At 38.8% G+C, this 72,089-nt stretch overlaps 1 protein-coding gene and 2 pseudogenes across 1 annotated transcript; all 3 read right to left on the bottom strand.

Moving 5' to 3' along the window:
- Positions 1 to 25,589: 25,589 nt before the first annotated feature.
- LOC149204100 (aspartyl protease APCB1-like) lies at positions 25,590 to 29,441 on the bottom strand (annotated as a pseudogene).
- Positions 29,442 to 53,498: 24,057 nt separating this feature from the next.
- Positions 53,499 to 63,554, bottom strand: LOC149204099 (aspartyl protease APCB1-like). The gene is made up of 9 exons (XM_089397041.1): positions 63,322 to 63,554; positions 63,109 to 63,233; positions 62,017 to 62,242; positions 61,587 to 61,826; positions 54,556 to 54,709; positions 54,395 to 54,483; positions 54,059 to 54,164; positions 53,782 to 53,854; positions 53,499 to 53,599 (listed from the first exon to the last, which is right to left on the bottom strand). The coding sequence occupies exons 1-9, from the start codon at positions 63,552 to 63,554 to the stop codon at positions 53,499 to 53,501; spliced, it is 1,347 nt and encodes a 448-aa protein (XP_089253167.1).
- A 565-nt stretch (positions 63,555 to 64,119) lies between these two features.
- On the bottom strand, positions 64,120 to 68,126 carry LOC149204098 (aspartyl protease APCB1-like; annotated as a pseudogene).
- Positions 68,127 to 72,089: the final 3,963 nt, after the last annotated feature.

Here is a 72,089-nt window from a genome sequence, read left to right as displayed (position 1 = left end):
GTGCCAAGCACCGGTCTTAGCTACATCAAACTTCACAAAAACCTTTATTATGCAATGTGATGCTTCAGGAAATGGAATTGGTGTTGTTTTAATGCAAGATGAAAGACCCATTACTTTCGAAAGTCGTCCAACAAGGGAAAGTATTTACACAAAGCTATTTATGAGAAGGAAATGTTGGCAATACTACATGCACTTAAGAAATGGCGACCCTACCTAATGGGAAGACACTTCAAGGTAAAAACAGATCATGATAGCCTTAAATACTTTTTAGAACAAAGATTATCCTCTGAAGAACAACAAAAATGGGTCACAAAGATGTTGGGTTATGACTTTGAAATCATCTACAAAAAAGGGAAGCAAAATGTTGTGGCAGATGCACTCTCAAGAAAGGATGAGGATGTGGAAGCATTGTTGTGTGCCATTTCTATTATCCAACCAAATTGGATAAACGAAGTAAGGGAGGAATGGAAGAATGACGAAGAAGTGTGGGCACTTATTCGAAAATTACAACAAGATTCTAGTACATCCGATACATTCAGCTGGAAAAATGATTCGTTATGGTACAAAGATCGCTTATACCTCTCTAAGAATTCCCAACTCAAACAAAAGATTCTTTTGGAATTGCACGCTTTTCCCTTAGGAGGGCACTCAGGATTTTTAAAAGCTTACCAAAGGGTTAAGAAGGAATTTTTTGGGATGGCCTTAAATCAGATATTCAAAAGTTTGTGGCGGAATGTTTGGTTTGCCAACAAAATAAAGCTGAAACAATTAAGACACCAGGTCTATTACAACCTTTATCCATTCCAAGCCAACGTTGGGAGGAGGTTTCAATGGATTTTATCACAGGTTTACCCAAGTCTAAGGGAAAGAGTGTCATCATGGTGGTAGTTGACATACTTACCAAGTATGCACACTTTTGTGCATTATCACATCCATTCAAAGGCAATACAATTTCTACTGCATTTATGGAAACAATTCAAAAGCTATATGGAAATCCAAAGATTATTGTAAGTGATAGAGATCCCATTTTTACTAGAAATTTTTGGACATAATTATTTTCTTGTCTTGGTACTCAGTTAGCTCATAGCTCATCTTATCATCCTCAATTTGATGGGAAAACTGAGATAGTAAACAATGTTTGGAAGGATATCTTCGTTGCTTTGTATCTGATAAACAGACACAATGGGTCAAATGGTTGCCTCTGGCTGAATGGTGGTATAACACTTCCTTCCATACTGCGACAAAAATGACCCCATTTATGGCACTTTATGGATATAAGACACCATCCATCAAATCATATTTAAGAGAAAATTCTAAGGTTCAAGCAGTGGAACATCACATCGAGCATCAACAACAAGTTCTCCAACTCTTAAAGAATAACCTCATGTTGGCACAGAATAGAATGAAACAACAAGCAGATCAACATCCCAGCGAAAGAAGTTTTCATGTAGGTGACTGGGTATTCCTACGGCCAAAACCATATAAACAAATGTCCCTCAAGCAAGCTAAGAAGGATAATAAAATATCACCAAAGTATTATGGTCTATACAAGGTGTTGCAAAAGATTGGTACTATGGCATACAAATTGGAGCTTCCTGCAGCTTCTCAAGTGCACCCACTTTTCCATGTTTCATGTTTAAAGAAAGTTATAGGCGACAAGCTCCCAATTCAAACAATATTGCGAGAACTTGACGAGGAAGGAAAAATTATATTGGAACCGGAAGCAGTCATAGAAACAGGAACTCGACAGCTATGAAATCGATCCATTTCGAAGTATCTCATCAAGTGGAAGAACTTATTCGCTAAAGATTCCACATGGGAGGATGAGAATTTTATACAGAATCATCCAAAACTACTCAAGCGTTGAGGACAACACTTTTTTGAAGGAGAGGGGCATGTTAGGTCCCTATAATACTAGTGATTCCCCCATTACTATTGTAATTGTATCCCTTATTAATATTGTTGTGCCCATATTGTCCCCATATTGTTATTACTGTGTCCCATAGAATCCCTCTATTGTTATTTTTGTGCCTTTATATTATTATTGTTAGGTCGGCTTGGTTATATTGTGACCCCTTATATATATAGAAAGGAGGTTTTGTCATTTGAATCATCCAAGAATTGTTCATTTGTGTAATGTAAAGGAGGTTGCCCCCTTGAAGAGGTTGAATGCTAAGGCGTTCAACTATCTTTTCTATCTTTTTGTGAGTTGGTTTCATAAAAGGTATATTGTAGTTCACGGTTCCCTGGTAAACCTTTTTACCTAGATCATCCATAGTAGTCATTTGATCTTTTTGACTCATTAAATTTAAAATATCATTCAAGCACTTGTCCTTTCGAGCTTGTTTCCAATCGAAAGTGATAGAGTCATCTTTGCTTGTTTCTCAACTCTTAAAAGATGAAAGAGCACCAGTTTATTTATGCGTCTTAAGAAATTATTGCCCAAGACCTTATAAAATCCTGTTAATCTTTTCTAGTCCAAATCATGAGTTTTCCTTAAAGTACATTTTAAAGCCTTGAAATTTATCTTGCTTTTCCTGTTAACTAAGACGAGGTCATCGTGGCTAAACCATCTGGTTCACCTAGTTCCTCTTCCTCTCCCCCGTCTGAAAATTTGTCTGAGGAGCCTTTTCCTGAATTACCAGAGTCACTCGAGGACCAAGGTGTTGAACTCGAAATAGTTCTGAGCATTCAACCTTTTTCTTCTCGTCCTCTACCTATTTCATATACTGTCACTTGCTGATATTGGCCCGGAATCTCCAGACAATGATGTCTAGACTCCTGAGAGTTCGCTGACTACTAAAGGTTAGCTTGGACTAGCTATATATCCCCTTAACCCTTTGTTCGACCCTGTTGTGATATCACTACAGCGTCCGTACAGTTTGTACGATCAGCCAGGTGTTCCTTTGGAATTATCCCCTCGTACATCTTTGGTCCTTCGTCGTCGCTTGTTCCCAGCTATGGAACCCGAAGGCAAAGCTCCAATTACCTCTCCAGATCAATCAGAAGTTTCTACTCCACACACTGTCGAAGGGGAAGAACATCAATTTCCTCTTGAAGGTTTCCCCTACCCGGGGAGAATTCCCATCAGTGTGTATTGAGATTCGCCACCTAATTATGTGACTTTGGGATAGTTGGTCTCAGGGACACCTAGTGCCTCAATGCTTTATCACAACCCTAGTTGGGCGCATGGCACTATGCCTACCACAGGTCCGTTCATTCAGAACCCGACCTCCCAACAAACAATGATTTCTACAGTTACCTCAGTCCCTCTGCAACCCACCGTTCCGAACCCTCTTGTCTCATTCCTCCAAGTCACCCTTCCGGTTCAACCGATGGTCTTGAGGCACGTTTCTGTCAGTTCTTCGACCCCTTTATTAAGCGGACAAGTTGTGCCACTGTCTTGGGGGAATAATTTGAGTGTTTCTATAGTGCCAGGCACAACTAATTTGAGTAGCTCATAGGCTCACATGGTTGGTATGAACTAGCCTTATTCTGGTGCTATCCAAAACCCTATTGGATCGAGCAATGTCCAGTACTAATAGGTCCAAAATCCCATTGGTCCGTCTGGGTCAAGAAATTTCTAGTATCAGCAGCCTTATGAGGCTCAGGTTCAGTACCAAGCTCCTTATGTTCCATATGGTTCTAAAGGAATGGTCAATCTGCCTTATGTCCTTCAGCCTAGACAGTATGTTCAGCCTGGTCTGTCCAATTTTCTGGGTGGCCATGGCCAGATACAGTTCGGAAATTTTCAAGGTCTTAATCCGGGAGTTGTTCAAGTACCCTTATAGAAGCAAGGACAACCTCTACAGCAAGGGAAACAATCGCATGGGAAACCCTCGCAACAGTTGTAGCAAACCATGCAGTCGCAGATGCAGTATGCTCAACAAACCTCCTAACCTATGTCTTCGCAAGGCCAACCTCCACAGCTGCAGGGACAATCTTTGCAACCACAAGGTCAACCCTTGCAGTAGCAGAACCAACCCGGGTAGCAGAAACCCTTATATACATATCAAAGGGGTCAACCCTTGCAGGGACAAGGTCAAGGTCAAGTCTTACAGCAACAGACCCAAAATCCTAATGTCCAAGGGCAACAGGTTCTGATTCTTTTTTCTAAGAGCAACAGGTCCAAAATCCCTATGTTCAAGGACAAAAAGTGCATAATTCTTATGTCCAAGGACAGCAGGTCCAAAATCCTCTTGTTTAGGGGTAGAAAGTTCAAAACCCATATGTTCAGGGACAACAGGTGCAGTATGTCCAAGGTCAACAGGCTCAACAACCTTGTAACCCGTATGTTTCTTATCAGCAACCTATGTTTGAACAGTTTCAAGGCTTTCAAGGTCAAAATCCTCCCTACAACCAAGGTAACCTACAGTGGGGGAAAAATCAAATGCCATACGGCCAAAACCCTCCACTATGGGGCCAAAATCCTTACCAACAGGGATGGGCTGCTCCGGTTGGACTTGCTTATCGACCTCCCATGCCTTTCAATACTCAATTTCCATTCTTGGCTACATTAGAGTTGCCAGATGTGTCTCGACTCACGAATGATCCAATTCTTCATTTTCCATATTGGCCTTGGTTCTGTCCAAGATCCCGAGTGATTGTCTGAAGTTCGATGGGAAAGCAAAAGAATATCCTCAAGCCCATGTGATGACATATCACCTCTGGTGCTCTTCAAATTCCTACGTTGATGATTCTATTCATCTCTGTCTTTTCCAACGAACCCTTACAGGTGCTGCAGCCAAGTGGTACATTGAGCTCCCTCGAAGTACTTACCATGACTTCAACTCTTTAGCCATGGCTTTCCTCACGCATTTCCAGTTGTCGGTTTGCTATGAAACTAGCACCTATTTTCTTACATCACTCAAGAAAGATACTGCGATGCACATATCCGATCACATCCATGAATGGAGACGTAGGCATCGCTTGATAAAATTCAAGATTGCTTATCAGTTGCAAACCGAATGGTTTACCAAGTCATTCGTCACTCCAATTTCTTGCGATATAGATATGGGTGGATGCGTTACTGAAGAACAAGCCATTGCTCGTGCCGAGTACTTAGACCTCATTTATTCTCAGTCTAGCACTTTGTATGAGTTTGTTGGGCATGGAATCCCCCCACAACATGTTTTGGGGCTTAAGGCCCAAGTTTTGAGTTGTTATTGTTGTAAAAACTCTGCGAATTGAGGACGCAGAGCGTGAATTGTATGTTAGAGTCATAGGGTTTCCGCCCTATGTTTTGAATGTAGTGTCGACCTACCCATGGTCTACAGACCATGGGATTGTATAAATAGAGCGAGGCTCTAAGTTGTAAAATGAAGGAGAGGAACCAACAAATGGAGTCTAGATGATAACAAAGTGTAGAGCAAGAGTCTAAGTGTCTTGGGTCGTAGTAGTAGGAAGAGGCTTTGTAGCTGAGTGCGTAGAGGCCTAGTAGTGTCTGCAGCTGAGTGCACAGATCCTTGTAGCTGAGTGCGTAGGGTAGTGTAGAGTCTATAACAGAAGGAAGAAAATAATAAAGAGAAGTTTTACCTGAATCCTATGTACCTATTCTAAGTTATTAAATGTTTGATATGACTTGCAATTATACTGTTTATTTACTGTGTGCACTTATATGAATTATGGGTAGTGTTGAATATAACTAAAAGTGTATAAATAAGTTCAGTTAATCACATAATATTGGTTGCGAGGAAGGACTTGGGTAATAACACTGTTCGAGCCCGAGTAAGGTTGTGCGAAGGCAGTATCTCAAGCCGTGAGGTAAGGATAAGTGCGCTTAGTGACATACGTGCAGGGTCGAACCGCGGACCACTTGAAATCATCAAACATCTCCAGGGTGCAGAAACCTGCTTCTAGCACCCTCCCATACTACTTTGGGTGAGACCTCAATCCGCGCTCCGCAGACTGTTTCTGAAAGGACCAGTAGTACCGAGATTTATTTGGCTAAATCATCTCTGAACCTAGGTCAGGCGCCAACAAGCCAAAAAATGGTTCCATTTCCGAGACCAGAATCTGCATAAGGGATGTCTGATGTTGTGTAGCTAGAATCCAACAAAGAAAGAAGTTGAAGGGTGGTTGGACAAGAAAATTCACGAGTTCGCGGCGCAGGAAAACAAGAATCTGCAAGTATCAAAGGAACAGTGGTTAGAGTGCTACTTATATACGGAAATCCATGGAATTTTCTTTGCATCCTTCCCCTCTGAGTTGTATGAGTGGATCATGAAGCTAGCAGACAATCATGGAAGGTGTAGGCTCGACAACTAATTGTGTAGACTCCGGAATTAGTGCGCAGACTAGAAGCGTCAGAAGATAAGATCGTGCGCACTATGTACCATTGGCTTGATCAAATTATAGGGGGATTTATCACTAAGTTCGCGGTAGATATGATTGTCAGCTATAGAGAGGCGGAATGTCACTTCCTCAAGGGACCGCGAGGTAAGTACATTAAATCTTTGAATATCTAGATTAAAGTGTTATTGTGTGAAAAGAGGATTATGCGAATAAATTAATGTTTGGGACTACGCGAAGTGGGAAGATCTACAGAAACGAAAGTAGTGAAGAATTAGAAACTAGTCCCTTGATTTCACCCTCGCGGAAGAGCGAGAAGGAGCTCGCGAAAGTCTCTCGAGAAGCGTGATCATTCTGATAAGACAACGAATTCCACTCATACCACCCCCACCTACACCACCACCAGTTTCACCATCATCACGCCCCTCTCCACCCACACCACCTCTGCCACCACCACAGTTCAATATGGCGAGCGCAATCAAACTATCGGTATTCAAAGGAGTAGGGAATGAAGATTCAAACCAATTTTGTTTCGTAGTAAGGGTGGTATGGGAAGCACAAGGAGTCATAGATGAAAATATAAAGAAGGCTACGCTGGTAAGTGCATTGCAGGATCGCACACTAACGTGGTACATTAAGCATTCTGATGACTATCCAAACACAGGGATCGCAGATATCCAGGCTGTGCTGAACAGGGAATTTAGCAGGCCAAAATCGGAGACACAATCGATTATCGGGTTTAAGGAGATAACGATGCTTTCGAGCAAGACCCCATGGGATCGGAACTAGAGACTTAAGAGTATGATTCGCGAAGCCAACATGACTTTGACGGATGGACAACGCCGTGCATGGTTTGTAGCATCACTAACACTGCATTTAAGGACGACACTGTCACAACAAAATCTATCCACCCAGTCCGAAGCTTTGGAGATTGCAATGAGATTACATGAGACCCTTGTACAAGATCCTGGTCTGGAAGTCCAACAAATCCACGCGCAACTGCAAAATTTGTGTTTGGAAATGCAGAGTTTCAAACAGGACAAGACACCTTGGCCAGAGGTGTGCAAGGAAGTATGGTGCATAAAATGTAAAGGCCAGGGGCATGATAAGGACCACTGTCCAGTTTTCGCGAATTACTTGGCGGGAGGACGACCGATGCCAATAAGACTAGAGGCAAAAGCAGGCCCAAGCATGTCGCCTGCATTATGGTGTACAATTTTTCAAATAGGATGAAAACACATTATGGATAATTGTCACCTACTGCAGAATTATATGCAGACGTCCCAACGATTGTTTTGTAATTTCTACAGGTCCGTAGGCCATGATGAGTGCACCTGTAGAAGTTACGAGTTGATGATGGTTCGGACCCCTGTCTATAGAGTGTAGATCGAAATACAAGCCCTTGATCCTAATGCAGGGATGGCGTGTGCTGGATTTCAGGGGCATGGATGAGGTCGAGGTGGAATGAGACCAAGAAGGGGTCACGAACAACTCATCTGTTACAATTGCGAAGGGTCAGGCCACTATGCCCTCGATTGTACAAAATCAACGAGAGCATCATGTTTATAATGTACCCAATTTGATCATGAGACAGAGGATTGCCCTACACTAATAGCGAGGTTACATGATAAAGGAGTACTCTAGCCTCCCCTGACTTAGAACCTACAAATGATGAGGTTTGAGCCGCGCGAAGTGTACCCAAATGTAAACATAGTGCTTTGAAGTGGTATCACAATCGGAGATGACAAAGGTAAGTAGCCAGAAGAAAGTGCGTGGGTTCGCAAGGCTCCTACAAAGGAACCTGAATTTGATTTGGAGCGCATGAAGGAGACATTCATGGAAGCTAAGAAGAGCTTCATGGAGGCCTCCACTTCAGGTAGTAAGGATCAACTAGAACCAGGGATGGATCCTTCAATGCTCACTACCTTTTTGGAGACATGCATGAAACTGCTGCGCGACAGCAAGGCTATAAAAGGACTGCAGGAACTTAACACTAGGTGGACGGGTCAAGAGAACCGCGCGTAGTCCGGAAACTTGAAAATCATGCATTTCGAACAGGAAGGGAAATGAGATTGATTGTGCAAATCAGAGAGTACGAAATGGATCAAGTAATTCTGGATCTCGGATCAAATGCAAATGTACTGCCAAAACAAACATGGGAATGCATGGGCCGACCCACACTACAATGCTCTCTTATTCAATTGTGAATGGAAAACCAGTATAAGATCTTACCCATGGGAATATTGCAAGGAGTAGTGGTGGATATTGAAGGGGCGAGCACGCTGGCAGATTTTGAAGTGATAGATATTGTCGACGATAGCAATCCATATCCTACACTACTAGGCATAGACTAGGCCACTGATATGAATAGAATCATAAATTTGAAGAAGCACAAAATGATCTTTGAGAAAAAGTCACTACACATAGTAGTAGTGCTAGATTATACCGCAGGAGTGTGATACACTGAACCAGTGCGCGACGATGATAGTGATGACGATCTCGATTGTATTTATAAGATAACCGCGCGAGAGAAGAATTGGGTGAATCCAACAACAGATGGTAGGATTTTGTGGGAATGCAAAAGCTCCTACACTTTGGATTCAGATGAAGAAATAGAACGATGGCAGAATCGGCTACACGAAGTAACAACGCTCAATTGCAACATGATGGTAAGATCACTGCGCTGCGTGACAACGGAGATAAGGGATCTACCTAGGTACGACGGGTTGATGGTGGTGGATGAATTTCTAAACAAATTTGAGAGCGAAGTGCCAGAACAGTAGCGTTTTGATGCTCTGAAATGGGCACTGCACGCTACGCCTACAAGATGGTGGGGTACACATCAGAAAAGCTTTGAGGATTGGCGCGGATGTAGAAGGATGATGCAGCTACGATTTGGGAAACCATAGATGTGGCTAGCAGAAAAGTATGATGGATAGGATGATCCACGTACACACCTCACGAAATGGACCAAGGCCTACAGGGACGAGCCATAGCCTGAATGGGTGCATTTGTTCTGTCATACCCTGGATGTCATACCCATGAATTGGTATACTGAGACAGAGCTCCGCCATGGTATGAGTGAATGGGATATTTTGCGCGAGGGATTTATGTTAACTTTCACATTTGAAGATTGTTGGTGGGATATTGTTGATGATGCGCTACAAGCAGTAAAAGTAGTTATCTTCAAAATACCCCAGGAGCCAATAGATATGATTCAGCCAGAATGGGCGACACAGTTGGGTTGCACGCTGGAGTGTTACAATGTAAATGTCTAGGAGCATGATGAAGACCCACAACATCTTAACGTTCCGGAAATAGAAGGTTGTCGTGAGGTTCAAGGACCCTTGATTGAGGACCCCGACATCACCTCGCTGCTAAAAATAAAACAAGTAAACGTTGGAACAGAGGTGGAACCAAAATATGCAACACTTGGAGACTATTGGGATGATGCCATGGTAGATAAGGTCGTGGAGTTACTTCATGAATATCAAGACTTATTCCTGACCAAAATTGCGAAATTAAAAGGGATCGTTGGAGACTTAGGAATGATGAGGATCACCCTAAAACCTTACGCGAAGGCGGTCAAGTAGAGGCCTTACCACTTGAATCCTAAGTATAAGGAAAAGGTCCACTTAGAACTAGACAAAATGCTTGCAGCTAGAATTATTGAACTAGTGGAAGAATTCAACTGGGTGAGTCCTATGGTAGTATAAGAGAAAAAGTAGAAGGGAAAAATAAGAATATGTGTTGACCTCAGAAAGCTGAATGATTCCTGTGTACACGATCCATTCCCAACACCGTTCATAGATGAGGTATTGGAAAATGTTGGCAGACAAGAAGCATACTCATTCACGGATGGGTTCTCGGGGTATCACTAGATAAAGATCGCGCTGGAAGATAGGAGAAAAATAACCTTAACAACAAAATGGGGATGCTTCAACACACTGTCGTGCCGTTTGGACTGAAGAACGCGCCAGCCATTTTTTCGTGCATCGTTGTCTCCGCATTCAAAGAATACATCCACAAGTTCCTGGAGGTCTATCTGGATGACTGGACAATCTTTGGATTGGTTAAGCACCACGTAGCAAGCTTACGCTTGATGTTGAATACTTGCTAAAGGCACCAGATTGCACTAAACCTTAAAAAGTGCACATTTTTGGTCCCCTTTGGGAACCTCTTAGGACATGTGGTCTGCAAACAAGGGCTAATGGTAGACCCTGCAAATATTGATGTTATTCTAAATCTGGAAGCACCGTGAAGTGTTAAATAGCTATGCGCTACTTTGGGACATATAGGGTACTATAGGAAGTTCATCAAAAGCTATGCCGAAATAACAACGCCAATGGAAAAGCTATTGAAAAAGGATGCTACATTTTGCTGGAATGACAATTGCATGATGTTTGGATGTCCTAAAGGGGAAATTGGCTTCCGCTCCAACCCAAGTCTTCACAAAATGGGATGTGGAGTTTGTAGGTTTCAACCCCGTACAGAAATTACCTGCATACGAATTCTAAAACACATAAAATAAACAATGCAAGAACATAACACATAAAACACATATACACAGAGATTTTCCCCTGGATCCCAAAACCGAGACTACCAGCTTGATTTTTCATTATGTTCCTTTCAATGTTACAGTACATATTTATACATGCCGAAGCATCCAATACCATGGACCGAAAACCATCGCGTCCAAAACCATGGAACGAAAACCATCACGTCCAAAAAACATGTGTGAAAATCATACACAAAACCATAGGTGGGTCCACCCAACCTAACATAGGGTCCAAAACCAAAATTTTCCGGGGCGCTACCCCGGACCCCATAAAGTGGGGTTACGAGTACACCTCAAACCCCTTGCGACCTCCCCCCTCTAACCCCCGGTTAACTACGTGGGCTAGTCGTGGAAAGAATATAACACAACCCAACATTCTCCCACTTGTTGTTTTCTTTCCACAGGGGGCCACAAGAGAGCTTAGTCATTTTTCCAGCCCTGAAACGCTCGTTGTCTCTCTACACCAATAGAACTTCTCAGAGCTGATAGATTTTTTCAATGCATCTGTAGTATTCTTCAAAGTGTCCACCTTTACCAGCAACACCTTTATGTATTCTATCATATCCCTCACAAAGTGATACTGAACATCAATGTGCTTTGTCTTTGAATGATATGCGGGGTTCTTTGCCAAGAAAATTGCACTTTGGCTGTCACAGTCTATCCTTATAGCTCCCTGTACTAACCCTATACTTGAACACAATCTCTGCAACCAAACTGCTTCCTTGCTTGCATGAGTGGCTACCATGTATTCTACCTCTATAGTTGATAGTGCCACTACAAAATGTTTCTTACTCATCCAACTGACTGCACCTCCAAATAGGTTAAGCACATACCCACTTGTAGATCTTCTCTAATCCAGATCTCCAACCCAGTGTGCATCAACAAAGCTACAAATATCCAACATTTTGTCCAATCCTGATCTTCCTTTGTAGCACAAACTATAATCACTAGTGCCACACAAATAGCTGAAAACCCGCTTCACTGCTGTCCAGTGCTCCTTCCCTGGTTTTGACATAAACCTGCTCAATACTCCCACTGCATGTGCAATGTCTGGTCTAGTACAGACCATTGCATACATTAGGCTACTGAATGCACTTGCATATGGAGCACAGGACATGTCCTCTTCCTCTTCTTGTGTCTTGGGACACTGTTCAGCAGATAACCTCACACCTACAGGAATAGGAACCTTCACCGGTTTACTATCCTGCATATTAAACCTTTGCAGTATTGTCTCCACATACTTCCTCTGGTTTAACCAGAGCTTCCTCTTTGCCTGATCTCTTTTAATTTCCATGCCCAAAATATAGTTTGCAACACCAATATCTTTCATGTCGAATTTGGAGGACAATTGGGTCTTCATATCCTGGATAATTTCTGTCATTTTCAACCAGCAACATATCATCCACATACAAGACCAAATAAATAACACGGTCACCAATTAATTTAAAATACAAACAATGATTTGCTTTGCTTCTGGTGAAGCCAAGTCCCCGTATAAATGTATCAAATTTCTGATACCACATCGTTGGTGACTGTTTTAACCCATACAGAGACTTCTTTAACTTGCATACTAGTTCTTTCTTACTCTTCACCCCAAAGCCTTCAGGTTGCTTCATGTAGATTTCCTCTTCCAGATCCCCATGAAGAAATGTTGTCTTCACATCCATCTGTTCTACCTCAAAATCAAAAGAAACAACAATAGATAAAAGTAATCTAATAGAAGTTACCTTGGCAACAGGTGATCAGGTGTTCATGTCCTAAGTGTCGTAAAAATGCTCAAAATTCAAAGTGCTCAGAACTAGTTCAAAGCTGAACGACTGGAAAGTGCTCATCCTCCCGATTCTGGTGCCGCAAACGGTTCGAAAAACGGTCGCCGTATGAGGAAGATATGGCCAAAAGAATATTTTGCCCAAAACATTAGAAATTTGAATTTTTTTTAAAAAAATTTAAAAAAAAAATATTCCGCAGAATATTCCACGGAATATTCCCTTTTCAAAGGCCAATCAGAAGCCACCACGTGGCAGGCCCAAAGGGTGCCACGTGGCCCTGGATGACGTCAGCAAACCTCATTGGCGCATTTCAAAATTATTTTGGGTAGTTCAAGGGATTGAACCCACGACCTCTTAGGAACAAGCCCGAAGGTTTACCAACACACCACGGCCAGCTCGTTCGCTTAGTGGGCAGAGCAAACTTTAATTAAGTTTTTAAATTGCAGGAGCGGGAAAAGCAAAGGGGGCCAGCCCCTAAGGGCCAGCCTGCCCTCCATGTGACCTCGGCCCGGGGACCAGGAGCTTATGCAAACCGCCAGCCCGCCAATGGTCAGCACGGAATCCGAGGCAGACATTTATTGTGACAGCAGTTTAGTTAGCGGCGGAATTGGCGGAGCGCCAAATTTGGCGGTCCCGCCATATTTGGCGGTCTTAACTGGCCGTCACTAAATGTAACTGGGGTTTTGTTAGGTCAAACTGGCAGTCAGGAGTAAATGGCCATAACTTTGGCCCAGAAAGTCGGTTTTGGACGAATTTTTTTTTGATTTTGGGTATTTTCGACCTTCTGAAGCCATTGGTGCAGGTCTTACAGCCATCAGAGGTCATTTTCATACGTTTTGAAGCCGTGAAAGTTCTAGGAGCCACTAGGGGCCAGTATTGGGAAGACTGTACAGGGTTGCAAGTATCCATTGGAGGTGATCCAATAATCAATCCTGAAGGATTCAAGTGTTTTGAATCCATTTCTACCATCTATTTCTCTTGTAGATGCTTCTGTTCAGCTGTATTTTCAATTTGAGCATTTTATAAAAACAAGGACATGCCCATTTGGGGGCTTTGGACCCAGCAGATATAGCCCTGGAGGGGGTGAACTGCTTTATCAACTTCTTTTGCATATGTGGTTGATTTATTTTGCAGAACAAATTCATTTTAATGTGTTAAACAGTAAAAGGAAATAACTCTGCTATGCTTGAATGGGTCATGAACAGCTGAAAATTTCATGTGTTTTCTTTCTGCAAGACATGGAAGTCTTTTAAACATGTTTAATTCTGAATTGAATACCTTGCAAACAAATTTCAAGTAGTTTCAAATTCAAATCAAGTTGGTATCAGAGCTATATTGTTGCTTCTTTGTATCAAAATCAGTCAAATAAGCTATAGACAGAGCCTGAAATGAGCCAGGAAGCCTTCGAAATGCTCTTGTTATACAATTGCAAAGTAGATAATGCTCTTTTCAGTCAATCTCTGGTGTAGTTGTCTTTTGATTGTTTTTGTGCAAAGATCTTCTAATTGTCTTGCAAGTATTGATGCTTACCAGGTTGAAACTTAAAAGAGGGGAAGGACAGTTGACTAGAGAACGAGAGAATCCTCAGTCAAGGAAGGCCAGAGAGCCATCACCTCCACCTTCAATTTCATCCTCAAGAGTCTTAGCAGAAGCTTCAAGGATGTCTGCGCATGAAGGAGAAATTCCTATAGAGACAGATCCAAGAGAAGAAGAAAGAGTCTTCAGAAAGGCTTTCTTAGATCTCACTGAAATGGTGAGGATATTGTACCAAGAAAGAAATGAGAAATTGGCTAGAGAAGGGTCCAAACATCCACATGAAGGAGAGGGCTCTTTAGGAGGTAAGAAGGATGATGATCATTCCAAGAAAGGACATGGAGGTAATGGTGATCCACCACCCCCATCTTCACCTTCTTCCTCTTCATCCTCGTCTTCTTCTGTTCATAAGCATAGATCCTCTGGAAAAAGTCCTTTTTTGAAGCTTGATGTAAAATTCGAATTACCTATGTTTAATGGTGAAGTGAATGCAGAAAAGCTTGACAACTGGATTAGGCAGTTGGAAGTTTACTTGAGGATCCAAAATATGCATGATGATGCCACAAAGATTCAGTTGGCTTCTTTGAGAATGGATGGAGCAGCCTTGGTCTGGTGGGAGGCCAAGACTAAAGAGGAGATCAAGAAATTTGGTAAGGTTACCTTAACATGGCCTGAATTTCTGTTAGCCATTAAAAGACAGTTTTATCCTCTTGCTCACATGCAGAAAGCCATTATGAACTGGCAAAATTTCAGACAACTTAAGGGTCAGAGTGTCCAAGACTACACCCAAGAATTCAGGAGAAGAGCTCTCTTGTTAGGGGTAGATTTACAGACCCAAGAAACCTTGCTGAAATATATTGGAGGCTTGCATAGCTACCTTAGACACACCATCTTGATGTTTAACCCTACTAGCCTGGACGAGGTTTGTGTCCAAGCTACCCATTTAGAGGCAAGGGGAAAAAACACATTTGAAGAGGGTAGAAACAAGCCCCCCAAGGGGAAAAGCAAAGAGAAAACCTCCAAGGGAAAAGGAAAAGAGAATGCATCTATCAAACAGGAGAGTGAGAAAGTGATCTGTAAACACTGTTCTAAACCAGGCCATGAGGAAAAAAACTGTTGGAAATTACATCCTGAAAAAAGACCTCAATCTAACAAATCCAAAGGGAAACAGAAAACTGCTGCTACTACATCTACACCACAAGATTTAGGGGAAGATTCAGGTGATGAAACAAAAATTGCAGCCATGGGTTTGAAAAACTTGAAGGGAAAAGAAATTGAAACTCAAGCCAGCACTAGTACCTCAAACTGCCATGTACAAGCTCCTAATGAGGAAGAAAGAATTGAACTGTTTCATGTGAGGGTGATTTCAAAACATACTAAGATTGACACACTTTTTGATAGTGGGTCACAAGAAAACCTTATATCAGAGGACTTGGTCAAGCAGCTTAAACTTGAGACCGTTCCACATTCGAAGCCATATCCACTTGGAGGGATTTGCAAGGATGCAAATTTACAAGTTTCAAGAAAGTGCACATTGCGCTTTGCAATTACTGCACATTTTATTGACACAGTTGAACTTGATGTGGTACCTTTTGATATAGCAGGAATTGTTTTGGGAAGTCCCTACTTGTTTGACAGGAAAGCTATCTTTCATCGCCATGAAAACAAATATCATCTTTTCAAAGATGGCAAGGAGTTCATTGTTAGAGCTCATCGCAAGAAGACAAATATAGCGATGGTGAATGCAGGACAGGTAAAAAGGCTGGTCAATTCAAGTAAGAATTTTGTTCTTCTTATGATTAAGCCCAAGGTTGATGTGAATCATGAGTCATTTGACAATTGTGATCCAAAACTTAAATCAGATCTATATGATGTAGTTGATGCATATCATGAGATGTTTTAGGAGCCAACAGGTTTGCCTCCTAAGAGGGAGATTCATCATGAAATCCATTTGCATCCAGATTGTCCTCTTCCAAACATAGGCATGTACCGCATGTCTATTATGGAGAATGCTGAAATAAAGAAGCAAATCAAGGACTTGTTGGACAAGGGTTTCATAAGGCCAAGTACTTCGCCATGTGGGTCACCGATTGTATTGATTCCAAAGAAAGATGGCACTTGGTGTATGTGTGTTGATTTCAGGGCCTTGAACAAGATAACGGTAAAGAATCGTTACCCACTCCCAAGGATAGATGATTTGCTAGATCAGCTGAAAGATGCTCGATATTTCACTAAGCTAGACTTGCGTAGTGGATATCATCAAGTAAGAATTGAAGAAAGTGACATTTGGAAGACAGCCTTTAAAACCAAACAAGGACTCTTTGAGTGGCTTGTGATGCCATTTGGTTTGTGCAATGCACCTGCAACTTTCATGCGGGTAATGGATGATGTCTTGCGTCCTTTTCTTGATGATTTTGTTATTGTCTACTTAGATGACATCTTAATTTTCAGCAAGCCTAGAGAAGATCATGTCATGCATGTTAAGAAAGTACTTGATGTTTTGAAGAAGAATCAGTTATTTCTTAAAATGTCAAAGTGTGAATTTGGAAAGACTTCTTTGGTTTATTTGGGACACATAGTAGGAGGAGGTGCTTTGAGAATTGATCCTGCTAAGATTGAGGCTATTGTGAAGTGGCCTACTCCCAAATCCATAACAGAGGTAAGAAGTTTTTTGGGTGCAGCTCAATATTGGAGGAAGTTCATCTCTAACTTCTCTTCTATAGCAGCTCTTATGCATGCAGTGACAAGTGTGAAGCATGCTTTCCAATGGGGAGGCAAGCAGCAAAAAGCTTTCGAATCTTTGAAAGAGAAGATTAGTTCAGCTCCAGTCCTTGCATTACCGGATTTGAGACAGCCATTTGAGATACAAACTGATGCTAGTGATTATGCTATGGGTGCAGTTCTTCTACAGCATGGTAAGCCTATTGCTTTTCATTCTGAAACTTTTAATGGTGCTGTTGTAAATTATCCTACATATGATAAGGAGTTGTATGCGTTGGTACAAAGCGTCAAAAAGTGGAAACATTATTTGATGGGCAAAGAAACTGTTATACATACCGACCATCAGCCCTTACAGTACTTGCAATCACAAAGCAAGTTACAACAGTCACGACACTTCAGATGGATGGGCTTCTTGCAACAGTTCCATTTGGTAATAAGGTACAAGAAAGGTACTTTGAATAAGGTTGTTGATATGCTTTCAAGGCCTATTATTGGTGCTGTTACTTTACTTAAGAATGATTCCATTGTACATGATAGTTACATAGAACAATATGCATCTAATGATGACTTTAAAGATGTGTATGCTAACTTGAGTAAAGGGAATCATGTAGAGGAAAATGATTATCACATGCATAACAATTTGTTGTTTCATTTGGGCAAGTTGTGTATACCACAGGGGGAGAGGTTAAATGTCATAAGAGAAGCTCATTCTTCTCTTATTGCTGGCCATTTTGGTGTGAGCAAAACAGTTGCACATCTACAGAGGTATTGCTATTGGCCTCGCATGGTAGATTTTGTTTCAAGGTTCATAAGAGGTTGTTCATTATGTGCTACAAGAAAGCCTAGCAATAGGAAGCTTGGTTTGTATACTCCTTTGCCGGTACCTTCTAGACCATGGGAGATCATCTCTATGGATTTTGTAGGAGGTTTGCCAAAATCTAGAAAGCAGCATGATTATTTATATGTAGTAGTTGATCGTTTCAGCAAAATGTGTATACTTATGCCTTGTAAGAAAACTATAACTGCTGAACAAACTGCTGAATTATTTTTTCATCATGTATGGATTCACTTTGGTTTGCCTACTTCCATTATTAGTGACAGGGATTCCAGATTTGTGGGGAATTTTTGGTCCAACCTATGGGAGATGATGGACACAAAGTTGAAGAAAAGTACTGCTTTCCATCCGCAAACAGATGGACAAACCGAAGTTGTGAACATAACCATTGTGCACCTCTTGAGAGGTTATTGCAGCAAGCATCCCAAGCTTTGGGATGAACATTTGCACTACATACAGCATGCTTACAACCGTGCCAAGCACTCTTCCATAAACACCTCACTGTTTGAAGCTTGTTTTGGTTACTTGCCAAAATCACCTCTTGATTTCATTCTTGAGAAAGATGTTGCCATTGAGGGACATAGTGATATTGAAAAAGCTCAGTCATTCATTGAAAGAATTCAGCAAATACATCAGCAAATTCAAGAACAGCTTGAGAAGAGTCAAGGCAAGTACAAGGAAAGACACGACAAGCATAGAGTCGATCACAAGTTTCAAGAAGGGGATGAGGTATGGTTGTACATTAGTAAGGAAAGGATGCAAGGAGAAGGTAAAAAGCTGAAGCCTATTCGTTATGGTCCATTCAAAATCCTCAAGAAGGTTGGAAATAATGCTTTTCAATTAGATTTGCCTTCCTACATGCAAATGTATTATGTTGTCAATGTGGAGAACTTACGTTTGTATGAACCTCCTTTGATTGCTGATCATGAAAGTGCTGTTCAGCTGCCATCTATAGAAGATTTCTCGCCAGAATTCTTAGATGAGCTGAAAGAAGATACAATCCTTGACAGAAGGACACGCACTTCAAGGAGGGGCAGTGTAGATTATGTTCGGGTTGGTTTCAAAGGCAGCAAACCGAACAAGGCAAAGTGGATGGAGGTGGACAGAGTGAGGGAGCTGTACCCTCACCTCTTTAACAGGTAGTTGAAGGCTTTTGGGGTCCAAAAGCTTCCCAATGGGGAGGCGTGATCAGGTGTTCATGTCCTAAGTGTCATAAAAATGCTCAAAATTCAAAGTGCTCAGAACTGGTTCAAAGATGAACGACTGGAAATTTCTCTTCCTCCCGATTCCGGCGCCGCAAACGGTTCGAAAAACGGTCGCCGTATGAGGAAGATATGGCCAAAAGAATATTTTGCCCAAAACATTAGAAATTTGAATTTTTTTAAAAAAAATTAAAAAAAAAGAATATTCCGCAGAATATTCCTTGGAATATTCCAGGGAATATTCCCTTTTCAAAGGCCAATCAGAAGCCACCACGTGGCAGGCCCGGAGGGCGCCACGTGGCCCTGGGTGACGTCAGCAAACCTCATTGGCGCATTTCAAAATTATTTTGGGGAGTTCAAGGGATTGAACCCACGACCTCTTGGGAACAAGCCCGAAGGTTTACCAACGCGCCACGGCCAGCTCATTTGCTTAGTGGGCGGAGCAAACTTTAATTAAGTTTTTAAATTGCAGGAGCGGGAAAAGCAAAGGGGGCCAGCCCCTAAGGGCCAGCCCGCCCTCCATGTGACCTCGGCCCGGGAACCAGGAGCTTATGCAAACCGCCAGCCCGCCAACGGTCAGCACAGAATTTGAGGCAGACATTTATTGTAACAGCAGTTTAGTTAGCGGCGAAATTGGCGGAGCGCCAAATTTGGCGGTCCCGCCATATTTGGCGGTCTTAACTAGCCGTCACTAAATGTAACTAGGGTTTTGTTAGGCCAAACTGGCAGTCAGGAGTAAATGGCCATAACTTTGGCCCAGAAAGTCGGTTTTGGACGATTTGTTTTTTGATTTTGGGTATTTTCGACCTTTTGAAGCCATTGGTGCAGGTCTTACAGCCATTAGAGGTCATTTGCATACGTTTTGAAGCCGTGAAAGTTCTAGGAGCCACCAGGGGCCAGTATTGGGAAGACTGTACAGGGTTGCAAGTATCCATTGGAGGTGATCCAATAGTCAATCCTGAAGGATTCAATTGTTCTGAATCCATTTCTACCATCTATTTCTCCTGTAGATGCTTCTATTCAGCTGTATTTTCAATTTGATCATTTTATAGAAACAAGGACAGGCCCATTTGGGGGCTTTGGACCCAGCAGACGTAGCCCTGGAGGGGGTGAACTGCTTTATCAACTTCTTTTGCATATGTGGTTGATTTATTTTGCAGAACAAATTCATTTTAATGTGTTAAACAGTAAAAGGAAATAACTCTGCTATGCTTGAATGGGTCATGAACAGCTGAAAATTTCATGTGTTTTCTTTCTGCAAGACATGGAAGTCTTTTAAACATGTTTAATTCTGAATTGAATACCTTGCAAACAAATTTCAAGTAGTTTCAAATTCAGATCAACAGGAGAAAAAATATCACCAAAATCAATTCCCGGCACCTGGGAATAACCTTTTTCTACCAACCGAGCTTTGTATTTCTCCTCCCTTCCTTTTGCATTTGTCTTCTTCTTGAAGACCCATTTGCTGCCAATGGGTTTCCTTCCAGCCGACAACTCCACTAGATCCCAAGCCTCATTTTGTGCAAAGATGCCATTTCATCAACCATGGCCTCTTTCCAGAGCTTGCCATCCTCTGAATCTACTGCTTCCTTCACAATTCTGGGATCATCGTCAGTGATAAATAAAGAAAAATTTGAACAAAAAGCAGATGGACTATACCTTTTTGGCTGCCTTCTTTCTCGAACTGATCTTTTCACACCCGAAGTTTGTGGCTCTTCATCTCCTGATTCCTCCTCTGCTGTAGAGTCCGATTCTCCCTCCTTAAGCTCAAACTCTATCTTCTCAGGTTCCTTTGGTTGGACTTCATGTTTAATAACATCTTTTACTTCTCAGAACCCCACATCTTGGCTGTACACAACCTTCCTTGTGACTGGGTTCCAAAGCTTATAACCCTTTAAACCATCCTTATACCCAATAAAGATGCACTTTTCAGATTTACTATCCAACTTCATTCGTTTCTCCTTTGAAACATGTACATATGCATCACATCCAAATACCCTCAAATGTGAAAGAGAGGGTTTCTTACCAGTCCATACCTCTTGTGGAATCTTATCCTCCAACACTGATGAAGGTGATCTGTTGACCAGGTAACATGCAATATCCACCACCTCTGCCGAGAATTCCTGTCCTAACCCGGCACCACTGAGCATGCTTCTTTCCCTTTCCATCAACATCGTATTCATTCTTTCTGCAACTCCATTTTTCTGAGGTGTATATGGAATAGTCTTCTGTCGTGCTATACCACACTTCTTATAAAATTCTTCAAATTCCTTGCTGCAAAACTCTCCACCATTATCTGTCCTCAGCACCTTTATCTTCTTTTCTGTCTGATTTTCCACGAGAGCCTTAAATTCTTTAAACCTGTCAAAGGCTTCATATTTCTTCTTAAGGAAATATATCCATGTATTCCTTGAGAAGTCATCTATAAATGATACATAGTACACAGACATACCCAATGATGGAACCTTCACAGTTCCAAACACATCACTGTGCACAAGCTCTAATATATGTTTCGCCCTCTTACCACCAGAGGGGAAACTCACACGATTCTGCTTCCTATATACACAATTTTCATAGAAATCAAAATCCAAAGAGCTATTACTCATACCTTCTACCATACCTTTACCATGAAGTATTCGAAGGCCCTTCTCTCCAATATGTCCAAGCCTTTGATGCCACAGCATGGTGTTCTCTCCAGAGACCACTAGATTTTCAGCTCCACTTTCAAGAACCACAGAACTGTTGCACCCATCAACAAAAGTGCTACCTTGCAGCTTGTACAGAGTTCCAATCGAAACTCCCCACATCAATACGAGTGCTCCCCGAACCATCTTGCAAGTATCTTTCTCGAACACTGTCTTTACACTTGCATCATCCAGCTTGCTTACAGAAACCAGATTTATAGCCAATGCAGGAATATGCAAAACACCCGGAAGTGTTCTAACCCTTCCACCTTGCAACTTCAACTTTACTTTTCCGTGACCAATGGTTATAGCCTTCCTATCATCCCCTAAGAAGACATCACCACCATCGTATTTCTCATACTCGCAGAACCACTCTCTATAGGGAGTGAAGTGAAAGGATGCACCTGAGTCAATCAACCATGCCTCATGATCTACATGTGTACTTGAAGAAGCCAAGTACACATCCCCACCTTCATCTGAGGTGGTTTTCGCCTCTGTAGAAGGAGCATCATCAGATCCCTTTCCTTTATCAGGAGATTTATATTTATAGTCCCTTTTGTAGTGCCCGTCCTTTTCGCATTTCCAACGCACCACCTTTACAGGTTTTCCTGGAGATTTAGATATCCCTCTAGATTTATATCTCCCACTCGATGACTTATTTTTGTTTCTATTCTGCGACCGTCCTCGTACAGACAAGGCATCACCATTCTGGCTCTCCATATTTTTCTGTCTCATCTCCTTCGTTAGCAAGGCTAAGACTATTTCATCAAACTGCAAGGCAATTGCATTGCTACCTATTTTAATAACCAGACTATCCCACGAATCTGGTAGAGAACACAAAAAACTGATGCACTTATCTTCATCTAAAATTTTAATATCAACAAATGCTAATTGACTTACCACAGTATTAAATGCATTCAAATGCTCTGTCACCAAGTCTCCATCTTTCATCCTCAGGTTATACAACTTTTTCCGCGGGAACAGTTTATTCACCAGAGACTTAGATTGGTACAAAGTCCCTAACTTGCACAAAGCCTTTGCTGTAGCTTCCCCTGATACATTTAGCAATACTGAATCTGAGACACATAATCGTATTGTGCTCTATACCTTCTGATCCAACTTCTTCCATTCTTCATCAGACACTCCCGTTGGTTTAGTACCCAGATCTACCATGATCCACTGATCTTTATCCACCAACAGATCCTCCATCTTGAGTTTCCACAACTCAAAACTCTGACCATTAAATTTCTCGATCTCTATCTTTCCACTGCTTGCCATCTTCTTTCACCATCAGAATTGATCTCGCAGATCTCCCACTGAATAGGGTCTACCACGGGCTCGAGCGAAACCGCTCAGCAACAAAGGCGTCCCCTTAAAGACAAAACTACTCTGATACCAAATGTAGGTTTTAACCCCGTACAGAAATTACTTGCATACAAATTCTAAAACACATAAAATAAACAATGCGAGAGCATAACACATAAAACACATAGACACAGATATTTTCCCATGGATACCAAAATCGGGACTACCAGCTTGATTTTTCATTATGTTCCTTTCAATGTTACAATACATATTTATACATGCCAAAGCATCCAATACCATGGACCGAAAACCATCACATCCAAAACCATGGACCAAAAACCATCGCGTCCAAAAGATATGTGTGAAAATCATATACAAAACCATAGATGGGTCCACCCAACCTAACATAGGGTCCAAAACCATATTTTTCGAGGCGCTGCCCCAGACCCCATAAAGTGGGGTTACGGGTACACCTCAAACCCCCTATGACCTCCCCTCCTCTAACCCCGGGTTAACTACGTGGCCTAGTTGTGGAAAGAATATAACACAACTCAACAGAGTTTCATGTACATGTTGACGCATCGTGTATTGCATTGGGAGCAGTACTCACACAGGAGGGCACGGAGGGCATGGATCACCCTATCGCGTTTACAAGTCGAAGATTGTCTAAAGCCGAAAAGAACTATTCTACCACCGAGCGTGAGGGGTTGGCAATGGTGTTTGAGCTCCAAAAATACCGACATTATTTGTTAGGAGGACATTTCAATATGTATACTGACCACTTCACGCTGAAATACCTAGTTAATAAGCCTGTGTTGGGGGGGCGCATATGTAGGTGGCTGTTATTGTTCCAGGAATATGATTTTGAGGTCGTAGTCAGGACAGGACGCCTGAATGCAGGACCGGATCATTTATCACGCATTGAGACGGGCAAGGAACCCACTAATTTGGAGGAGGGAATACTTGATGTGTAGCTCTTTGTGGTGCACATCACAGATGAGCACTTCGAAGATATAATCCATTTTCTGACATCAAGGACTGCGTCAAAAGAATACTCCATCCAACAGAAGAAGGAATTGGTGGTGCACGCAGCAGATTTTTCTGTCATCGCGGGGCACCTATACAAAATGGGAAATGATGAGATATTGCAGAGATACGTACCAGAATTTGAACAGAGTCAGATCCTTGCGGAAGCACATGGGGGCGTTGTAGGAGGACATTATGTAGGACGCATGACCGCATAGAAGATTCTTCACGCAGGGTTATGGTGGCCAACCCTCCACTAGGATTCGAAAGCGCACTATAAGGCCTGCGATATATGTCGGAGGACGGGTAAACCATCGCAGAGGGACGAAATGCTGTTAAATCCACAAATGACACTGTAGTTGTTCGAAAAATGGGTAATTGACTTTATGGGACAGATCAAACCTCAGGGAAAGACGGGCGCGTGCTACATCATCATCGTGACGGAGTACTTGACACGATGGGTGGAAGAGCAGCCAGTGAAAGACCGCACAACTGCTACGGCAACGAAAATTTTGTTTGGAAACATGTTAACCTGATTTGGATATCCGAAAATCTTAATGAGTGATCGCGGAACAAATTTCCTGAATGAAACCATCAGCACACTCATAGAAGAATTCCAGGTGTATCATCATAAGAGTACACCATATCACCCACAAGCGAATGGGACAATAGAGGCATTCAACAAAATACTAGAAACCGCGCGTACAAAAGTGTGCAATGCGCAGGGAAGCGATTGGGACCTGTGCGTCCCTACAACACTATGGGCTTACAGAACAATGTGCAAGAAACTAACGGGACAAACCCCTTTTCGGTTAGTCTATGGTGTGGAAGCTGTCATGCCAATGGAATATATTGTACCTAGCATGCGAATAGCAGCACTCATAGGGATGTCGGACCGCGAAGCTTTGGAAGAAAGACTCGCGCAATTGGAAGAACTTGAGGAGGAACGGTTCTTGGCAGGTTTTCATCAGTAGGTTCAGAAACAACGTGAAAAAGCTTGGCATGATCGCCATATTAAGTTGTGCACATTCAAAGTAAATGACTTAGTATTTCTATATGATAGTAAGTTTGAAAAGTTTCCAGGCAAATTCAAAATGCATTGGCTAGGACCATACGTGGTTAAGGAAGTCACAGATGGAGGTGCGGTCCAGCTCGTCAAATTAAATGGAGAACCCTTCCCAGGCAAAGTGAATGGCAGCCGCTTGAAACCTTACACAGGTGGGCCGACTATCTGACTAGCCGACAACAGTATAGTCTTCATGCTTCAGAGAGCTGGACAAGGACGTGAGACTATAAATACATATCAGTACAGTTGTATGGGAACAATTTAGTTATAGAGGTCTTAGAGGAGAGAATGCAACAGGTTCAACATGCAGTAGCTCAGTGCGCTGCAAACATCAAGACCGTTCAGGACTAGTTGGAGGGTCTTCGCGCCAATATCACCGCACTAACAGAGTAACTCGAGGGCGAGTCATGATGTTTGTCTTGGGGGCCTTTTGGGCATGGAATCCCCCCACAACATGTTTTGGGGCTTAAATCCCAAGTTTTGAGTTGTTATTGGTTACTTTATCTTAGTACCATCACCAACATGTTGATTAAGAGCATGCCTCAATTGCTCTAGATACAAGCTCACCCAAGGCCATTCATGCCACAGTTATAGAAAAATTAGCCTGACAAACACAAACAAAAAGCAGCAAAACAATATGTTGTTTCATTACCTCCAAGAACATTCGTGTCCAAATTTCCGATTTCAGTACCATTCAAGATTCCCAAGCAGACGTTACCTTCTTCCTGTGCATTGAAACTCAATCAGCAGTAATATTTTTTTTTTTTTTTTTTAAATAATAGCGATCATAAGCTTAATCAAGAAATAGCTTCTGCAATAATATCTTCTTTGATAGACTCATAATGTTGATTCTTGAATGCTATCTTATCTTACAATCTCATCTGGTGGTAAAAGACAGTTCTCATAGAGTATGTCAAATCATATGCACACTTACACTGATGACCAAATAACCTCCTGGAAAAATTTCCATCTGTTTTGCTCTGGCACTTCCAAATTTGAGTGTTAATTTCTTAAAGTATTGCACCACCTCTACAATCGAACTGATACATTTCAAAAAACTCAGGAAGCATTCAGGATACTAATATCTTGCCAATGGACATAGTTTTTATAATTTGTACTCTAAATAAAACTAAGATTAAAATCTTGAAACCGAACATGCACTAGGCTTTCTGGCCATAGTTTTTATGATGTGTACTTTAAATATGCCTGAGATTGAATTGTTGAAGTTGAACTTGCACTTGATTTTCAAAACCTAACCAGAGATATTTACCTGAAGCTATTTTTCTCGCGCCAACAGAATGGTAGGAATGGGTCTGACGAATCTTGCTCCAACTGTTTACTAGGTGCGTTATCTTTAACCTGTCAACATTGCATTATTAGAAAGTAACAGTCCTTACAATACAAGGGAAGGGCAATTTGTGATACTTACAGCTGAGAGGAAAGCATCATAAGCTTGATTTGTGAAGTATGTGTAGGAGCTACCACTATCAAATATTATTCTTCCTAGCTTTTTTCCATCTCCATCTTTGTCAAGGGGTTTGTTTCCAAACATCATCTGTGCAGCGCCCACATCATAGTGTTTTCTATAAAACAAGAGAACAGTATGTTAGTAGAAGCTCATAAGTTCATAGATTATTTTTAATAACAAATTAAATCAAGAAAGTTTATATATAAGGGATTTCAAATTAATTCTTAAAACAGAAGACATGGGAGTTGTTTCTAACTAGAGGCCTATGATGCAACTCAGCGTCCCTATGAATTATTGGCCAAGTCTAATATGCAAGATGCTACTGTAAGTAAATAGCAAACTGGCTTTATGAGGGGAAGATGTTTGTCAGAGAATATAGTTAATTTGGAGGAACACGAACTTTCAAAGAGAAGAAAAAAGCATAATGGATTTGGTGCTGTATTTCATGGTATAGAAACCAGATGTACAGGAATTAACTGCAGATGTGTCTGAGCAAGTTGAAAACTTTAAAAGACCGTTTGTCTGTAAAATCGAACACAAAATGAAGATGAAGAACAACATTATGAATATTCCGAAGCCTAAAATAACCATGCTGTGGATCTGGAGGAATTTTGTTACATCCATATAATCAAGGCTGTAGATGGATAACCTTATCCAGACTCTCCATCGTTCTTGTACTGAAGCATGTGAAAGGAGATAAAACGGGCGCTCATACAATTTATACAAACTTTGGATCAATTAAATGATCAGCGCAAATGAATTCAAAACAAGAAGGCTCTGATGAATCAGAGTATTCAAGATTAGCAGCTCAGTGAGACTCAGAAGTGAATTTATGCTATGCTCCTTGAGGCTGAAATTAAACATGAATTCTGGTATGTGATGAACCAGGATTTGGTACCTATTACATTGATGAAATTTTTGTGTTGAGGGTTATTTTTAGGAAATTTGTCGAGAAAGATTCTATTTGATTAAGCTGAACTTTAAATTGAAAAGACCGAGAGCAGAGAAAGTGGATTTAATTTGATGTTACGTGGATGGCTTGCCCAGCATGGGAACCCAAGTCATGGCTGAGGTGGGTACAAGATCATCACCAAAGAACAAATATCCCCCATCTCGTCCCCCTCTTGCAATACAGTGACCTATCACATTCTTAATAAGGCCTTGCTTTGCCAATTGCGATGGAAGACTTGCCATACCACTGCCAAGGCCCAAAACACCATCCGTGCGTGCAGGGGACTCTGCCAAAGATCCCTGTTGGTCATATCCACACCTGTCTCTCACAAAAAACATAAAAAATTACATGACTGATCACCTCGATTTATTTTTATGCCCATGACAACGAGTAAGGTCTGTATATCAGATTCCATAATTCAGTAATTTTCACAGTTTTAGAAGTTGTTTGAAAGAAATGAATTCCAACAGACCGATTAAAAGAAGCAACATATACCCAAATACGGAATTGGCTGTCAACACAGTTCCATTGGTGAGCAAGGTCCGAACACTGTCTCTAACAAGGACTCCGGAGGAAGAGCCTTGATCGGCATACTTAACATCGTAACGACATTGTTGAGAAGAAGCTCTTTTGTGGCCACTCCCTGCCTACACAGCAGCACACAGAGGATCATTTCCTGGCACCAGGGAGCCTTCCTTTAGCTTGTACAGTCGATGTGGTACCTGCACAGAAGACATAACACTCTCATGTAATCTCAAACTGTAGAACCCAAGAAAAAATGAATTCAATAAATAATAAGTGTCCACTGGTGACCTAAAAAGCTGAAAATTGCAGAGTCTCAAATACATCCATTACTGTAACTCAAGGAAGTGCCTAAGACATATCCAAGACAGAAATGCAGAAAGAAAACTAACAGAACATACAACAAATGTAGCCCATGATGCAGATGCCAACAAATAGAAAACAACTTTCAAATGCATCAATAGAGTCCTGTCAAGCACCACGAATTCTACCTTAAATACCATGTCGTTCAAAAATATCAAGAAATCCAACATGCTAATTTTCAGATTGGAATGCATACATAAACAAGTAGAGATAAGATGCAAGCACGCAATGCATGGGCTACTAACCCAAAAAATGCAGAGTCAACTCAGAGACTCAGCAGCCTAATAACTCTGCTTATTAAAAAATCAGGAAATATAAACTTGGCAAAGTACTGGTGCTTGCTAGCAAGTGTGATTGGCCTGCTACCAACCCACAATGCAAAGTAAACTGTGAGACTTAGACAGCTCATAACCTGGCTTATTGAAAAACTCAGGGAACACAAACTCGCTAAACTAGTGATCATTGTCTGCAAGTGGAATAGATCTACTACAAACCCAAAATGCAGAGTCACCTCCTAGATTCAGCACGCTCATAACTGGGCATATTAAAAAAAATTAGGGAACATAAACTCAGAAAAATCAGGGAATAAAACAGTATTCAGCAAAGTGCTGGCAATTGTCCGCAAGAGGCATAGGCCTGCTACCTAACCTGTGTATTGTATGAATGCATCTACAATATACTCAAATTGCTCAAATGAAAAACCAATGCATACCTCGGCACAACTTTTGCATGGAGCGCATTGGACCCAGGTGAGGTCACTACCACTGTCCACATCCAGAAAATATGGCTTTGAAGGATTCCCAATCAACATAGTAACATAATACAGTCTGCAATTCCACCATAATCAGTTGCATATTCTAAAACAAACCATGAATTCAGAGCTAAGAATGAATTCTGATTGTCTTCTACATTACCCATATGGAACAACGTTCCCTTTGAGAGAAAAGATGGTAGTTTGAACCGCCTGCAACCTCCTGCCAATCTTGTTGGTGTCTCGGCTCACAAAGGAGGACTTGGAGTCTCCTCCTTCATTATCATCTGCTGCTGGATATTTGGGGTGCAGACGGTATACGTAGGCCTGTTGAGAGAGGCACATGCAAACAGAGAAAGTACAAATCCAAGGAACAATTTTGTGAATAAACCCATGTTGATCTCAATGCCTTAAGGTGCCTATACAATGCTATTGTGCCTTCCAATTGCATATAATCAGAATTTATAATGTGGGGGGGGTATCATACCATCAAACACCACAAACCATTTACTCATATTTTACAGTTGTGAAACTTGCTTCTGCTTTATGGTCAGCGTAACCTTTTTGCTTTTGGGTCACCTTGCAGTCCTGTTTCAAAATTGTTGGAAATGTTGGAAAATTGTTGAAAACTTTGTAAGGAAAGCCGTTGTTATAATATTTTGAAATAATTTATTTATAAATTGAAGATTGATAAATAAATAACTTTGAAACACTTACAATAGTTATTAAAATGTGATATATTTAGCATACTAGAATTATTATTTTTATTAAATTAAATGTAATATTAATCATATAATATGATAATTGAGTTAATGAAATATGTTTAGCATTAAAGTTGAAAAAAATAGTTTATATTACTTTTCAATAATGATTTAATATTTTATTTTATTGGTATAATGAAAAAGTTGTATTTTTTGTTTAGTTACGGAAGAAAAAATGTATTTGGAAAATGTTATATGTTTAACCATAAAACAAAAGCATTTTAAAATAGGTAAGAATACAATCTTGTTAAAGAAGCAAAGCTCAAACAAAATTATAGTCAAATGTCTAAACTTCTCAAGGAAGTAAGTATTTTTTTCCATATTTAGTCAACACTTATAATATAAAAAATACAATTTTAAATAATATTAAAAATATAATAATATATCAGAATAAAACAAAATTTATAACTTTTTAAATAACTCTGTGTTTATATATTTTAAATATTTATGAGGTTAGTGTTTAAATTAATTATTTTATTTATATATATAAAAAAAAATGTTATAATTCATAAAGAAATAAAAGTATATATATATATAAATAAAATAGGTAGATTTCAAAATTTATTATTTGATTTTTTAAATATTAAAAAGAAATAAAAATATAGATATGTGATAATTTTACATTTAACCATTAATTTTTCTTTCTTTCATAATTAATAAATATTATTTTTATTATATATTAAAATTTTAATTTTTTAATTCATAGAAAATAACTTCAATTTATTTAATAATATTATATTTATTAAGCATGTTGTGTAAAAAATATATATAATTATAAGTATGTTTATAATTATATATATGAATGAGAGAGTAAATAATTAAATTGATGTAAAAAAATTCTTCCAACTCATTATTATTTATAAATATAGATATAATTTGATGTTTTGTTGATTGTGTCTAGAGGTGTTCTACAACTTAGTATGAAGGGGATGCTGTCACATAAGGTTACATTTAAAAATAATAAAGAATACTTATATGAACAAATTAAAAATAGTAAGGGGTGCAAGGAGGGAGAGGGGTTATCCTTAATCCCAACGGAAAACAAATGCTTAAGTACTCTTGGAGGCTATGCAAGAAGGCCAACAATGAGGCTGAAATGTATGGCCTTTTGCTCGGGCTAAATTTGGCAAAAGAAAAGGAAATTACTAAGACTATAACATTGAGAGACTCTCCCATCACCATTCAATATTTATTCAAAGACTCTTTTCCTAAGGACAATCAACTTAAACTTCTTCTTCACAGAATTTTGGGTGCCCTTTATCACTTTCATATCAAGATCATTTTTCATATCCTATGAGCTCAAAATAAGGAAGCAAATAAACAAGTAAATTTTGTGTGTCTCTTAAGATTTGGCTAGATCGACATCAATGACTTGTTTGGATGGTGAAACATCCCATGATTAATTTTCTTCATTAGCCTATATATTTTTTCTATATCCGCTTTGAAAGCCCTTAGGGAAAATAATACTAATAACAATGAAGTCACCTCCCAAATCCCCTTCCCCCTATGCATTGGCAACAACTATATAGTTCACGACTCATATTCCCAGCACTTCATATGGGGTGAGGTGGCTGACAATGAGTATGCATAATCCAGATTTAAACAGGAACGCAACAAATTATAGAGATAACCATATACACAAAGATGCAGCGGAAATAATACTTCATTTCATTAATGGAAAATACTGAAATATGCTTACAACCAGAAATGGAAATAAACCAGCTAGGGCGATGGTAGCTTATCTCTAAGAAGAGATGTGGTGGCTACATGACTCTGAACTGTGTTACAATGAGGCTCAAAGGCCTATTTATTGTTGAGAAACAATGGAAAACCCTTAACATTCCAAAACCTAACCCTAGAAGATGAAATACCAAACTGTGGGCCCCGTTTGGGTAAATTGGTACACCAACTTCCCAGGGTCGTAACTTTGGCATACGATCTCCGTTTGACGCGTACAATAGCTCGTTTGAAAGATCTATCCGAGCACTGCCACTTTGGGAGGCTTGCCCCAGATTTCCCAAAAAACGTCCTTTAGGGCCTCAAAACAGCTCCGGAAGTTCAGGACCCGAAAAACTGCTAATAAGTTGTGCTACAATTAAGGAAACTGAAAATGCTGAGAGACACAATGGTGGGGGTCCAGGTGGACTTGGCAGGTGGCCACCAATATCCACCTGGATCATTCCTCCCCCCTTAGGAAGCAATGGTCCCCATTGCGTTGAGTTCCTCCATGAGATGAGGAAACTTTTGCTGAACTTGTTCCCTGGTGAGCCACTTGCCCTGCTGAAGGAGTTGGCCTACTTTGACAACTCGATACAGTTGGATATTCTGTTGGCGAGTGTTCTTGATCTGTGTGTCCATGATCCGATCAGTTGCAGCTTGTTCCATGCAATCTGGATTTAATTCTGTGGTTGTGAGTTGTTCTGCAATGTCGGATGTGTCTAGCAATGGTGGAAAGTATGGCCGAAGGCAGTCCACATTGAACACTGGGTGCAGGCCAAGGAATGGGGGAATGCTGAGCTCAAATGCATTGTCTCCCATAGCCTTAGTAATGGTGTAAGGACCATATCGGAGTGGTCTCAGTTTCCGATAGGCTCCAGTAAGGCGTTCCTTTTGCAAATGCAACCAGACTTTGTCGCCCACCTGAAACTTGTGTGGCACCCGATGTTGATCATGTCACTGCTTGTACTTGGCATTTGATTTCTCTAGAATGTCATGGACCTGCTGGCGAATATGTAACGACCCATTTCAACTTACAAGTAACATAAAAATATTAGCATGTATACGAGGCATGCATATGATAGCTACATATGCATGCATTGCATGCACTGCGCTAGTATGCATACTAACTTATTATGAAAATTCCCAAGTAGAAGAAAAAATGAATTAATTATTGAAAGCATTGTAGTAGTATTCATACCAATTTAATTATATGAAGTGTTTACGTATGGGAAATAAATTAAATAGTAAAATAATTAATTAATACCTTATTTATAATATATTAATTCATTTTCATTAATAACATTTTAATTAAATAATAAATAAATAAATATTATTAGGCCACCAGGTTAATTAACTTATCCTTTGGCATGTCATGTTAAGTACTTTTAAAAAAAGATCCTCTTCCCAAAGTCGGTTGAAGCGATAAAGATCAAAATACCATTTATTATATATTTAAATAAAAATATGATTTAATGTACAATAAAGATAACCGAATGGAGTAATGAGAATTTAAAAGGATAAGGACAAGGTTGATTGGAGGAAAAAAGGGTGGGATTTCTTCGGAGGGAAGGATCCTTTCCTATATAAGAAAATCTAAGAGGAGAAAGGAGATGGTGAGATGGAAATTGCGAGATGGAAATTTGGGAAGGAAGCAAATGAAGAATCTGGGAGAGAAATGTGAAATAACGAATGAGCTTTGGGGCTCCAGATATAGATCTAGGAAAATTGAGACCTGTTCTTGGAAGTTTTGGGCACGGGGGCCAAAAGGTTTCACTTTTGAAGCCTTTTGGGTTTGGGGTCCGGAAAGACCGATCCCAGATAGGCTGGGAGGAAATTGGTTGGTTTGGTATCCGGAGAACAACATCATCCAACATCATCCAGGAACCGACACCAACTCAGAAAAACCAGGTAAGTACATATATCTAATTTGATTTGTTTAGTCATAAAATTGGAAGGTATATTCTGTACATTCTGCTAGAAATGAAATTTTATGAAATTGTAAATACAGTATGTTAGAAATGAATTTAAATAGAAATGAATTTAAATGGACAGGCATATACTGTTAGAAATATTTGTAAATTACAATATCAAGCCTTACATATGGTATCAGAGCTAAATTCAAACACTTGGGACCTTAGCGGCTACCATCATATAGTTGGAATTATAACTAATAAACGTAAGAAAGTTTTCCTATTTAACACTAAGTGTTAAGTTTACATATTCAAAACTTTTGGCACAAGGGCAGATAGAAGATCACAACTGCGCAGAGAAGTTGACATTCTGGGCATAACTACAAAACAAATTAACCCTGTGATTAGGCCGCAGCCTGAGCAAGACAGTGAAGTAACTTGAAGAGTATAGAAGTATTGTTCTTAAAAGGACCGAGAGGCTAGATTAATAGCCCATTCAAGGTCGAATCCTTTAGTAAAAGGAGCAAAGTTCTAGGCATAAATATTAAGGTTTGAAATCACCTTCCAAATTAAGAATACGTTGTCACCTCAGTAATCCGAAATCATCAAAAGTCTATGCATTTTCTGTGGATAGTCAGATCACGGAATAAAGAGACATTTGAGGGCTAGTTAGCTAGCAAGTAAAGGACCTAGTGCCGAGTTGATTAAAGGCACTGTAAGCATAGTTAACAGGATCAACTTGAAGCTACAGTCACAAAGGACCAAGACCGAACTACGGAAGATCTGTTACAGTCATATATATAAAGCCTGAATTGTAGACAATGGTATAGTAGCCGAAAATATGTATCCAAAAATGTCATCCCAACATTTATAGTTCTGTGCATAAACGAATGACCGAAAATTCTAAGTTAAGACTTTGAAGCAAGCATACCAATTTTCAGAAAGGAAGTTGTTATTATCTGTAGTTTGTATTCATAAGAATCTAGGCATCTATATAAATAAGATCCGAGCCCATGGTAGCGAAGAAGCCAATCATATTCCATCAACAAAGAATTTTCCATACTGATAAATAAAAATTTCTGCTTTCGGTCAACTTCAGTACTTGCTTCTTTGTTATATCCTGAAGTTGTCATAAACAAAATTGTGATTATTCGTTGCTTGTCAGAAACAAAATTTTAATTGTTTATTCTGTCACAGCAAGAAGTTTCCAGTCGATGTAAACATCATAATAACCTGAAAAATGGAAAAATATGAAAATAATCAGTGTTGAAAAATCAGCATCAGCAAAAATCGACAAGGGTCCAAAAAACATCTTTTCAGAAACATCGGCTAAAAAAAAATGGGCAAAAAATGGGCAGATCGCGGCACATATTATAAAATAATGAAGTTGTCTTTTAGATCCTCTTTGAAGTATGTTCGTACAAACCATAGTAGCTAAAAATGACCTTCTTAGGACAAAGCCACCATCTAAACATTTCTTTCAGGGTAACATCCATATGGACCCTCTTTTTGATCATAGTCAACATTGATGGTACTATTCAGAAAAATGGCTTGCATCCAAATATCTTTTAAGTAGCAGCATCATTTTGAAAATTGTTGTCACCCAATGATACGCAACATGCAGCAGTAATCATCCATAACTTCAAACCCAATTGTTTAGATGAGTTTATGCAGCAATGTCAACTTTTTCACTAGCTTTTCTCCCAAATCTTTTTGGCCTGCATTATATTTCATTTTTCATTGTTCTAAATTCTCATCTTTTAGAAAATATGAAGCTCATTTGTTCATATGCATCAAATAACTTGCTAAAATACAACACTCAGAGGTAACTACATTTCTATTGTATTTAATAAGGTATATAAACAGGTGTTCAAAATAAATATAACCACCAAAAAGGGCAAGAAATCATAAGCTGTTCCACTTTAAATGTCAGCTAGAGCCCATAGATTTTAGAGCAAATAATGAAAGAACAACTCTTAGATGTAAAAATGATAAGTGAATAATCGGATATTCGTGTGGATTTTAGGGATAAATATCTAGTTAGATAAACAGTTTAAAAAGCATTTCCTAACTAGATTGCCTCTGAAGCATATTTATTTTTCTCGGCTTCCTTCCCACCTATTTTTTGTGGGAAAAGGTGGGTGGGACTCAGGAGACATAAATAGCAAGCATGAAACCAAGAAAATAAGGGAAATGCATGATCTCTTTTTACGAAGTGCTCACACACATGTGAGAACACACTTAGGGTAAACAATTTCCATGCCAGCATACCATATCATTGTTTTAATCATTTTAAATGAATGCAGAGTAACACCTTACAGATGGATCAACAGGTGCATGAACACAAGCATGAAAGTGAGAAAAATGCACAAATGCACATTGTAAAGCTGCAAGCAAGCATGCATATTTGAATTTTATTGGTTAAAAGGTGGCTGAATAGATAACCACAGTTCTCACGTGTCTATATAATGTAATATGCTAAAATGTATACAACATTGCAATAATAACAATACTATAGACGACTTGAGTGCGAGTTCAATGATGGGCTCAGCAGTTAAGTTTTCAAGTTTACGTCGTAGGCTATAGACGCAGGACTTAACCATGGTTAGGTTGGGGATAGGATTAGGTTTATGGATGAAGAAGTTGTTGACTATTGAGATCTGAGCCTGGAGGTAGAGGGGATCCCGCTGGACAGTTGGAAACTGAGCATGATGACATTGAAGGTGTGAACTCAAGAAAGAGACCATCAATAAGAGACCCCGGTTCTTCAGATTTAGTACAGAATGACTGTGTTGGAGTCCCTGACTATGTTAAGAATCCCTCTAAATACATACACTATACATTGGATTGGTCAGATGAGGACAACGACAGAATGAACATGCAAGCTTTTAAAGATTTTTCTCAGCTGGTAAAGTCATCTGGCTTTGCATCCGCACAACTGGATAATCCTGTGGAGCAAATGAAGTCCGTTACCTATATTCCTAAAAAAAAAACACAGCATGCTTTGAGAAAATGAGAGAGAATTCAGATGACACAGTGAATTGTCAGACTACAGAGAAGGTTTGAAGTAAAAAGGCTAATAAACCTGCTATTATTCCTACTGGTATTGCTGCTAGTCAGGCAACAGAAATTGATCTACCTGCAGTTAGTAATGCCGAAGGTGAATTGGAGGAATTGAATATCATAAATTGATCTACCTGCAGTTAGTAATGCCGTAGGTGAATTGGAGGAATTGTAAGGAAATGCGGCAAGCTTATGAGGTTCTAAGGTTTCAATATGTTACATGTTTCGGTTTTTAAAGTTTAAGGGCCATGTGAGGCGACGTCTGGAGGGCCAAGTGGAAAGGTCGTAGTCCCTCCACATTTCATTTCATAATATTCACACATCAAACGAATTAAGGGAAATTGAGAGAAATTTTGCTGATTAGTGGCAGTGACTCACATGAGTTTAACACGTTGATGACGCAGAGACGTTTAATGCATTCCAAACTTTGTAAAGAATTTTGACATAATTTCCCTACTTAATCAACACGTGAGTGTATGTATATTCCCAAGGCTGTTGATACTTCGGTTATTGCCGACCCGTAGACAAATGGTTTTGAGTTAATTTAGCTCTTTACAGGGCTATTATAATCAAACAATAAAATTTAGTAACGTGTCATGAACATTTTATTTCAAAAAAATATATATGGTATTATTTATTTACTAATGAACATTTAATTTTATGGGTATGTATTTATTAATTGTTTAAACTGGTCAAATAAGTATAGTATTACGGTAGTAGTCAACACATGGAAAGTGAAATCGACTTTGGTTTTCAGGTGTATACGAACTTCTCCGCAATGTCCAACTCATAATATCAAGTGGCAGACTTGCCTCAGTAATTACTTGACTAGTTCAAACATTCTCTACCCAATATCCAAGGATAGTGATGGTCTTAAATTATTAAAGGTGTATCTTCTTCGGCTCACAATTTTAGATTTAATATACCAACCATGTCATCATGGTTTTATCCAGCCACAACGTGCTTCGGAGTTAATCTGAATCTGAATTTTCTAGTTCTCCAATCGGTTACCATCCTCAATGGAGACATTGGAACCCTGAGCAAGATGACACGCACGCATCGAGAAATGGCCCAATTATTTTCATTTTTACCATCATAAATGATACAATTCGAAATGGAATCGAGTTACCAATAATAATAATAATAATAAAATTTAATGGAATATTGGGAATTACAAATAAGAAAGTAATTAACCATTTTAATAATGATGAGATTAATGTATTTAATAGAGGGCTTAATTTTTCTATTTGCTCTAAGACAAATTTAAATTGAAAACATCATATGTTGTATAGCAGATAGTCATACAATAGTAAGAACGAAGAAGATAAGGAAGCTATAAAATTCGATCGTGCAATAATCTTTAGAAAAGCCAAGCCAATTAAAATAACAGTTATATATAATATAAAATATACATACACAATTATATATAATATAAAATGAACATAATATATATCCTATCTCATTGTATATAACGATGGCCTTATAAGTCTAAATCTAAGATAATGTGTTTGTAGCCTGTTTGGAAAGTATAGTAAAACAATATAATTCTGTGAAAATTTTAAAATCAAACAAAATCATTAAAATGACAATAAACATTGTATATTATAAAATATGCTCATTTCTTTTTCAAGATGGGTATGTGAGACCGGGAGATGAGGGGTGTAACATTGGAGTTTGTATTTTATTTAAGGATTATTCTATAATTATATTTATGGAATTAAATTAAAATATATCTGGATTGAATTAAAAAAAAAAAAAGAACTAGTGAACTAGGAGAACAAAATTAAGTAGAAGATTGTATAAAGTACACAGAATGAATCAGGCCTTGTCCAGAGAAGATTGAGTTGTGACTTTATTATTATATATATGAACAGATTATCGCGTTATTTAATGAATTACGAAGCTCGAATTTTCTCTTTCCAAGAAAATAAATAAGTAAATAAATAAGAATTGTGAAATATGGATCCCAAGTAAAGGTTTCAAACGTTCACATGGCATTAATCATGGATTCTCCCCAATTCTAATTTGGATAAGAATGACAACCTAATGCAAATGGGTGATTATCCTTAGTTTTCATAATAGAAATCCATTCACATATTAAATGAAAGATGTTAATCTAGTGAAGAATAGGTGGATTTTCAGCCACGAGTGAGAAGTAGCCAAGAAAATAATAATAATAAAATAATTTAATATGGTAAGTAAGTAATTAAGTAATTAATTTTAAATATTATAAAGCAATAAAGTAGAAATGAAAGTAAAAGTAGTATAAGGTGACTTCAATGTATTGTAAGCAATTAGTATTAAAGTAAATAAAAGAAAAGGTGAATAAATTTGGCTCATTAGTCTTTAGGATTAAAATGAGTATTTTGATAAATAAAAGATTAACAAAGGTCATTATTTTATTTTTACATTCTATAAAGACGAAACACACATGTGAAAGATTTCAGGGAATGAAATATAAATATATATATATATATATATATATATATATATATATATATATAGATAGATATAGATATATATATATATATATATAGACGAATATTTCATAATTTCAATATTAAATCAGGGTGTGCATAAAACATAGTGGAATAATAAATAACCCAAATAAAAAATAAAAAAAATGAAAGTGAAAATTAGGAAAGGAACAAATTTATAATAGTATGACATATAACTATGATTTCCAGGGAACTATATATATAAAAGTAGAGTGAAAATAAATATGTTACAAAATATAAAAGAATATAGAGTATATCTTTAATAGTTAAAGTAAATATAAAAGCAGTTGTCTATAACGCGACTTTTTGAAAGTCTTTCCGACGGGTTTTTCCGGTCGAAATCCGGCAGGAATTTATTGGAATCGCAAGTTTGATAGCTAGTTTCTGCACAATGAAAGCGTCACAGGGGTTTTCGAGGGTGCTGAATCCAAATATGCAGTTAAAAAACCATTTTAACTGCAACAAATCAAGATTTAACCTCAATTTCTTCTGCTGGATTCCGTCACCGGAATCTCCAAAAAGTCGCATTATAGACAACTCCAATATAAAAAGCAATGAGGGCATAAGTAAACAATAAACTAATGTATACTCTATGGTAATTGAAGAGATAAGGAGAATCATAAATAACAAGGTCAAAGGAAAATGAAGAAAAAGAAAGCAATCATCAAGTAAAAATATATATATATATATGTGTGTGTGTGTGTGTGGAAATAGGGAGTAATGTTAACAAATAACACTAGTTGCAAAGTGGGGAACTATAAAAGTGAAGTAAAAGTCAAATAAGCTACAAGATAGCAGTACAGAAGGGTGTCTAAAGGGCTTATAATATGATAATTGATACATGAAAGATAGCTGAAGTGATTGTTGTATAGGGAAAACTTGATACAACATGATAAGGATAATAAGCGTTAATACATAAAGAATATAAAATTAAATATAAAATTTATTAGCAATATCATTATAGGAAAAGTGTATAATAGATAAAGTGAAAAAAAAAAAAAACTTTATTTTATCTTTACTTTATTAGCCATATTCTCGAGACTGTCATTTTGAAATTTTCCATAGCTATGAAAAGATACATAGGAGTATGTTATTTCAAATTATTATGGTTTATTATGTATGTTTACTTAAATCTGCATGTATTGTTGATTCATGGATGCCCACATGAATTATGTTAGGATGAAATTTCTACATATGATGTCTTACTTATGAGCATGTGTGACTTTGATGAAAAACCATAGATTTCCTATCATTGATAAAATGGATATAATAATAGTGATCACACTTTACTATTTTGATGTGAAAGTTAATTGTAGGTATATCAGCTAGACATAGCCAAGTATGTCATATAAACTTAAAATATATACCATAGGTATCAACAAAATATAAAATACTAGGAAAGGGTTATTTGAATATATTTAATTATGAATATATCAATGCATATGTTATGATGTGTGGACAAGTATTTATGTTGCAGATGTTTTCATCACCCTGATACGCTATACAAGCTCTGGTTAAATCCCGATACCAAACCAATCACGTGATGACAAAACTTTCAAGAACAATTGAGGCTCAATCAGGTTCCATGATAGGGTGTTCAGCTTGATCCAACTAGGAGGGGTGGAGGTGTTGCCCACCGTTTATCCTCCAAAACCTGGAGTCATGGGAGGACTGTGCGAGTTACGCTCCCCTAGACGTGTGATGATGACTGCCGGATGCCTACTAAAATATATATATATATATATATATATATATATATATATATATATATATAGGTCGATACAATCGACGCTATCACCCTTGAGATTTATGAATGGTTAGATCGGTATAGCCGATGCCATGGCATAATCTAGTAGAGGACGGATAGGATGGGAGTGGAAGAGATTAGGAAGGATAGGATGATTATAGAATAGCTTGGGAACTCTGTTGGGGCAGAGCATGAATGTTCAAAACAAATTTTAAAATTCTTTTCATTACAAATAAGTATTCAATCGCGGAACGCAATCCTTACATGATTATACTAAACACTAAAGTAATTACCGATATACTATATAAACTCTAACTTCGGGACGAAGTGTTTTGAAGGAGGGGTGTATGTAACGACCCATTTCAACTTACAAGTAACATAAAAATATTAGCATGTATACGAGGCATGCATATGATAGCTACATATGCATGCATTGCATGCACTGCGCTAGTATGCATACTAACTTATTATGAAAATTCCCAAGTAGAAGAAAAAATGAATTAATTATTGAAAGCACTGTAGTAGTATTCATACCAATTTAATTATATGAAGTGTTTACGTATGGGAAATAAATTAAATAGTAAAATAATTAATTAATACCTTATTTATAATATATTAATTCATTTTCATTAATAACATTTTAATTAAATAATAAATAAATAAATATTATTAGGCCACCAGGTTAATTAACTTATCCTTTGGCATGTCATGTTAAGTACTTTTAAAAAAAGATCCTCTTCCCAAAGTCGGTTGAAGCGATAAAGATCAAAATACCATTTATTATATATTTAAATAAAAATATGATTTAATGTACAATAAAGATAACCAAATGGAGTAATGAGAATTTAAAAGGATAAGGACAAGGTTGATTGGAGGAAAAAAGGGTGGGATTTCTTCGGAGGGAAGGATCCTTTCCTATATAAGAAAATCTAAGAGGAGAAAGGGGATGGTGAGATGGAGATTGCGGGATGGAAATTTGGGAAGGAAGCAAATGAAGAATCTGGGAGAGAAATGTGAAATAACGAATGAGCTTTGGGGCTCCAGATATAGATCTAGGAAAATTGAGACCTGTTCTTGGAAGTTTTGGGCACGGGGGCCAAAAGGTTTCACTTTTGAAGCCTTTTGGGTTTGGGGTCCGGAAAGACCGATCCCAGATAGGCTGGGAGGAAATTGGTTGGTTTGGTATCCGGAGAACAACATCATCCAACATCATCCAGGAACCGACACCAACTCCGAAAAACCAGGTAAGTACATATATCTAATTTGATTTGTTTAGTCATAAAATTGGAAGGTATATTCTGTACATTCTGCTAGAAATGAAATTTTATGAAATTGTAAATACAGTATGTTAGAAATGAATTTAAATGGACAGGCATATACTGTTAGAAATATTTGTAAATTACAATATCAAGCCTTACAGAATATGTTGGATGCGCTCAATGAAGCTGGTGGCCTTAGCTGTTTCGGACTGGACATGAGCTGAATTTATGTGAGTAGCTGCAAGTGGTATGGCCACATCAATGGGGCATAGTGGCTGGAATCCCAAACCCACCTGAAAAGGGCTATGGCCAGTGGAGCTATGAAGAGCTCGGTTGTAGCTGTGTTGAGCATAGGGGAGGCTCTCGTCCCATGTGCGTGGATGCTTTGAGTTATACATGCGCAGAATGTGCACAATCATCCTATTGACAACCTCCGTCTGGCCATCAGTTTGAGGATGGAAGGCTGTGGACTTCGTGAGTTTGGTGTCCAGCATTGACTAGAGACTGGACCAAAATGTGCTGAGAAACCGACTGTCTCAATCTGAGATGATAGACTGTGGGATCCCAAAGTGCACCCACACTCGTTCAAAGAAGAGTTTAGCAGTGGCTTCTGCTATGATATTCTTCTTGCAGGCCACCATAATGGCCATCTTCGAGAACCTGTCGACGACCACAAAAACACAGTCATTTCCATGCTTAATGGAAGGAAGGCCTGACATGTAATCCATGGAGATGGATTCCCAAGGTCGACTAGGGGTAGGCAACGGGGTATAGAGGCTGTGCTTCTTGATGGTCGGTTTGGCAATGGCACAAGCAGTACATGATCTGATGTACTTCCCAACATCCTGTCGAAGATTCGGCCAATAGAAATAATTTTGCAGTACTGCCACTGTTTTCTTGACCCCGAAATGCCCAGCAGCCCGACTGTAGTGTGCTTCCCAAATCATCTTGGCACGCTCGCTTGAAGGAACACAAAGGTGACCCAGGTGGCATAACAAGGCATCCTGGAGGTGAAAATCTGGAACATGCCGACCCTCCAAGAGTGTCTGGTATGTGTGGCCGAATTCTGGGTCACTTTTGTAGAGAAGTGGCCAATCAGAAGTCTTGTGCCCACAAGAGTTGAGCACGGTGGTTAACGCCATGACCGGTGGTCGACTGAGGCAATCTGCAACATTATTGGTGCTGCCATTCTTATACTTGATATTCAAGTGGAACTGTTGCAGGTATGTAGACCACTTCTGATGGCGATCATTCTGCAATTTCCCTTGGGTCTGTATGAACTGCAGGGGTCGGTGGTCTGTGTGGATGACTGTTTCCTTCCCCAAAATGTAATGCTTCCATTGTCGGCAGGCCTGTACAATGGAATACATCTCTTTATCATAAGTGGGGTACTTCCGGACTGTGTCTGAAAGTGTTTCACTGTGATATGCCACTGGATGTCCCTGTTGAGTAAGGACTGCCCCAATAGCATAGTCAGAGGCATCTGTCTCGACCTCAAATGGTTGTTGTAAATCTGGTAATGCGAGCACTCGTTCCGTGCAGAGGCGATCCTTCAACTCCATGAATGCCTTCTGTTGAGATTCAGACCAAAAGAATTTTGCTCTCGCCCCTCCCTTGGTGACTTGACTCAAGGGCCAAGTAATATGAGAAAACCCCAACACAAACCTGCGGTAGAAGTTGGCAAGACCTAGAAAGCTGCGGAGCTCTGTTGGAGTGGTTGGAGATGGCCAATCCCGAATGACTTGGATCTTGGCTGGATCGACATGCACCCCCTGTTCATCAATGATGTATCCCAGATACTGAACCTGGGTCATGCCAAAAGTGCATTTCTCCAAATTGGCACATAGCTTGTGTTGCCGCAGTGTTTGGAGAACCTGTCGAATGTGGTGGAGGTGTTCTTCCCAACTCTGGCTGAAGATCAGAATGTCATCCAAGTATACTACTACAAAGGAGTTGGTGAATGGCTGCAAGATGTCATCCATAAGCCTCATGAAGGTTGCAGGAGCATTCGTCAATCCGAAAGGCATAACCAACCATTCGAAAAGGTCCTCCTTGGATTTGAAGGCAGTCTTCCACACATCAGAGGGTTCGATTGGTACCTGGTGATATCCTGACTTCAGATCGATCTTGCTGAAATATTTCGCCCCCTTTAGTTGGTCCAAGAGGTCATCAATCCGCGGGATCGGGTACCTATTACGGACAGTGATCTTGTTCAGCGCCCGATAGTCAATACAGAGTCTCCACGTCCCATCCTTCTTCTGTACCAACACGATCGGGCTCCCATAAGGCGATGAACTTGGACAGATGTGACCTTTCTGCAAGAGCTCCTGAATCTGCCTCTTGATTTCATTGTTCTCCAGAACGGAGCGCCGATAAATTGGTCCATTGGGTAGCGGCGCACCTGGGGTCAGATCGATGGAGTGCTTGACCTGACAGTGCAGAGGAACCCCTGCAGGGGAGGTGAAGATGTCCTCGTACTCCTCCACAACCTTGTCCATCTGTAGTTGTCGTGCAGAGGGACCCCGTCTGGAGGCCGCGGCCACCGTCTTCTTCTTTCCTTGAGGGCGTATCATCAGGAAAACAAATTTCTTGGTTTTGGAAATGATCTTACTGCATTGTTTTGCAGTAATCAAAGAGATGACGGTAGGTGGTGCTACCTCTGGTATCCTGTACAACTTATTTCCCAATGTAATAATAACAGCACGGGGCCTTGATTCATACACAGCATGTCGCTTCCACAAGTATGGCTGTCCTAATAATACATCACAAACTTCAACGGGAGCAATGTCACACAATACCTCATCTGTGAAGGGCTTGATGTTGTATGGAAGGCGACACTGCTGGCTCACGCGAAGATCTCGTCCTTGGTGAAGCCACCCAATGGTGTATGGTTGTGGATGTGTTGTGGTCGGTAAGCCCAACCGCTTCACGACCTCTGCCGAAATGAGGTTCTTTTGACTCTCGCTATCAACAATGAACTGTATCGGGGAGCCCTTTACCCACATCTGGGAGTGGAAGAGACGCTCCTCCTCCTCTGGATCTTCGGGTTCATTTTTCTGGATCTTGGCGGTAGCAACAGTGGCGTTGGGATCCGCATCAATGATATGCTTCCCTTTGTCATTCCCCTTATCGGGTTCTAACTCAGAGTCGGAACATGCATCCGATTCTGAAACCTTTAGCTCAGCCACCAGTGACTGCTTGGCCCGACACTCACTTGTGTTGTGGGTGGAGCTCTTATGGAACTCACACCATTTTCCCGTGTCCTTTTTTGGCTTCGCGGCACTGTTCTTTGCTTGCAGCTTCGGCGGGTTGTCTTGGGCTATCCCGCCTTGGCTTTGTCCTTTGTTCTGTGGTTTAGGGGCACCTTTCCCCTGCTTTGGATTCACAGATCCAAAGTCTCGCTTCTTTTGCTTAAACTTCTGCTCGACCTTGACGGCATATCGGTATGCTGCGCCGAGCGAGGAGATGTTCAGGAATTGTATTTCTTCCTGGATGTACTTGTGCAGGCAGCCACGGTATTTGAGTATGAAATGTTGCTCTGAATCCTTGATACCAAACTTTGTGCGAAGGGTATGGAAAAGATTGGTGAACTCTGGCACGTCTTGGTCCCTTCCCTGTCGCCGCGTGGTCCACTTTATGTATTCATCCTCATAGCTTCCGACAGGGTAGTATTGCTCCTTGATGGCCTCTCGGAATGAATTCCAGATGGGTGCGGCTGAAAATAGTGAGCCAGTACTTTCATCCTTTTGCTCGCAGTAGGTTTCCCACCAGTCCTTGACGTGGGGGGCTGCTTTGAGAAGAGCGAAAACAATCTTTTCCCGACTCGAAAATTCATGAACAGAAAAATAACCCTCTAGGAGATTTAACCATTTATCTACGGCATCTGCGTCTATCTGACCCTCGAATATGGGGATTTCAAAATTAACTTGTACCTTAAATGGTGTGGTGTTTCCAAAGTAGCTGCTGGAAGCCAATGCGTCGCTTCTGGGTAGCCGCTGAAGGATCTGGGCAAAGTTGTCCATCATCGCGTTCCGTTGTCGCTCGAGGGCTTCTTCGAGCAAGATTTTGATGGGATCTCCTGCCCCCTCGTCTTTCTTCTCATCCGCCATGGGAGGCCGTCGGGATTTCCGAGGCTGGTCTTGCAAAGGTTCGACCAGTTCAAGCCCTAACTCCTTATATCCCGACCTTGTTGGGGACATGCAAAGAAAAACAGAGACAAAGCAGACCGCTCTGATACCACTAATCCGGATTTAAACAGGAACGCAACAAATTACAGAGATAACCATATACACAAAGATGCAGCGGAAATAATACTTCATTTCATTAATGGAAAATACTGAAATATGCTTACAACCAGAAATGGAAATAAACCGGCTGGGGCAATGGTAGCTTATCTCTAAGAAGAGATGTGGTGGCTACATGCCTCTGAACTGTGTTACAATGAGGTTCAAAGGCCTATTTATTGTTGAGAAACAATGGAAAACCCTTAACATTCCAAAACCTAACCCTAGAAGATGAAACGCCAAACTGTGGGTCCCGTTTGGGTAAATTGTTACACCAACTTCCCAGGGTCGTAACTTTGGCATACGATCTCCGTTTGACACGTACAATAGCTCGTTTGAAAGATCTATCCGAGCACTGCCACTTTGGGAGGCAACATTGCCCCATATTTCCCCAAAAACATCGTTTAGGGCCTCAAAACGGCTCCGGAAGTTCAGGACCTGAAAAACTGCTAAAAATAGTAAGTTGTGCTACAATTAAGGAAACTGAAAATGCTGAGAGACACAATGGTGGGGGTCCAGGTGGACTTGGCAGGTGGCCACCAATATCCACCTGGATCAATGCAAGTCATGCAGAGGTTTGCCTCTCAATGTATTCGCACGCGTCAAGAGATGTGGTCAGATGGTACTACAATCAACATTCAAATCTTGCACTTGAAACTTTGATGGCTCCAAGGCAGTGTATTGTTATGGAATTTAATGGAGAAGAGATTTATGTTGCATGTGGATTTTTCGGCCATGGGCTTAAAGACATGGGTTTTTGTAGGATTTCCTCGTATTCGACCTTCATGGAGGTTGAGTTTGCAATGGTGTTGACTGAACACTTCTCTAAGCCAGGAGACTATTCTCACAACTGATGGGGTCAATTGTCGTGAATGGGGAATAATTAAGGTTGAATGTTTGGTTAATTGCACAATTGGTGGAGAGTGGAACTTACACTATACAATGGGGGGTGATATGGGCAATTCAATCAAATTGGGTGCGTCATGGGTCTCTCTGCTGGCTTATGAAGCCAAAATCTTCCTCAACCATGTTCGCGATAGTGCAACAACTTTCTCTAGCTCGTTTTGGATCTTCTTCTTGGGTTGGGAAGATAAAATTCTCACCAGACTCGTTTGTGGTAGAGAAATTGTCTTCTTTGGTGTGTCAGGATCCTCTTTGTCATTTTGGGAAGCCACAATTCTCTTAAGTCCTAATACAGGCAGTGTAATTGGCTTGAGGTATATGCAATTTCTTCCCTAATCAATATGGAATTGATAAATGACATGTAAAAATAATATTATTGATATTACATAATCTATAATTAGTTTTAAGTTCAATTAAACATATAATATTTAAAGCAAAAAAATTCAAATCATAAATAAAATATTTGAATGTCAATTATATATATATTATATAAAACAAGTGAAAAAAAAGTCTTATTTAAATAATATTTTGTTAGTGTTTTACTCAATACCAACATAGATCCATCTTAATTCCATATCTACTAAGAGTAGAGAGGAATCAAATCTCTCAATACACAAACCTTTCTTCAAATTTGAATTCAAAAAAAGCCATGCATATTAAGAGACTTGATCCCAAAATTGAAATGGATCTATGTTAGTTAATTTTTCAAAAATAAAATAAAAATAAAAATTTAACTCATATTATATTAACCCATTATTATTTTTTCCCTCCCCTTTCACACAAGGTGATTATATATAACTCAATCCTCTAGTGACTTTGATGGCGCTTTAATGACTTAGATAACCCTAGGTGACTACTCAAGCAATAAATTAAACATATAATTAATCTTAAGACTCATAACCTAACAAAAAATATATATATTTATTATTTAAATTATTAAATATTTTTAATAAATTATTAAAAAAATATAATATTAAAAAAAAATTACTTTTCGAAAATATAAAATATTCAATTTTTTATAAAAGAGATATATTCTTAAACTAATCTAAAATTTTAAAAATTAAAAATCATTGGATAAGAATTCAAGAATATTCCAAGTGTGACATCTTATTGAGAACAACTAAAGAAATTGCGTGCCTTCTTTAATGAAAGGGGGTTTAAAGGTTTGCCTTTATCACCGCAAAATGATTTAGTGACAAAGCATAATGGTGTACCAACCCAAAAGAACAATATTGGTAAAAACTCAAAAATGCCCGGAAAGATCAATATTCGTAAGAACTAAAAAGTGCACGTGTGTAATGAGAATTTAAGAATACTTATTAAGGAGTTACTTCTTTTAATAAATTCACTAGATATTATAAGTTATTAAAAACAATAAAATAGCATACTTTATTATAATGAAACTAAGGTCTTTTTAAAGTTATTTACATAGGTGTAATTAGATGTTATCGGAATGTTGGGGAAGAAATTAAAATAAATGTTTATATATATATATAAAAGTTTCAAGGGTTAGTTTAACTGGTTGAATTTCCATTGTTAAGTATTTCGGTGATCCGGGGGTCACAAGGTCAATTCTCTTCGATACCCTTGGGGTTAGGCCTAGCTATTGGTGGTGAGGCTTGATTCTCTCGAGGTTGATCAACCCAGATATTTTTGTGGACGTAATGGCCACCCATTATCCGTGAACCACCAGAATATATATATATATATATGTATATGTATATGTATATGTATATGTATATGATGTTTTAGGAGGAAGTATCTGTTTTTAAGCATTACGTTCATAATTAAATTTATTTTTTAATTAATAATTATTGTTTTTCTTAATAAAAGAGAAATAAGTAGAAAATGTTTCAATATTCTCAAAATATATATATATTTTTTAAAACTTAAATTATAGCATTCATCGCAAAAATGTAATAATAAAGATAAAGAAATCATTATTTACAGAAAATAAAAATAAAAATGTTATATTATAATAAGTAAATATCTTATATTATCTTATATTATTTATTAAAGAAAATATTAACTATGCACCCCATTGACATGATCCCAAGAAAATTCTCACAAGTCAAGGCACACGTGGACTCCCAAGGTGTTAGACTAAACCTCACAATGATCCTTAGTTAAGTGTATTGTGGAATAATATGTTGCTTAACTAATTTCAATTATACAATTGCAATAATCTCCATAAACATTAAAATTGCAATTCAAACACATATGCAAGAGACCATCATAGAGTGGATGGCTCACTGACCTAGTACCCAAAACATCATACAGATGACAAGTTTTATAATGAACAACCCTCTTAGATCCTGACATCAAGGCAAAACCAACCAACATCACGATATGACCTCTATAAGCCAAACCCCAAATTTTTGGTATTTAAAAACCCCAAAATACATCCCCAAAATTTGGCCAGCATCTCATGCAACAATCAACACCTTTAGTTTTTGCATCACTTTAACACCTTTAGTTCATTTTTCCAACATTCAACACCTTCAATTCTCTTGGGCAATGATTCGCACCTATAGTTGTATGTCCCTAAGAAACCCCCGACCCACATGCCCTTGCCTCACTAGATAGGGCATGTCCAATACCCATCTTATGCCACACTCATCTCCACCTAACTCTGCCTTTTGGTTTCCCCTGCTCAAATCATCTTAACGCCAACTCATCATATGACTCTCCATATTGAATTGCTTGTCTCTTCAACTGAACTCTATGATGTAAATATATGAGGCACACACAACTTCCCCAACTGGCACAACAATTGGGAGGCATATCCCCTTACCTTTTCGTGTCATTTTAACTTCCATCTAACATGAAAATATCCTTGCAATCAGTTTAGCTGATGCACCGAAGTTGTGACATGTCCACCTTGCTCGTCTCATGTCATTCGAGCCGACATGCCAACTCTTACAATCCACCTTGTGCTTGTCTCATTTCGTTCATGTTGACGCACTCCTCACACCATGCTAACCGCCATCTCGGACAAATGCCTATCACACATTGTCGACTAACCAAATGTCGTGTTGGTCATGCCCTTCATCACATGTCCCTGTCCATGCCCACAAAATAGTGGGAACCCCAAATTTGGGCATTCCACCCCGACTTGCTCCCATATGAGGAACTGTCCATGTCTTGGGCATGCCCATACCATGTGACCCATCCATTGCAAATTTATCATGATGCCCCTTGTCTTGCCCAACTCAACTCACCAAGTTTTGATTATGGTATGCGACTCACCCACTTGCCCAACCATGGGTTTGTTCAAGTCATGCAATTGCCTAATTTGTGATGGCATGCTACAACATGGTATGTCATTCATGTGGCGCCAAGGTAAGGAAACCCCAATATGTGCATGGTTAACCAAACTAACACAATCATCCCCAATAAGCCCAAGTGTGCTCATCCGCCCAATGTGCCCATGATTGTGAGGGCATGCCATCCTCCCCCTCTCATAATCATCGTTTTTCTTAACAATCCTCCATCCAACAACCAAACCTCCAAGTCACCAATTAAAGCCACATCTACAAGCAAAGTTTCACCTCATGATTCGTCATTATGCCTCTACTCTAAATAAACCTTGCATGCATCCATGTGTTGGGTCCCCCTATGTCCCTAGCTAATCATGTAGTTAATCCAACTAGCATGCCCAAGTCCACAATAACTCACTTCCCCATGCTAGTGAATTTATTTCAATCTTAATGGTTTTTCCATGCAACCTTTAATCTCCATCAATAATCCTAGGCACGCTTTTTGGAACCTAAGAAAAATGACTTTCCGTCTCTCCTCATGATAGCAAACCACACCATAATGGCTCAGTGAGAAGGAGAGGCGGGGTAGCCTCCTTGATTGCTACCCCATCTCTAATCAAACCTGACTTGACTGCCCTCACTGAAGTTCCTCCATACTTATGCAAAATGTACATCAGTAATGAAGCATAGGAACTATGCTCCTCTGTGATTCACTCCAACTTTAGATCACAGGGTTGTTGGGTGTGGAGCCTGATTACCTTCTTTATTAAGAGGTATTGCCGCATTGGACCCCAGTTCGTAATGTGGCGGCAACGCCGCCAGGGGGATCCAGGGGGGGCGACGACAATTATTTCGAGCCCTCCCGGGGGAGGAATGGGGGCAGTGCCCCTGAAGCTAAAAATAGATGTAAAATTGCTTTGTAAAATGTTGTAATTTAGTAGTCAATCTAGGCCGTTCATTAGGGGGAAATTTGACGGTAGAAATTATGTTTAATTTTAGGGTTTTTTTCCCTAGAAGGCAACCCCTCGCTATATATGAGAGAATTGTATTGCGTCTAGGTAGATGTGTATTATGAGCGAGGAAGAGAGAGGTGATTGATAGCGAAGTCGGAATTACATCGAATCTGTTGTAGTTTGTATCTCTTTATTTTGTTGGATAATATAAAAGGAAGCACTCACTGTTTCTCCGTGAACGAAGCCCAAATTAGGTGAACCGCATATATCTGTGTCTCTCTTAGTTTATGCGTTTATATTTCTGCAATATATTTTATGTGTTCCATTGCTCTGTAATATACAATTTTCTAACAAGGGCCACTTCCCCTTCCTAGTCTGTCTATGATAAGACCAATATCCTCCCTAACATGTATTTAACAACAAAGCTAGAAAACCCCTCATCACACTTATGAATCAATGTGATGAATCATGGGTGACTCATGCAATAATCTCATCTCCACATCTCCTAAAACTCTCTAATCTAAAACACTTTACGGAGACCTCTCTATTAAAGTCACTAATATGTCTGAATATTGTACCAAGAAATTCTTCACCCATCAAAACTGGTCTTCTAAGTGTCAAAGTCCTCTCCTCATGCACTCGAAGGATGTGTCTGACGACCTCAACATATCCCACCCCCAAAGTAACTCCCTCATCCATGAACATGGAAATCACCCAAGCTCCCAATCATGCACTACTACTTTCAATAGTTAAAACCACTAGTGAGGGATCCACGGTTTGTATAACTTTGTTTTAATCTTAGATGATCTATGAAATCGATTTTGAAGGGCTGTGAAGCTTTCAAATGAAGTCATTGCTCTGGATCTATCGTATACAAATTAGTCGCATGAAAAAAATATATACCAAACGCTGGAAGAAAATATGAAGAGGAAGAGCAAACTGTTTTCCCGTGTTCTTGATCACATGATATTGTTTCTTCTAATGTCTCTCTGTGAAACATTGAGGGATCTTCTAACACCACAAATTGTTCAGGAAGAGGTTCAGAGGACTGCAACACCCGCCTCAAACGACTAACTTCAAGAGTTAGATTTATAGATAGATTAGAAGAGAAAATGAAAATTCAAGTGATTAATCTAAATGACAAAATAAATATTTAATTAATGTCTAGTCTCTATCCTTACCATCAGGAATCATGCAGGGGAACCATCTTTCCCATATCGGAGTATCTAAATCCGGAAACATTTCCCTGTATCGTTTCTTAAAACTTTTGTGTTTTTCTGTTAAAAGTTTTCTAAACATTTTCAGGTCAAGTTAAGGATGCATTTTGAAAAGAAATGCCCAATCCTCAAATCGAACTTGTACTTATTTCAATTGGATATTTGGTTGCCAAAACATGGTAGTGAAGAGTGTTGCCCTTGAAGCAAATTAAGAAATTTTAAGAGTTCTCTGTTTTTTTCGCTTTTAGGTTGCTTAGGTAACCTTTCCAGGTTTTTAATGCTATATATTTCTTTGGTTTTTAATGCTATATATTTCTTCTGGAGGAGATTATTTTCTCTTCATGGGATGTTAAATGTGATTCAAGTCTTCTTTTTGTTTTATATCCTTTTACTGGAGCAGACTACTTACTATTAATGGGCTGTTGAATGCAAATTGTCCTTTTTAAGTGTACTTTTCGGTGCTTTATCAAGTAATTAATTGTACCAAGATAGTTTCTATACTTTCTTTTCATATACATTACATAATGTATTTTGATTGCAGCTCAAAAATTATAGTTTTTTCATTTCGGATTACTTGTTTTGTGGTTGATGAGGTTCTCAATCTGTCAATCTGACAAGGAAAGAAAAGTTCAAGTTAGGAAATATCTCTAATATCTAAATGATTCTTGGTGTCGTGAGTGTTCGTATGGAACCAAATATTATATTAAAAATCATCAAATATGGGTACAATGATATCATCTAAGCAACTTCACCAATCTCTCCCATTGTTGTTACTAGTTCTCAACTTGCCCTATCTCTCTCATGTACAAAATCATATGAAAAATAATAAGAACTGCACTAAATCCTATAGAATAAGAATCATAGGTAAAAGAAGAAGGTTCAGAACTCGGGAAACTTTTTGCAATTTGAGTCTGATTTAGCCCAGCCGATCTGGTTTTTCTCATTGTCATAAACAACAAGGTGCCCTTGAAAAGATATATCTGCAAAATGCAACAAACTTTTGTTACTTTATCTTAATACCATCACCAACATGTTGATTAAGAGCATGCCTCAACTGCTCTAGGTACAAGCCCACCCAAGGCCATTCATGCCATGCTTATAGAAAAATCAGCCTGACAGACACACAAACAAAAAGCAGCAAAACAATATGATGTTTCATTACCTCCAAGAATATTCGTGTCCAAATTACCCACTTCAGAACCATTCAAGATTCCCAAGCAGACGTTACCTTTTTCCTGTGCATTGAAAATCATTAAGGAATCAGCAAGTATATTTTTTTATCATAGCAATCATTAAGCTTAATCAGTAAATAGCTTCTGCAATAATATCTTATTTGGCAGACTCATAATGTTGATCCTTGAATGCTATCTTACGTTACACTCTCATCTGGTAGTAAAATACAGTTCTCATAGAGTATGCCAAAGCTTATGCATGCTTACACTGATGACCAAATAACCTCCTGGAAAAATTTCCATCTGTTTTGCTCTGGCACTTCCAAATTCGAGTGTTAACAATTTAAAGTATGGTGCCGCTTCTGCAACAAAGCTGATACATTTCACAAAACCCAGGAAGCATTCAAGATACTAGTATCTTGCCAATGGTCATAGTTTTTATAATTTGAACTCTAAATAAGGCTAAGATTAAAATGTTGAAACCGAACATGCACTTGACTTTCTGGCTGTAGTTTTTATAATGTGTACTTCAAATAGGCCTGAGATTGAATGGTTGAAGTTGAACTTGCACTTGATTTTCAAAACCTAACCAAAGCCATTTACCTGAACCTACTTTTCCCGTGCCAACAGAGTGGTAGGAATGAGTCTGATGAATCTTGCTCCAAATGTTTCCCACGTAGGTTTTCTTTAACCTGTCAACATTGCATAATTAGAAAGAGACAAAGTCCTTATAGTACAAGGGAAGTGTAATTTGTGATACTTACAGCTGAGACGAAAGCACCATAAGCTTGACTTGTGAAGTATGTGTAGGAGCTACCACTATCAAATATTATTCTTCCTAGCTTTTTTCCATCTCCATCTTTGTCAAGGGTTTTTTTCCCAAACATCATCTGTGCAGCCCCCACATCATAGTGCTTTCTGTAAAACAAAAGAACAGTGTGTTAGTAGAAGTTCCTAGATTAATTGTAAATAACAAAGTAAATCAAGAAAGTTTATTTATAAGGGATTTCAAGTTTATTCTTAAAGCAGAAGACATGGGAGTTTTTTCTAACTAGAGGCCTATGATGCAACTCATTGTCCCTATGAATTATTGGCCAAGTCTAAAATGCAGGATGCTACTGTAAGTAGATAGCAAACTGGCTTTATGAGGGAAATATAATTGTCAGAGAGTATAGTTAATTTGGAGGAACACGAACTTCCTAAGCGAAGAAGAAGGATAATGGTTTTGGTGCTGTATTTCAGGGTATAGAAACCAGAATTACAGGAATTAACCGCAAATGTGTCTGAGGAAGTTGAAAACTCTAGAGGACCGTTCGTCTGTAAAATGGAACACAAAATGAAGATGAAGAACAACATTGTGAATATTCTGAAACGTAAAATGACCATGGTGGGGATCTGGAGGAATTTTGTCCCATCCGTTATTCAAGGCTGTAGATGAATAACCTTATCCAGATTCTCCATCGTTCTTGTACTGAAGCATGTGAAAGGAGAGAAATCGGGAGTTCATACAATTTACACAAATTCTGGGTCAATTAAATAATCAGCACAAATAAATTCAAAACAAGAAGGCTTTGATGAATCAGAGTATTCAAGATTAACAGCTCAGTGAGACTAGGAAGTGTATTTATACTATGCTCTTTGAGGCTGAAATTAAACGTGAATTCTGGTATGTGATGAACTATGATTTGGTTGTAGGAATCTACAGGGTAAGTTCCTCAGAAAGAACACCAAAAGGACACCACTCACAACCAGATCTCAAATCAATACACCAGTATTTTTGACGTGGTTAAAACCCTCAAAGTGCAAGGAGGGAAACAGTCCACGGCCTGTCCCAACGTGGGTACTACAGGCAATTTATTAATCAAAGAATGAAAATTTACATAAGCTTCTCTCATGCACGGATTACCCGAACAAAGACCCTCCATGCGCTTTAAATAGAACTCATGGACCAATCGGGTGTCAAGCCACGGATCAAGTGTCGGTAATACCGAGGAGAGAATGAACCGTCGGATCACTACATATCGTGACCGTCGGATTGTAAGTTACAAAATGTACAACGGTAAAGAAACACACTTTACCTAACTCTACACTAGACCAAGTTGAACTTAACTATATCCTATGTGTCGGAATATCCTAACATCCCCCCTTAAGAACAACTTGGGATAGGATTGAAGGATTTACAAATATGACACAATAGGAGAAGGAAGGAGGCACTAGAGCCTATCCCCCCTTAGTGACAACTTCCTGAACTCCAAGCATATATCGAAGTTTAGTGAACTTCGCCTTTGTGAAGATGTCTGCAACCTGATCATCTGTTGGACAATATTGCACTTCAAGAACATGGTCATGAATGAGCTTTTTGATGAAGTGCATGTTTAGTTCAATGTGTTTGCTGCGTTGATGCTGGACTTGATCTTTGCATAGCTGAATGGCGCTTTGATTATCACACCAAAGTGTGGTTGGATGTTGCTGCTCAAAGCCAAACTTTGATAGGATCTAACGAAGCCACAAGGCTTCCTTACTAGCTTCCACGGCACCACGATACTCTGCTTCTGCTAACGAAAGAGAAATGGCAGCCTGTTTCTTACAAGCCCATGTAATAGGTCCTGAACCAAGAGTGAAGACATAACCAGCAGTAGACTTCCGATCATCAGGGTCACCAGCCCAATCAGAATCAGTGAAACCAACTAATAGAGGAGCTGCTTTGGCACTGTAATGAATCCCAAACTGAACTGTACCTCGAACATAACGAAGTATTCTTTTAGCTGCTTTCCAATGACTTTCACGGGGGTTTTGCATAAAACGAGCAACAAGGCCAACATCAAAGGAAAGATCAGGACGAGTATGGGTTAAATACAAGAGTTTTCCTACAAGTTGACGGTATAAGGTAGCATCAACTTCAGGAGAAGTACAAGAGACTGAAAGTTTGACTCCAGACTGAAAGGGAGAAGGGGCTGGCTTACAGTATTCCATGTGAAAATGACGAAGAATATCACAAGCATACTTGGACTGGGAAAGGAAAATACCCTCCGTGGATTGCAAGACTTGAAGACCGAGAAAATAGTGTAAGTGTCCTAAGTCTGTCATTTCAAATTTCTTTTTAAGGCTGGTTTTCACATGGTTTATAAGGTTGGGATCACTACCAGTAAGAATAAGATCATCAACATAAAGAACAAGGATGATAAGAGAGTTGCCCACTTTCTTGGTGTAGACAGTATTGTCAGAATGACACCTAGAAAAGCCAGATTCTAAAAGAAAGCTATCCATTTTGGCATACCAAGCCCGAGGAGCTTGCTTGAGGCCATAAAGGGATTTCTTAAGTCGACAAACAAGGCTGGAGTCTGTTTGTATGAAGCCAATGGGTTGTTCCATATAGATTTCTTCCTGCAAGTCCCCATGCAAGAAGGCAGATTTAACATCCATCTGATGGACTTCCCATTTTAAAGAGGCAGCAAGGGAAAGAACAAGGCGGATAGAGTTCATTTTGGCAACAGGGGAGAAGGTTTCAGTGTAGTCAATGCCTTCAACCTGTGAAAAGCCCTTAGCAACGAGACGAGCTTTATGTTTATCAACTTTCCCATCTGGTCCATACTTGGTTCTGTAAACCCATTTACATCTAACAAGTTTGCGTCCCTTTGGTAGAGGAACAAGATCCCATGTATCATTTGTCATCAATGAATGATATTCTTCATTCATAGCTGCTTCCCAATGTGGATGGCCTGAAGCTTCTGCAAAAGTGTCAGGATCATGATTTACTGGAGCTTGAGCCAGTAAAGAAGAGGCTCTTTCAAACTGAGAACGTGTACGTCGCTGATCTGTAGGATCACCGGCAAGATCACCTGCTGCATCCCGAGTAGCACGGACCCATCTTGGAAGTTGAGGATCCTGAGAAGGTGGGGGAGGATTATCATCCTCGCTTTCATCATCTGAAGAAGAAATGTTTTCAAAAGTAGAAGAGATAGGAAGAGGTGGCACATCCGCCGGACTAGGCTCGCAGGCCGATTTATTTTCATCAAATTTTACATCTCTTCTAATGATAACATTTTTGGACTTAAATGGAATAAGTCTATAACCTTTTACATCTTCAGAATATCCAACAAAAGTACATTTCTCACTCTTAGGTTCTAAAGCTTTATGCTTTTCATCTGGAATATGGGCCCATGCTTCACTTCCAAACACACGAAAGTGACTTACATCTGGTTTAATGGAACTCCAAGCTTCTTCTGGAGTGATATTCTCTAGAACCTTAGTAGGAGTGCGATTGATTATATAATTTGCACAATTAATTGCTTCGGCCCAAAAACTAAGACTGAGTCCTTTAGATTGCAGCATACAATTAGCCATTTCCTTTAAGGTGCGATTTTTCCTTTCAGCTACACCATTTTGTTGTGGAGTGTATGGAACAGTATGTTGCATTTGAATTCCATTTTCGGTGCAAAAGTTGATGAATGTGTTTTTAACATATTCTCCACCATTATCAGTTCTTAGCTTAAGAATTTGATGTCCAGATTGTTTTTCAACAAAGGCTTTGAAGGCCAAAAATGTGTTAAATACTTCGCTCTTGAGTTTTAAGAAGTATACCCAAGTGCGTCTGGAGAAATCATCAATGAAAGTTAAGAAGTACTTGCAGCCAGAGAATGAAGCAACAGGAAGAGGACCACATAAATCACTGTGCACAAGCTGTAAAGGGGCTGAGGCGTGCCAAGAGGCACGTTTGTCAAAACTGTCCCGATGATGTTTTCCGAGTACACATCCGGAACAAACACCATCTCTGCAAGATACCATAGGAAGACCTGTCACCATATTTTCTTTACATAGATGCTGAAGGGAGCGATAGTTTAAGTGACCAAATCGCTCATGCCAAAGTTTGCTCACTTCATCATTATGAGCAACAAATACTGAGGGAAGATTTGATGACCCAAAGTTGTGAAACTTATACAACCTTGTGGAATCATCAGCAAGACCAGTAGCTAGAATCTGTTTAGGATCTTTTAGATCCTTGATTACAACATCATGAGGTGAAAATTCAACAATTTTACCTTCACCTGAATGAGTTATCTGATAGACAGATAGAAGGTTGCAGGATAAGGTTGGAACACATAATACATCATTAAACTGACCATTGTCTAGATGAACAGTTCCAGTCCCTACAACATTAAGAGATCTATCATCACCAACATATATATTTTTGGTGTTACAATCATTTAAAGAAGAAAACATGGCTTGGTTTTTGGCCATGTGATAAGAGGCTCCAGAATCAATGAGCCACTCATGAGAATGAGAAGAAGAAGAAGATACATTTAATGCATAACCAGACTGAGATGATTGACAACGACATGCAGAAAGTGCCATTCCGGAAGTTGAAGTTGAAGTAGGCTCCACATGGATGTTATGTTTCTTCATTGCGGCTTCCAAGGCTTCCATCTTCTTAAAGCATTTAGATTCTAAGTGGCCATCTCGATTACAAAAGTTACAATGTCTATCAGTCTTCTTCCATTTGTTTTTATTGGTCTTATCATTTTGCTGAAATGATCTTTCATTTTGAGGCTGAGTTGGTTTAGGACCATTCTTTTGAGGATATGACTTCTTAGGATTCTTTGAATTTGGTTGCTGCTGGGCGGCTAACGCTTTCGTGGAAGAGTTTCCAAGATTAAGAAGACCAAGGTGTAAGAGTTTTTCTTGTTCTCTTATTAAGGAATCACAAAAGGAGTCAAAGGAAGGGGCCTTGTAGTCTTTTCCTTGACAAATGAAAGCTTCCCTTGTAGAATGGAAAGTGGAAACAAATACAGAGTAGGCTGGTCCCAACTTAGTAAGGATGGAATAAATAAGGTTACCATCTTCTTTCTTAACTTTAACACCTTCCAAGAGATATCTAAGGGTCTTGAATTTGGACAAGAAATCTTCAATGCAAGAAAAATTATTAGGATCCAAAGTAAGCAACTCATTTTCAAGTTGATGGGCTCTAATTTCATTTTTAATCCCAAAAACTTTAGCGAGTTTTTCTAATGCTTCATGAGGAGTCTCAAGGTCTGCAATGTGGAATCTAAGATCAGGAGAAATAGACATCCCTATCAAACCACGTGCTTGATCTTGTCTATTTTCCCATTTTGCAACCTTGTCTTCATCTTTTGGTTTCTTCTCTTGGTTTGTGGCTATTCTGAAGAGACCTTTACTTCTAAGTAAATCTTCCATGTAGGCTACCCATTGGAAGTAGTTAGTGCTGTCAAGAATGACTTGGCATGGACTTTCCATTTTTAAAAAAAACTGAAGCTGAAGATGTTGAAAGTAAGTGTTCCAATGGATAGATCTAAAAAAAATAGGCGATTTTAAAAAAAAGGCTCTGAAAAAGGCTTCCGGATGAAGAAGTTATGGCTTTTTGAAAAAAAATTGTTGAAGTTGCCGGCAAAGTGCGCGAATGTGCAGGAATGAAAAAGTCCACCCCCACAAAATGGAGATTTGAACCCAAGACTTCTACTCTCTTAAAATAGCTTTGAACCAATTGATCTATACAAAAAATTTGAGAGAGAGAGAGAGAGAGAGGGGGGGGGGGGCCTTGGTTTGTGTGCTTGCCTTTAGAAAGCTCTTTTTCCCTACAAAACACAAAACACAAAACACAAAACCCAACACGAATATGCAAAGAAAAACGAACCTTGCGGCTCGAAGTTAGCTTTAGCCAAAAAACTAGAAATTTTTTAAAAAAATCTCAAAGTTAGCTTTAGCCGAAAAACTAAATATTTTTCTCAATGTTTCTGATTTTCCGAGATCACACTAAGGTGCAGGGAAAAGAGCATACGCATGATAAAAATCCTTCCTTTCTGTTTCTGATTTGCCCAGATCGCACAGAGTCGCAGGGCAAAGAGCATACGCAGAAATGAAAGGTATAGATCCGGTTAAAAAAAAAGGGCTAAATAAACCGAAACCGAAATAAGCAGAGAGAAAATAACAGTAAACTGCAAAAAAAACACTGTATACCTCCCGATCTGAAAAATGACGCAGCTAGGGCTACCGGAAACCTTTTCGCGTGAAACGAAAGGGGTTCCTCACTGGAACAGATGCTCCGAACGCAATAGAGCAGTCCTCTCGGCCTGAAAGCAGTCAGAAATAGCAGATCTAGGAAACGACAGCCGCATGCAGTTCTACCGGCTTCAGATTTGGATCACCAACGGACGCGGCCCTCAAATAGCTCTGATACCATGTAGGAATCTACAGGGTAAGTTCCTCAGAAAGAACACCAAAAGGACACCGCTCACAACCAGATCTCAAATCAATACACCAGTATTTTTGACGTGGTTAAAACCCTCAAAGTGCAAGGAGGGAAACAGTCCACGGCCTGTCCCAACGTGGGTACTACAGGCAATTTATTAATCAAAGAATGAAAATTTACATAAGCTTCTCTCATGCACGGATTACCCGAACAAAGACCCTCCATGCGCTTTAAATAGAACTCATGGACCAATCGGGTGTCAAGCCACGGATCAAGTGTCAGTAATACCGAGGAGAGAATGAACCGTCGGATCACTACATATCGTGACCGTCGGATTGTAAGTTACAAAATGTACAATGGTAAAGAAACACACTTTACCTAACTCTATACCTAACTCTACACTAGACCAAGTTGAACTTAACTATATCCTATGTGTCGGAATATCCTAACATTGGTGCCTATTACATTGATGAAATTTTTATGTGTTGAGGGTTATTTTTAGGAAATATGTCGAAAAATATTCTAATTGATTATCCTGAACTTCAAATGAAAAGACGGAGAGCAGAAAAAGTGGATTTAATTTGATCTTACGTGGATGGCTTGCCAAGCATGGGAACCCATGTCATGGCTGAGGTGGGTACGAGATCATCACCAAAGAACATATATCCCCCATCTCGTCCCTCTCCTGAAATACAGTGACCTATGACATTCTTGATAAGGCCTTGCTTTGCCCATTGAGATGGAAGACTTGCCATACCACTGCCAAGGCCCAAAACACCATCCGTGCGTGCAGGGGACTCTGCCAAAGATCCCTGTTGGTCATATCCACACCTATCTCTCACACAAAAAACATAAATAAATTAACATGACTGGTCACCTCGATTTATTTTTATGCCCATGACAAGCAGTAAAGTCTGTTATTAGATTCCATAATTTAGTAATTTTCAGAGTTTTAGAAGTTGTTTGAAACAAATGAATTCTACCTGACACAAACAGACCGATTAAAAGAAGCAACACATACCCAAAAACAGAATTGGCTGTCAACACAGTTCCATTGGTGAGCAAGGCCCGAACACTGTCTCTAACAAGGACTCCCGAGGAAGAGCCTTGATCGGCATACTTAACATCATAACGACACTTTTGAGAAGAAGGTCTTTTGTGGCCACTCCCTGCTTGCACAGCAGCACACAGAGGATTCTTTCCTGGCACGAGCAAGCCTTCCTTTAGCTTGTACAGTGGATGTGGTACTTGCACATAAGACATAACACTCTCATGTAGTCCCAAACTGTAGAACCCAAGAAAAAATGAATTCAATAAATAGTAAGTGTCCACTGGTGACCTAAAAAGCTGAAAATTGCAGAGTCTCAAATACATCCATTAATGTAACTCAAGGAAGTTCCTAGGACATATCCAAGACAGAAATGCAGAAAGACAACTAACAGAACAGACAACAAATGTAGGCCATGATGTAGATGCCAACAAATAGAAAACAACTTTCAAATGCATCAATTGGATCCTGTCAAGCACCATGAATTCTACCTTAAATACCATGTCGTTCAAGAATATCAAGAAATCCAACATGCTAATTTTCAGATTGGAATGCGTACATAAACAGGTAGAGATAAGATGCAAGCAAGCAATGCATGGGCTACTAACCCAAAAAAAGCAGAGTCAACTCAGAGACTCAGCAGGCTAATAACTTTGCTTATTAAAAAATCAAGAAATATAAACTTGGCAAAGTACTGGTGCTTGCTAGCAAGTGTGATTGGCCTGCTACCAACCCACAATGCAAAGTAAACTCTGAGACTTAGAAAGCTCATAACCTGGCTTATTGAAAAACTCAGGGAACACAAACTCGCTAAACTAGTGATCATTGTCTGCAAGTGGAATAGATCTACTACAAACCCAAAATGCAGAGTCACCTCCTAGATTCAGAAGGCTCATAACTGGGCATATTAAAAAGAATTAGGGAACATAAACTCAGAAAAATCAGGGAATAAAACAGTATTCAGCAAAGTGCTGGGAATTGTCCGCAAGAGGCATAGGCCTGCTATCGAACCTGTGTATTGTATGAAAGCATCTACAATATACTCAAATTGCTCAAATGAAAAACCAATGCATACCTCCGCACAACTTTTGCATGGAGCGCATTGGACCCAGGTGAGGTCAGTACCACTGTCCACATCCAGAAAATATGGCTTTGAAGGATTCCCAATCAACATAGTAACATAATACAGTCTGCAATTCCACCATAATTAGTTGCATATTCTAAAACAAACCATGAATTCAGAGCTAAGAATGAAATTCTGATTGTCTTCGACATTACCCATATGGAACGACGTTCCCTTTGAGAGAAAAGATGGTAGTTTGAACCGCCTGCAACCTCCTGCCAATCCTGTTGGTGTCTCGACTCACAAAGGAGGACTCGGAGTCCCCTCCTTCATTATCATCTGCTGCTGGATATTTGGGGTGCATACGGTATACGTAGGCCTGTTGAGAGAGGCACATGCAAACAGAGGAGAGTACAAATCCTAGGAACAATTTTGTGAATAAACCCATTTTGATCTCAATGCCTTAAGGTGCCTATACAATGCTATTGTGCCTTCCCAATTGCATATAATCAGAATTTATAATGTGGGGGGAGAGGTGGTGGGTGTCGAACACCGCAAACCATTTGCTCATATTTAGTTAAGTAAGAAAATGTAAAGAAGCAAAGCTCAAAAAAATTTATAGTCAAATGTCTAAACTTCTTAAGGAAGTATCTTTTTCCAAATTTAGTGAACACTTATAATATAAAAAATACAATTTTAAATAATATTAAAAATATAATAATATATCAGAATACAACAAAATTTATTAAATAAGTTTGTGTTTATATATTTTGAATATTAATGACGTTAATGTTTAAATTAATTATTTTGTTTTTATATATATATATAAAATATTATAATTCATAAAGAAATATATATATATATATATATATATATATATATATAATATGTAGATGTCTAAATTTATTATTTGACTTTTTAAATATGAAAAATAAATAAAAATATACATATATATGTAATATATTTTATCATATATCTATGTGATAAAATATAGATATGTGATAATTTTACATTTAACCAGTAATTTTTTTGCAATTTGAGTCTGAGTGAGCTCAGCCGATCTGGTTTTTCTCATTGTCATAAACAACAAGGTGCCCTTGAAAAGATATACCTGCAAAATGCAACACACTTTTGTTACTTTATTTTAATACCATCACCAACATGTTGATTAAGAGCATGCCTCAACTGCTCTAGGTACAACCCCACACAAGGCCATTCATGCCATGCTTATAGAAAAATCAGCCTGACAAACACACAAACAAAAAGCAGCAAAACAATATGATGTTTCATTACCTCCAAGAATATTCGTGTCCAAATTACCCACTTCAGAACCATTCAAGATTCCCAAGCAGACGTTACCATTTTCCTGTGCATTGAAAATCATTCAGCAGTAATATTTTTTTATCATAACAATCATTAAACTTAATCAATAAATAGCTTCTGCAATAATATCTTCTTTGGCAGACTCATAATATTGATCCTTGAATGCTATCTTACGTTACACTCTCATCTAGTAGTAAAATACAGTTCTCATAGAATATGTCAAAGCTTATGCATGCTTACACTGATGACCAAATAACCTCCTGGAAAAATTTCCATCTGTTTTGCTCTGGCACTTCCAAATTCAAGTGTTAACAATTTAAAGTATGGTGCCGCCTCTGCAACAGAGCTGATACATTTCACAAAACCCAGGAAGCATTCAGGATACTAGTATCTTGCCAATGGTCATAGTTTTTATAATTTGAACTCTAAATAAGGCTAAGATTAGAATGTTGAGACCGAACATGTACTTGACATTCTGGCAGTAGTTTTTATAATGTGTACTTCAAATAGGCCTGAGATTGAATTGTTGAAGTTGAACTTGCACTTGATTTTCAAAACCTAACCAAAGCCATTTACCTGAACCTACTTTTCCCGCGCCAACAGAGTGGTAGGAATGAGTCTGATGAATCTTGCTCCAAATTCCCACGTAGGTTTTCTTTAACCTGTCAACATTGCATAATTAGAAAGAGACAAAGTCCTTATAGTACAAGGGAAGTGTAATTTGTGATACTTACAGCTGAGACGAAAGCACCATAAGCTTGACTTGTGAAGTATGTGTAGGAGCTACCACTATCAAATATTATTCTTCCTAGCTTTTTTCCATCTCCATCTTTGTCAAGGGGCTTTTCCCCAAACATCATCTGTGCAGCCCCCACGTCATAGTGCTTTCTGTAAAACAAGAGAACAGTGTGTTAGTAGAAGTTCTTAGATTAATTGTAAATAACAAAGTAAATCAAGAAAGTTTATTTATAAGGGATTTCAAGTTTATTCTTAAAGCAGAAGACATGGGAGTTGTTTCTAACTAGAAGCCTATGATGCAACTCAGTGTCCCTATGAATTATTGGCCAAGTCTAAAATGCAGGATGCTACTGTAAGTAGATAGCAAACTAGCTTTATGAGGGAAATATACTTGTCAGAGAGTATAGTTAATTTGGAGGAACACGAACTTCCTAAGCGAAGAAGAAGGATAATGGTTTTGGTGCTGTATTTCAGGGTATAGAAACCAGAATTACAGGAATTAACCGCAGATGTGTCTGAGCAAGTTGAAAACTCTAGAGGACCGGTCGTCTGTAAAATGGAACACAAAATGAAGATGAAGAACAACATTGTGAATATTCTGAAACCTAAAATGACCATGGTGGGGATCTGGAGGAATTTTGTCCCATCCGTTATTCAAGGCTGTAGATGAATAACCTTATCCAGATTCTCCATCGTTCTTGTACTGAAGCATGTGAAAGGAGAGAAATCGGGAGTTCATACAATTTACACAAATTCTGGGTCAATTAAATAATCAGCACAAATGAATTCAAAACAAGAAGGCTCTGATGAATCAGAGTATTCAAGATTAGCAGCTCAGTGAGACTAAGAAGTGTATTTATACTATGTTCTTTGAGGCTGAAATTAAACGTGAATTCTGGTATGTGATGAACTATGATTTGGTGCCTATTACATTGATGAAATTTTTATGTGTTGAGGGTTATTTTTAGGAAATATGTCGAAAAATATTCTAATTGATTATGCTGAACTTTAAATTGAAAAGACGGAGAGCAGAAAAAGTGGATTTAATTTGATCTTACGTGGATGGCTTGCCAAGCATGGGAAGCCATGTCATGGCTGAGGTGGGTACGAGATCATCACCAAAGAACATATATCCCCCATCTTGTCCCTCTCCTGAAATACAGTGACCTATGACATTCTTGATAAGGCCTTGCTTTGCCCATTGAGATGGAAGACTTGCCATACCACTGCCAAGGCCCAAAACACCATCCGTGCGTGCAGGGGACTCTGCCAAAGATCCCTGTTGGTCATATCCACACCTATCTCTCACACAAAAAAATAAATAAATTAACATGACTGGTCACCTCGATTTATTTTTATGCCCATGACAAGCAGTAAGGTCTATTATTAGATTCCATAATTTAGTAATTTTCAGAGTCTTAGAAGTTGTTTGAAACAAATGAATTCTACCTGACACAAACAGACCGATTAAAATAAGCAACACATACCCAAAAACGGAATTAGTTGTCAACACAGTTCCATTGGTGAGCAAGGTCCGAACACTGTCTCTAACAAGGACTCCCAAGGAAGATCCTTGATCGGCATGCTTAACATCATAATCACACTGTTGAGAGGAAGGTCTTTTGTGGCCACTCCCTGCCTGCACAGCAGCACACAGAGGATCGGTGTCTGGCACCAGGGAGCCTTTCTTTAGCTTGTACAACGGATGTGGTACCTGCACAGAAGTCATAATCCTCTCATGTAGTCTCAAACTGCCGAAACCAAGATAGAATGAATTCAAGAAATAATAAGTGCCCACTGATGACCCAAAAAGCTGAGAATGCATAGAGTCAAATACATCCATTACAGTACCTCAAGGAAGTGCCTAAGACATATCCAAGAGAGAAATGCAGAAAGACAACTAACAGAACATACAACATATGCAACCCATGATGCAGATGCTATCAAAGTAGAAAACAACTTTCATATGCATCAATTGGGTCCTGTCAAGCACCATGAATTCTACCTCAAATACCATGAATATCTAGAAATCCAGCATGCTCAATGCCAGATTGGAATGCATGCATAAATAAAAAGAAAGCAATGCATGGGCTACTGACCCAATATGCAGAGTCAACTCCAATATTCAGCAGGCTAATAACTTGGCTTATAACAAATCAGGGAACATAAATTGAAATTATTCAGGGAACATAAACTTGGCACAGTAATGATGATTGCTAGCAAGTGTGATGGGCCTACTACCAACCCAAAATGCAAAGCCAACTCTGAGACTCAGAAAGCTCATAACCTGGCTTATTAAAAATCAGGGAACAGAAACTCGCCAAAATACTGGTCATTTTCTGCAGTGGGATAGACCAAAATGCAGAATCAACTCTAGACACAGCAGGCTCATAACTTGGCTTATAAAAAAATTAGGGAACACAAAATCAGAGAATTAAATAGAATTCAGCAAAGTACTGGCCATTGTCTGCATGTGGGATAGGTCTGCTACCTAACCTATGTATTGTATGAATGCATCTACAATCTACTCAAATTACTCCAATGAAATAAGCAATGCCTGGACTGGCCTAAGCTGCATACCTCGGCACAACTCTTGCAAGGAGCATCACACTGGAGCCAGGTGAGGTCACTACCAGTGTCAATATCCAGATAGTATGGCTTTGGAGGATTCCCAACTGACATATTAATGAAATACAGCCTGCAAATCCACCAAACTCTGTTACATATTCTAAAACAAATCATGAATTAAGAACTGAGAATGAAATTCTGATTGTCTTCAAAATTACCCAAATGGAACGACGTTCCCTGTGAGACGAAAGATTGCAGTTCCTTCCGCCTTGGAGGCATCATCAGCTGGTTGATATTTGGGGTGGAGACGGGCAACGTGGGCCTGTTGAGAGAAGCACATGCATACAGAGAAGATTATAGTTACAGGAAACAAGATTGTGAATAAACCCATGTTTATCTCAATGCCTTAAGCTGCCTGCACAATGCTATTATGCCTTTCAAATTGCATATAATCAGAATTTATAATGTGGGGAAGAGAGGTGGTGGGGTATGAACCACCACAAACTATTTAGTTGAGTAACAGGGGACGCCTGGTACGTGTGAAACTTGCTTCTGCTTTTGGGTCACCTTGCTGTCCTCTTACCTTTTTTCTTTCCAGTGTCATTGCCGAGTTACTTCATATATGGGAAATTATGTCGTTTATTTTTATTTTTATCTCCGGGTAGAGTTGTTCTTTTTCTATTTTACGTGACCACGTTAAAATTTATTTCATTTTATAAATGAAACAAAAGGAAGGAAAATGTTGGAAAATTGGCGAAAACTTCGGATCTCCTTCTGGTGACTGTGTTGTTCACCAGATAAGGATGACCTTTGGCTATAGAAAGGCGTCCACGGTTTATGATTCGATGGCCTTTTTAAAGAAACATGTAACCAATTCCGCATAGAGAACCTTTTTAGAGAGAACACTCTTTGTGGATGTGCTGAAAGGCGAGTGAAAAGCAAGTGAAAAGCGAGTGAAAATTGTTTTTCAGAGTGAAAATTCTGTCCATCCAGTGGCTTGGGTTTAAGATCTGCAAATTGTTGTTCCAGTGATCCAATTAGTGACATTTTGAGTCACCGAAAACTTGTAGAATTGTAAGATGCATATGGGAGGCAAAATAAAGAAGGGACTAGCATGGACAAATCTCAGCCTTATCGTGAACAATGTTTGCCCAAATATGGAAAGAAGATGTCCACTATTGTAGAATATAAGAACCTCCACGTATTGGTAATTTTGGTATGCACTATCAAAAACTCCAACTAGATAGTAATTGAGACTCTAAGGAAAACAAACAGGACAAGAAGATTTGTGTGAAGGAGATCTCAGATAGTTTTTGAAGAACCCAATAATCCATGAAAGGATGAGTGGGATTAATGGAGAGATCCTAAAAAATACATTTGTTTCTTACTTTCTATATGCCCCACACAATGAGATATGTGGATATTTATAAGGGTCTATTTTGTGATCCCACCACTACATACAAGAAGCAAACGAGGAAAAGAGACTAAAAATCAGCAAAAGAAGAAAAGATAAAACATCTAACCACAAAGTCCTAGAGAAAGTACACTAGAAGAGGTAGTAAATTGTCTCAGACCTATTTAAACATAAAATGCACATACTTTGGCCATAAAAGCCCTTGTGTAGCAAGTTATCCCATGTGAGAATGTGGTTTTCCAGGACAAGCCCGTCAAAGCACTTATGTTTTCGTGGAAGAGGCCAATGCCATAGTTTTTTATACCACAACATTTTTCTGTGAGATGAAGGCAATTTGAAGATGGATTCATGGGCTAACTTAGCAGTATTTTTACCAAAGGCCAAATTTCAACACCAAACCATTGAGTCTTCGTTGCTAGATAAGAAAAGCCCATTTGATGAGAGGCCTTTGATAAGGGTCCCATTCATCGGCCATAGACTCCTATAGGCCCAAATCCAAGGAACTTTTTCGAACACATGCATGTTGAGCCTTTGGACAATACATAGAGGCATGACAAAGTCTGAAAACTCCTTTTGCATGCAGAGAAGAGATGAGTTTAGGGGAGAAGTATAAGCTTGTAGACCGCCCCCCCTTCTCCTCCCACTCATGAAAGTGCTATTCCCAATATTAATTTGTTGAGCATTTCCAACCTTCCAGCAAAGCCATTTAAGGACCCTGGAATAAGAGATGGTCAATTGTCTCATACCCATTTAGACATAAACTGCATATATTTCAGCCATAAAAGCCCCTATGTAGCAAGTTATCCCATGTGAGAATGTGGTTTTCGAGGACAAGCCAGACAAAGCACTTATCTTTCTGTGGAAGAGGCCAATGCCATAATTTTTTATACCACCACATTTTTATGTGAGATGAAGACAACATGAAGATGGATTCATAGGCCAGTTTAGCGATATTCTAAGCAGAGACCAAATTTCAACACCAGTCCATTGAGTCTTCGTCGCTATATAAGAAAAGCCCATTTTATGAGAGGCCTTTGATAAAAGAGTCTCATTTAGTGGCCATAGACCCCTGTAGGCCCAAATCTAGGCAACTTTTCCAAACACAGGTATGTTGAGCCTTTGGACAATACATAGAGGCATGACAAAGTCTGCAAACTCCTTTTGCATGCAGAGAAATGAGTTCAAGGGAGAAGTATAAGATGAAAGTACTCTTCCCAATATTATTAATTTGTTGAGCGTTTCCAACCTTCCAGGAAAGCCATATGAGGACCTGTGGAAGGGCCAACATCAGACCCCTCTAGGATATGGACCTAAAGGAAGATCTCTGGTTATTATATGTATGCATTCACTGCCAAAGATGTATGTTTTAATATATTTTTCATCGATAATTTGGCTCCACACTCTCGAGCTAGTAACAAACCCCCACAAGCTCTTCATAGCAAGAGCGAAACCAAAGCAGTGAAGGTTTTTAAAACCCCATCTACCATAATTCTTGGGAAGGGATAACAAATTCTATTTTTCCAAGTGTATGCCAATTCTTGTCTTCTTCCCTATCCAAAGGGAACATAACTTGAGGAATCTTGTTTATAATGGATTTTGAAATTTTAGAGAGAGTTAACCACCAAACGGATATGCTTTCTATTACAAATTTGACCAAGATCATTCTTCCCCCAAGGGAAAGCCACCTATAACACCAATTACTAATCTTTTTCTCAATTACTAATCATAAAATATATTTGGAAACTATAATATCTTTAACCATAGGAAAAAAAAACAAGCATTTTAAAATATGTAAAGATACCATCTTGACAAAAATGATCATCTTAAACAAAATTATAAGCAAATGCCTAAACTTCTCGAGGAAGTAAGTAATTTTTTTTTTATATATTTAATCAAAACTTATAATTTAAAAAGTACAATAAAAACATTTTAAAATATGTAAAGATACCATCTTGGCAAAAATGAAAATCTTAAACAAAATTATAAGCAAATGCCTAAACTTCTCAAGCAAATAAGTAATTTTTTTATATATTTAATCAAAACTTATAATTTTAAAAATACAATAAAAATAAAAAATATATAATAATAAAACAAAATTTATAATTTTTAAATAAAATTTGTATTTATATATTTTAAATATTTATAATGTTAATTTTTAAATTTATTATTTTACATAGATTATTATAATTTAAAAAGAAATAAAAGTATACATATATATTTGATAACTTTATATATTATATATATGATAATTCTACGGTTAATAATATCTTCAACATGTTTTTTTATCACAATTAACCAATATTCTTTTATTATATTGAAAATTAATGTTTTTAATTTATTTAAAATAACATATATATTATTATTATTATTATATAAAAATATTTCTTTATCTCATAAATAAAATAAATAAATTATATATCGATTTGAATTTTGTTAATTATACTGAGAGATGCTCTACAATCTATTATAAAGATGTTGTCACATAAGGTTATATTTAAAAACAAGTGTTGTAGAGATAGTCCCTACCATTAAACATAGAAATTATGTTTTGGGAAAAATTGCATAAACAATTATAGCCTACAGTGGTTAATGCAAAATTAATAATGATCCATAGACAAATAGAATTTAGGAAAAATTGCATAACAATTATAGCTTACATTGGTTAATGTTAAATTAATAATGATCAATAGGCACATCAAATCCTATAGTATTGCTTTAGTAAGAACTAAGGAATTGAGATGTGAAATGGATAAATTAATTAATTACTCAGGGACAAGAACTTGCATAAATTTTGCATTGATCAATGTAAGTTTTCCAATTTTGAAATGTGTACTATTAAGGAAAAAAAATGATTTATTGAAATTCTTTCATCACTCAAGTAATGAATTGGAACGAGATTTGGGTGATTGGACGGACTGCGACGGAGGACGGAAGATGGCC

This window comes from Pinus tabuliformis, chromosome 1_2 (assembly GCF_031772625.1).
Source record: "Pinus tabuliformis cultivar Carrire ecotype Pingquan chromosome 1_2, CPIR1, whole genome shotgun sequence".
NCBI lineage: Eukaryota > Viridiplantae > Streptophyta > Pinopsida > Pinales > Pinaceae > Pinus > Pinus tabuliformis.
The sequence above is the reverse complement of the archived record's forward strand: the minus strand, read 5'-3'. Positions and strand labels throughout refer to the sequence as shown.

What these genes read in the sequence shown, in the direction of transcription:
- LOC149204099 (XM_089397041.1), bottom strand. Translation starts at nt 63,554, where the DNA reads ATGGGTTTATTCACAAAATTGTTCCTAGGATTTGTACTCTCCTCTGTT. An exon ending in ATGGTGCTTTCGTCTCAGCT is followed by an intron (nt 54,484 to 54,555) that starts GTAAGTATCACA and finishes CAATGTTGACAG; the next exon opens with GTTAAAGAAAACCTACGTGG. An exon ending in GGACACGAATATTCTTGGAG is followed by an intron (nt 53,600 to 53,781) that starts GTAATGAAACAT and finishes TGCATTTTGCAG; the next exon opens with ATATATCTTTTCAAGGGCAC.